The sequence below is a fragment of the Littorina saxatilis genome, linkage group LG15 (assembly GCF_037325665.1).
Source record: "Littorina saxatilis isolate snail1 linkage group LG15, US_GU_Lsax_2.0, whole genome shotgun sequence".
In the NCBI taxonomy this organism is placed as follows: domain Eukaryota; kingdom Metazoa; phylum Mollusca; class Gastropoda; order Littorinimorpha; family Littorinidae; genus Littorina; species Littorina saxatilis.
The window spans coordinates 14,378,845-14,442,346 of record NC_090259.1 but is presented as its reverse complement, the minus strand read 5'-3'; the positions used below and the strand labels follow the sequence as shown (position 1 = coordinate 14,442,346).

General features: G+C 42.0%; 1 protein-coding gene across 1 annotated transcript; it reads left to right on the top strand.

Moving 5' to 3' along the window:
- Positions 1 to 2,770: 2,770 nt before the first annotated feature.
- Positions 2,771 to 56,351, top strand: LOC138948639 (signal transducer and activator of transcription 3-like). The gene is made up of 20 exons (XM_070320209.1): positions 2,771 to 2,846; positions 5,869 to 6,005; positions 7,519 to 7,666; positions 8,299 to 8,391; positions 10,674 to 10,763; positions 11,833 to 11,902; positions 19,859 to 19,935; positions 21,821 to 21,975; positions 22,595 to 22,771; positions 31,438 to 31,548; positions 32,343 to 32,667; positions 33,812 to 33,907; positions 36,262 to 36,394; positions 37,108 to 37,178; positions 41,220 to 41,347; positions 42,658 to 42,818; positions 44,212 to 44,291; positions 45,165 to 45,234; positions 48,409 to 48,472; positions 48,969 to 56,351. The coding sequence occupies exons 2-20, from the start codon at positions 5,878 to 5,880 to the stop codon at positions 49,660 to 49,662; spliced, it is 2,871 nt and encodes a 956-aa protein (XP_070176310.1). The 5' UTR covers positions 2,771 to 2,846; positions 5,869 to 5,877; the 3' UTR covers positions 49,663 to 56,351.
- The last annotated feature ends 7,151 nt before the right edge of the window (positions 56,352 to 63,502 follow it).

The window sequence follows — 63,502 nt, the reverse complement described above, 5'->3', positions numbered from 1 at the left end:
GAGGAGAGTACAGCTGACCCTGTCTGGAACGACCACCCAGAGGGACCGACCAAAAGTGGTCGCTATGGAAACGTGAATTTTATAGAAACAAACGTAACTGGAATCCATCCTTCCGTGCGGTCGGTGTGGGCAGGTGGTCGCTTTGACAGGTGTTGGCAAGGGAAGGTTCGACTGTATAAACAAGTCACCTCTCCAATATTTTGTGTTTGGTCTTTACGACAAGAATGCCACCGTTTGACAATGATAATAGTTTCACAGTTGCGCCGAGACAATTATGTTTATGTTAAACGCGAATTTAAACAAGTAGACAATAGTAAGCACGAACGCTTGAATTATGCAGGTCCGTTAAAAATCGAACTTCTTGAACAAAGAGCGTTTAAAATCGTTATACTGGCGAACGGAATTTAAGCTGCCTGGATACTGAAGGATAGGGTAGCAGGCAGAAGGGGTGCGGTGGGTGGGGGTGGGGGTGTGCCAGTGTGTGTGTGTGTGTGTGTGTGTGTGTGTGCGAGTACGTGTGTGTGTGTGTGTGTGTGTGTGTGTGTGTGTGTGTATGTGTGTATTGTGTGTGTGTGTGTGTGTGTGTGTGTGTGTATGTGCCGGTGTGTTCGTGTGTAGGTTTCCACACCCGCTTTTTCCCCCCTCGTTGTAAAGTTACACTTGCGCAATGTCGCGAAAAATTCATCAATGACATGAATGCATTCATCCCGCATGGGAAATGCCCTGATCCTGCCTGTAATTGCTGTATTCAAGTCACTGACTGTCTAATGTTGATTAAGGTATACTATGTCATTCGAATTACCTCAAAGGTAACAATCTGGAGGGCTTAAATTGGGTAAGTTTGGCTACTGCTCAATTTAAAACCTCGTACTGTAGAGTCAATCACCGAATTTAGCAATCTTTGTTGTAAATAGCACGAAAGTCAGACCATTTGATCTATATGATTGTCACTTTGTGGAAGGGTCAAGCATAGGCTAAAGTGCATGTCCCCCAAATATGAAGTGATACGGTCTCAAGATGTAGAAGTTATACACATTTGTATGGGTTGCATTTGTTTTTGGTCACCCTCAAAGAAACTACAATGTACAGTGTTTGTCACCCTGCACAAGTTAATACTGATAAAGAACTCAACTTTTGATTTAAGCCATTAGGCCTAAAAAAGAAAAAAAAATAGGTGTGGTTACGGTAACCCGACCCACCCTAGTTTTAGAGGCCGACCCTATAACTTTTTATTACATTTGTCAACAGCAACAAAAATGAAAACAAGAAAACGAGTGCAGAAAACGCAATGAAAGCGAAAGCGCTCGAGTCGGCATGCAGATGACAGACGATGCAAGGGAAATAACTCCTACTAAAAAGGCCCAACAGACGCTTGCCATGACAAAAATGGCCGCATCTTCTTCGGTTGCGAGTGCTACACGCTTGGTTGCTCTGCTTATATAGAAAAAAAAGTTTAAAAAAAAAGTGATTGCCTACCTTCCTACCCTATTTTTGGGGGCTATATGTTACCTTAACCACACCTATTTTTTTTTTTTTTGGGGGGGGGGGCCTTATAAATAGGCTGTCTACTCAGTCACAACACTACCACTGACACACATTCTATCTATGTCTCTGCACACAGAATACGGACACATAGACATGTACACTGACTTAATTTATACCTCAAGTTTTTTCAACTGACCCGGCTTGACCTCCCTGACTTGGTCATTGTTACCACAATCAAAATACAAGAAAGACCGCCCGGTAATTCAAGTTGTTGGAACGTTTTATTGACAACACAATACGGCGTTACAATCACAAATGTATCGACCCAACTGTCTTTTAAGTGCACAGACAAACAATAATTGTTTGTATTGTATAATATTAGGAACAGAAGAACATATATAGCTTAATAGAATTTTCGGCCGCTTGCTGGTAAACCACGTGACAAGCGAATGATACCGGCAATACAAGCGGGTCGATATATTTGTGATTATAAACGGTATTGCCAGTTTTGGCAATAACAAACGTTCCTGAACAACTTATACCTTTCTTGTTTTTTCATGGCAAGTTTTATTGTGAATTTTGGAACGTTGGCAGTCACTTTGTTTTTGGATTCATTCTCACCACAGTCAGTCCTTTGCGGTAGACCGGTCACAATGACAACTATTAACTTATTAATTGATTAATCAATCACTAACTTCATTATCATCAAAAGACTGATTATTCAATCAACCATGCTCTGCTGCCACTAATGTCTATGCAGAGTCCGCCCCCCCCCCCCCCCCCGCCCCCCACTAATACCCACACCGCAATCCGTAGATCGAGTTGCTAAAACGTGATAACGGCATAACAAAAAGGTTTTAAGAAAATAAGAGTCAAGTTTACAGCGATCAGTAGAATCTGACACACGATCATTGGTGGGGATTTTAATGGGGTTTTCCCTCTCATCCACCCATCGCTCGACTCGAGAAAGGCGCTTTCCTGAGGAATTGTTTTCGGGAAACCCCACCTTTGAGGTACGTTCAAGTTTAAAATTTAGTTTCATTTTTATTTGATAACAGTATCTAGAATAAAACAAATTTTCTGGTAGAATAGCGTGATGTAAAAATCACGGAATATCACCTTGAGTAATATTTTTATCGTCATAGATAGTTGCAAAATGCAACCATGCAACCATTGTCATGTTTTTACTTGCTTTTATCCTTTACTGTACCTCAACGCTTGTTGGGGTTTCCACATGCGCATGCGCACTACTCTCATTTGCAGACGACTGGTTATTCCTGAGAAATTGGCTGCTTCCTGTTATCGTCGAGTGTTTTCCGTTTGCTCTTCAAATCTTCATTTCAAAGTTGCCTGCGCGGAAGGTACATTGTGCAGTTTGTCAATTTGAGCTAGATGGTAGCCGCAAAATCTTATAGAGTGTCCATTTGAGTCATTTTGCAGCTTTTCTTTTGCTTGGCGTGGACGGGAATACTAGTAAATCTGTAGCTGCTTTGACAACAACAACCATGGCGCCCATGTTCGGTTAGTTTCTGTTTTGCAAGTTTTGAATTGTTGACAGCCAGCGATAGTTCACGTGCGTTTTCTGTTTTGTAACTGTCGTCTTTGTTTAGCTGAACTTTAAACGGTATCTTGTTTGTGTTTCTCTTGTTGTGATTTTGCGTGTAAATGCGCATGAAGAGTATAGCATTGTGCAGTAAAATCTTGTTTGTGACTAAAATGTATTAACTATTATGTTTTGCACAGGCCGAAATAGGACGTGAGTGATGTCTGGAGTCAGTTTCAACTAATTTATATCTATGCTAGTGGGATAGCATACCTTTCTAAATGTATTTAATGTCATTGATGCCAATGTGGTTTAGGTCATTTGATCATTTAATGTTGTTGTTGTTGTTGAAGGTGATGTGCGTAAGTGTGAGTGTGTGACGTATCTCCTAAATAGCATGCCTAGAACATATGAAACTGTTTACTACTGTTTACTACTGTTTGCATTCCACACACTTTAATTAGTATGTGTGTGCAATGTAGTTTCTTTGTTTGTTTGCTATTTCTTTTTTTATTCTATTTGTTTATTTTTGTTAATTAATGTATTTATTAATGAGGGGTTTCTTTGGTGTTGTTGCTTTGTTGTCTTCAGCCAGGGAAATCAGGATTAATTTTTAACTTCAAGGAAGAGTAGATATGAAGTGATGATCGAAGTAGTCCAAGCAAAGTGCATCAACGTACTGAAACAAAGCAAATAAGAAAGGTTGTTGTTGTTGTTGTTGTTGTTGTTGTTGTTGTTGTTGTTGTTGTTGTTGTTGTTGTTTTTGTTGTTGTTGTTGGTGGTGGTGGTGGTGGTGGAAGGTGGTTGTTGTTGAAGGTTGTTGTAGTTAAACATACTGATTCAAAGCAAATAAGATTAAGAAGGATGGTTGTTGTTGTTTGTTCTGGGTGGTTTTTTTTTGTTTTTTTGGAGGGGCACTGAAAAGTATGTGTTACCAATAAATGCTTTCTGGAATTAAAACTCTGTCAGGATTTGTGTCTACTTTGGAAGAGTTGTACCCCTGACAGTGAGCCAGGTAAGATGCTCCCAAGCAGTGAAGACAAGCGGTTGCAGAGATGTATCTGATTGACAAAATGTTGGTCAAACTTTCTTTGACTAGCTCCGGGCTATGTGATTGCATTTTAGCTTGGAAGTTTACAAATTAATTAAAATTAATTTGTTTGTTCATTTAGTTTGTCATAAAAAACAAATGTTACTTACAGACTCAACAATGATTGCATTGTATACCCCATCAATACAAATTTATATATGTATAGATCTGTTTACTTTTAGAGTGTAACAATTTGCTCTAAATTAAAGAAAATTAGTTCGTTCATATTCAGTCTTATGTTAGGATGAGACTAGCTCGATTGACCGGTTTCGGCAAGCCTGATTTTAGTAGTCACAACATTTTTGTTTCAGGCCGACAGGTTAATTGACAAAATGTTTTGATAACGCTTTTTTTCTCTCGTCCATTGCCTAGCTTTCATTGATAATGCTTGACACGACTTATTGGCTCACGTAAGTGTAGCCTATGCGATGGTAACTTTGTCTGTCTGTGCGTGTGTGCGTGTGTATGTCTGTGGTAGAAACTTTAACATTTCGTCATTTGAAGACGTCACATTATGGCGTAAGAGGGTTAGACGTCACACGAAGGAATTACTGAAAGTCTCGGTCATTGCTATTTTGAGCGGGCCGAGACTAGTTGGCAGTCGTGTCCCTGTAAGTAGGCTACATGCAGACAGACAGATGTAGATCTAGTGTCTCGCTTTCTTGCACAGTGTCACCTATGCTTACTGTGTGTGTGTGTGTGTGTGTGTGTGTGTGTGTGTGTGACGGAGTGATTGAGTTTGTGTTACTGTTTGTCTATTTCTTACATGAGCCTTGAAGGCTTCGCCTCTTGTTTTTATTTTAAACACATGCATGCACATTTGAAAATCAATATGATGCACAATGCACAATGAATCCCTTGTCGTACAAAAGAACACCCCTGCTGTGATGTACCGGTACGTGTAATTGTCAGTGCAGATAAGGGTGCATTAAGTTTCTGAAAATGTTTTGGACTGAGGCGCTTTTATGTGATATGGGGCTAACACTTGATGAGTCCTTCCGGGACCAATAACAGAAGCTCACTTGCCTTACTGATAAATGTTACAGTAGGCTGCCTTAGATGCAGTTTGGGTACGTGGGTGGAGGAAGTTGTGTCAAGTTCAGGTCAAGTGTAGCTCTAGCCCTTTTGAAATTGTTACGTTTGAATTTTCCGAAAAGCTTGTCTGTTTAAATTTCCTCATTTCCCTCATTTCTGAAATACTGAACATGTACCATATCAAGTACCTTATTGTAATTAACGTCTACCCATAATATGCACTAGCAGTTTCACACACTTAGAAATGAAACATGCGTTTATGGGTAATGCAGTACCTTGCCAGGGTCGCCAAATAGTATTAAAATGTTTCTCTCTCTCTCTCTCTCTCTCTCTCTCTCTCTCTCTCTCTCTCTCTCTCTCTCTCTCTCTCTCTCTCTCTCTCTCTCATATGAATGCTTGCAGGCACATACATATATATACTCACAAACCAGTTACACACACATGCATGAGTGCATCCTATACAACATGCATGCATGCGCACACACACGCATGAACACACATGCACACTCACACACAGACACACACACGCACACTCACTCATGCACACACACACACACACACACACGCACACTCACTCATGCACACACACACACACACACACTCACAGGAAATGATCCAAGTTTGAATGTATAGGAGTAAGCAGGTTATAAGTTTTAGATCTAAGAGTCGTGAGAACATTTTTTATTTCTAAATGAAATACCTTTTTTCTTTGCAGGTGTTAGTTATGTCGAGGTACGCCAAACTACAGGAACTCTTGAAGGAGAATCCAGACAGCTGTGATCTATCTTTCTACCCAGACTATTTGCTCAACTTCCGCTCAATTCTTTCTGACTGGGTGGAAAAGCAAGACTGGTAAGATTGTGTAACTGCATCCTATTGCATTGTCTCATAACTAACGCGATAGTCAGACAGAGTTGCGCCCCTGTAACAGCAGGTAGTTCCAGTTTGTGTTTGCAAAATGGAACCGCATGACAATCCGCCCTTCAACCTCTTTACCCACGTAGTTTGAACAGCAGACACAGTTACGTTTCCCTCCACCACTTATCTTCTTCTCTCGTTCAGCCATTTTGGACGTAAACAAAACAACCGGAACTATTCCCGCCGACAGCGCCGCGGGCTATGGCAGGGACGGACAACTCTTATCACTTTTGTTTTGAGACAATGCTATACAGAGGGTCCCCATCACCCACCGCCACCACCTCCACCACACATTAAACTTACATGACACCACAAATAGACACATGCACAAACACACACACACACACTAATTTACTCATGCACACATGCACAAACACACACACACTAATTTACTCATGCACACATGCACAAACACACACACACTAATTTACTCATGCACACATGCACAAACACACACACACTAATTTACTCATGCACACATGAAATCCAAAAACAGATAGGTTGCTAACGAAACGTTTCAAAATTCATAATACAACAAGAGGCGAAGCCTTCAAGGCTCACGTAAGAAATCGACAAACAGTAACACAAACTCAATCACTCAGTCACACATACACACACACACAGTAAGCATAGGTGACACTGTGCAAGAAAGCGAGACACTAGATCTACATCTGTCTGTCTGCATGTAGCCTACTTAACTTACAGGGGCACGACTGCCTACTAGTCTCGGCCCGCACAAAATAACAATGACCGAGACGTTCAGTAATTCCTTCGCGTGACGTCTAACCCTCTTACGTCATAATGTGACGTCTTCAAAGGACGAATTGTTAAAGTTTCTACCACAGACATACACACGCACGCACGCACGTAATGTGACGTCTTCAAATGACGAATTGTTAAAGTTTCTACCACAGACATACACACGCACGCACGCACGCACAGACAGACAAAGTTACGATCGCATAGGCTACACTTACGTGAGCCAAAAACGAGTTGGTAGGTTATTGGAATGTTTATTTATGACAAAACAAAACCTTACATTTACAGTACTTGGACCTAGTGGTCTTTGAAGTGGACCCACAGACAGATCGACTCTTATGATACAGATTATTAACTTTTCTCAAAATTGTCGACAAAACTCACTTGCAAGATGCCTTATTGCCTCGCCAGTATCTTGCAAGCGAGTTTCATCGGCAATTTGGAGTTTATTTTTTGAGTGTGCATGTGTGTGTATGAATAGATATAATGTGCGTGTGTATGTGTTTACAGGCCCGAAGAAACAGCATGTGCAGAAAAAAGTGAGCTGTCTCAAAAACAAAAATCTTTTGAACTTGTAAAATAATTATGATATGTTGTTTGAATGTGTATGATCCACAAGAGCTGCAGCTCTTTTTCTTCCCCTCCCTCCCAAGACAATCTTTCTAATCGTTCACAGTGTTTTTTTCAGGTCGGAAGGTGAAAATATCAGCGGTAACTCGGAGCAGCAGACAAAACTTAGCCAGAAACTACTGGACGAAGCCTTGGCTCTGCTGAAAGCGAAGGAAGTACAGGCTGGCTTTGAGTTGACCATCCGGAACATTGAAACACAACTCAAGGTAACCATTCTTCTTTTTCTTCTACGATCTATTTTCATGGCTGTCATATATCGTCAGGTCAGTGGTTACCATGAAGTCTTTAGTCCTCTGCAGTTTAGCAGCGGACCCCCAGCGCCTGGTCTATTAACTTGGTAATATAAACTTGGGGACCACTAACTCTCTCTCTCTCTCTCTCTCTCTCTCTCTCTCTCTCTCTCTCTCTCTCTCTCTCTCTCTCTATCTCTCTATGTGTGTTTCTCTCTCTGTCTGTTTGACTAAGTCTGTCTCTTTCCTTCATATGCAAGTGCATATCATCTAGCTCTTCCAGTTGATGCTGTCTGATGCGTGTACAGCAGTACCTGTGATGTGTAGAACCTCCCATGAGAGGACTCCTCCCTTAAAAGGACACCTTCTCTTGTCCCTTTTTATATTATCTCTACCAAAGTATACCTGTCATGAAAGGCCACCTGCAATGTAGGGACACTTTTGGCTGGTCCCAAGGGTGTCCTTTCATCGCAGGTAACGCTGTAATTATCTTTACCACAGTATACCTGTCATGACAGGTCATCTGCAATGGACTGACCTACTTTGCTGGTGTCCTTTCATCACAGGTACCACTGTATTAATTTGCTTATTGCATGCGCTGTTTTCAGAAAAAATACGCAGCTCAGCCAATGCAGTTTGTTTATGACATGTCCCACTGTCTGCAGCAGGAAGGCAGGCTGACTGACAAAATGATGACTCAGGTGAGTGGTACACTGACACCTGTTTGAAGAACCTCCATTGATTAAAAACCTAAAAAACAAATAGGCTGCCAGTGTTCCAACATTCAGAATCAAAAAAGAAGAAAGCTGTGTTATTGGAACGTTATATTTATAACAAAACGTAACGTTACATTTTGTTTTGTTATAAATATAACATTCCATTAATATAGCTTTCTTGATGTTTGGTTACGTAACATTATAAGATGTTTGGTGGCTTGTTGACAGACCAGCTTTTTTGTTGGTCCGAGGGGACCATATCGTCTTCGGTTTCATATTTATCGACAAGGAGCACAATGTATGTAAGAAAGCTTACCTCACTAAAAGCAAGAGTATTAATCTGTCTTTCACCCCCAATAAGGGCGGGGATGTAGCTCAGTCGGTAGCGCGCTGGATTTGTATCCAGTTGGCCGCTGTCAGCGTGAGTTCGTCCCCACGTTCGGCAAGAGATTTATTTCTCAGAGTCAACTTTGTGTGCAGACTCTCCTCGGTGCCCGAACACCCCCGTGTGTACACGCAAGCACAAGACCAAGTGCGCACAAAAAAGATCCTGTCATCCATGTCAGAGTTCGGTGTGTTATAGAAACACAAAAATGGCCAGCATGCTTCCTCCGAAAGCGGCGTATGGCTGCCTAAATGGCGGGGTAAAAACGATCATACACGTAAAAGCCGTGGGAGTTTCAGCCCATGAACGAACAAACAAACACCCAATACAAGCCCAAAAGAGTTACTTGCGAACATCGTCGATTAGGGACATCTTTTGTCATTACACTATCACACCCTCCCTAAATGCTCTCCAGTAAAAGACAGAAAGCATTGTACTTAACTTACTGCCTTGTTTTTGTTTGTTTGTTTTGTTGATGAAACAATGCTGAAAAAGTGATAATCAGGAGAAAATGTCTTCATTTTGTTTTCAAATTTAGTTTGATTTAGAATAGGTTTTCATTGTTTATCTCATCATAGGTACCATTAACTTCTAGGCCAAAAAAAAAAATAGGTCTGTTTACGGTAACCCGACCGACCCTAGTTTTTTCGCGCGACCCTAGACTTTTTTTGGCATTTGGGGGGGGGAAAAAAAAAATCTTGTTTTTTGGGCAAAATAACGTAAAAATATGGGTTTTTGGAGAAAAAAGAAAAAAAATCCCGACCTACAGACCCTATTTTTTTGGCCTATGTTACCGTAAACAGACCTATTTTTTTTTTTGGCCCTATGCAGAATCTGTTTTGCACTAAAGTAACATATCCGTAGAAAATGGCTTTTTGCATCATCGTTTTTGAGCCATGCTGTTTTTTCTGAGCTTCATTTCATTTTTAGGTGCCAGTGGAGGCTGATTCTGGGTAAATCACACTCCCTGTTGTTTGTCTGTATGTGTTGGTGCGGGGAGATAGCTCAGTCGGTAGTGGCGCTCGGGCTTTAGAACCAGTTTGTCACTATCGGTGAGGGTTCAACGCCCACATTCGGCGGGGGATTTATTCCCCAGAGTCAACTTTGTGCAGACTAGACTCTCATCGGAGTCACGCATGCGAACGATAGAGATCCCAAGTTCACACAGAAAGTCTACCGCAACACGGTTGGCCTAGTGGTAAGGCGTCCGCCCAGTGAGCGGGAGGTCGTGGGTTCGAACCCCGGCCAGGTCATACCTAAGACTTTAAAATTGGCAATCTAGTGGCTGCTCCGCCTGGCGTCTGGCATTATGGGGTTAGTGCTAGGACTGGTTGGTCCGGTGTCAGAATAATGTGACTGGGTGAGACATGAAGCCGGTGCTGCGACTTCTGTCTTGTGTGTGGCGCACGTTATATGTCAAAGCAGCACCGCCCTGATTATGGCCCTTCGTGGTCGGCTGGGCGTTAAGCAAACAAACAAACAAACACAGAAAGTCTCAGGGCTTGAAAACAGGAACGCACGCATGCAAGAAAAAGCAGAAAAAAGTAGTGTCGTACGGCATGGTAGCTCACTTTGTTTGTAGATCTTGTCATGAATGCAGCTCTTGGTTTAACTCATTGTCTTCCAGGTACGGATATATCCGTACCCACTCATATGGCTCTATCTGACCAGGTACAGATATATCCGCTCAGACTGTTAGCTTCAGTTGCTTCTTGTAACGTCCATCTAATGCCTGCATTCCAGCGTGTTGATACATAGTTACTACACAGTTACTACAATTCTGAGTGACCTGCTGCAGCACAGCTGGTCTCGGCTATAAAAAAAACTTGGTCAACGTAGGTGGGGTAGAAAGTGTTAATGAATTATTTCTTACTGTTTGCAGGCAATGAACGTGGATGACGTCACAGCCTGCATGCCCATGTCGGCTAATGAGCTCGACAAACGCATCACAGACTGTCGGAATCTGGATGAGGTACAGTGGCACTCTCTTTCATAGAATTAAATGAACGAAGGATGAAAATTGTTTGTGCATTTCAGTGCTTCTTAATTGTATTCTCTCAGGTGGTTCTGCGAAACTCTCACTCACTTGCTGTTGTTGTCTATATATTTAGAACACTTACCTCCCTCTGTTTCCTGGACAATAACAAATGGAAATTGTAAGCTTTTATTCGCAGGATGTGTTTCGTAGGCAGAAGAGCACTAACTTAAAACCATTCTTTACTGTTTTAGACTTATAGTTTGGGTATTTTACAATATGTTTTGACACAGATCTCAACAGTCATTTTTCACCTGGACAGCTAAGCACAGTCTCCGAGAACAGAGGCTATATAAATTATATATCTGTGTTAAATTCAAAATGTTGGTCGAAAATACAAATAACGTGCAGTGTTCCATCCTTCTTGTGTAAAACGATCTTGTTTGCCACCACAGATATGTCTTGTTTCTGTTAACGACCACCCGAGGGACTATTATTATTTATTATATGGGAGATTTATATTGCGCTTCACGTTCTTTAACCGCTTTACATATTAATTTCTGCCGTGTGAGATGGAATTTTTTACACAATATATCACGCATTCACATCGGCCAGTAAATCTCAAGCCATTACGGCAAATATTTACTTTTCACGGCCTATTATTCCAAGTCACACGGGTATTTGGTGGACATTTTTTATCTATGCCTATACAATTTTGCCAGGAAAGACCCTTTTGTCAATCGTGGGATCTTTAACGTGCACACCCCAATGTAGTGTACCCCAAAGTGGTCTTTATGGACAGGTGGTCGAAGTTATGGAAAACTCTTCGGGGATCCCATTGGGTGGTCGTTATCGACAGATTCCACTGTTGTACATTTTTTCATCAGAAGGAATTAATTAACATTTAGGGGGTCTTATATAAGATATGCCATTTACATGGCATGTGTGTATTAATTGCTGGGTATATGTAGCCCAGCCACATACAGCCCAAATGTTTGACAAAATCCTGTCTTGGTGGAGGTACAAGCCTGATGTAACTCTGACTGTTTGTTTTAAATTGTTTCAGAAAATCACCCAGGTTGTTACTACTGCTCATGCTGTATTGAAAAAATGGCAACCAGTCATTGAAGCAGGAGGTATGCTGTTTTTCATTTGCTACTGTGTGTGTTGTGGGGGGAGGGTCATGTGTGGTCTGAGGTGTGTGTGTGTGTTTAACAGAGGATCAGGCATATATATATACTAGATGATTACCCGCTTCGCCGGGTGGATCGCGAGACGGAGTATGCAGCGTGGCGGTTCGCACCGGCTTCGCCGGGATGATCGCAAGACGGAGTATGCAGCGTGGCGGTTCGCCGGCTTAGAGCACGTGTTGACGTGATTGACGCCACACAAAGGAAGGGAGATAAACGCGCAAAACACTGGCGAAGATAAGGAAGAGTTACTGGAAATGGATCTACAGAAAAACCAAAATCGGTTCACCGCGCCGCGCTTAGAGCACGTGTTGAAAATTTTCATCGACCAGATTGTGTCCGGGGTCTACCTGAATATGCCCACCAAATTTGAAGCAGATCCATCGAGAACTTTGGCCGTGCATCGCGAAGTGACAGACAGACAGACAGACAGACACACACAAGCCGTATATAGATATAGATATATATTGTGTGTGTGTGTGACAGAGGAACAAAGAGATAGATTGACTGACATTAAAGCGAGAAAAACAAATAGAGAAAGACAGATCGGGGTGAGGCAAAGAGATAGCGGCATAAAGAAATGAACTAACATATGACCAGGATCTTCACTTCGTTTGAATGACAAGTCTTAATCTTTTATAAAGAGTGTTTGGCATTTGTTCGATTGCTTTTTGTTTTCGATACTTGGGCAGAAGGGGTCAAAGTCGACTAAAACTGGGTGCATTCCCTGTAGGCATTTTTTCTGTATACAGGGAATGAATGCAGGTGCTTTTTCTGTTCGAAAGTACGATACCACTCAATCTCGTGCCCAACGCGTAACTCACCACAGCGTTGCTTCCCTTTTGACTATCCAAATTGTGGTTCAACAGGAGGACCTAATGGATTTTCTCATTTCTTTATTTAAAATACAACACTGAATCGAAGCTCATTTAGAAAATTAAGGGCAGACCGGGTAGGCAAAATTAGTTATTTTCGGTCTCATACACCTTTTTGGGGTTGTTGCATTTTTCACACCTTTGAACATCCTGGAATGCATTCCATCATCTGTTTTTATCATTCTAGACATGTATGAATGAAAATAAAACCATTTTCAAACCTATGTTTTGTTGTTTTTGTCTGTGTTTTACGAAAAAATCGATAAAAAACCTATACTTTGGATACTCCGTACTCGAAAACGTGCGTACATGACATGGTTCTTCGCTGTGCAAACGGTATGGAAATCTCCGCTTTAGATGGTGACGTCATCATCGATGGGGAATTTCCGTTGAGATAGGCACAAAGAGAGAAAATCCGTTCCAACCGAAACCCCGAAACTAATCATATGCAAATCTATGTAGGTCAAAGGCATATGGCGCATGCGCAGTTGACAATTCTTGTGGATCTCCGGTGTCAACAAATCATCAACTTTTTTCACAGATTTAGCAGCATTTTCGAACGTTTTTAGCCATGGAGAACAACCCCAACATTGGGAATATTCGGCATAGTGGGAAGAAGCATCGCAGAAAGATGAATGAAGCAGCAGTGAACAGTAGGTGGGCAAAACAAGACTGCGAAGCGGTCTGCGAAGTGAACGAACATCGTATCGAAGCAGACGACATTCTTGACTCGACGAGGTGGGTTTCGCTTCTTTCTCTTTTCGATCTTGTTTGTTTGACAAAGTTATTTAATGTACATTGTTATTTTGTTGTTGTTGTAAGAATGCGTTGGGGTTTGCTGGTAAACGATTAAATGTTTGTGTCTGAAATAGTTTGCTGGTTTCTTGATAGTTTTTCCAAAATACTAAAAATATTATGGCAGCAGGGGTGGTGTACCACCTCCCTCCGGCCTCTCTGTAGTTTTGACTTCACACCTCAACCCCTCTTTTATTGTTCTTTGCTGGTCAGTCCTTGAGAGCTTACTATGGTGTAACATGTCACCATTATGTTTTGTCTGGGGTCAAAATGAGAAGCAGCATAGTGAGCAATGTACGACAGATTTTTTTCTTCTTTTTATTTTACTGATTATGACCGTAGGAGTACTCGACGTGCATCCCGTTCTCTAAAATTGGGTTACACCAGCATGGCTGACCAACCTTTCACTTACAGCAATATTAACTTAAATATTTTCCATCAACTAAGGAAGAAAAAAATTTATCCAAAATAATTAGTACACTTGACCTACAAAAATCAAGAGTTTGACGAAAGGATTATTGGGATGCAACTCAGCAACTCTCTTTTGAATCGAAAGCATATATAGATCACTGCAAACAGTTTAAGTTAGGCAATCTAATCCACCCCCCATCACACACACACACACACACACTCAAAAACAACAACAACAAACAAACAATAACACCAAATTACACAGACAAAAACACAAGAAACAAAAAAAAACATACTGTAGTGACAAATAAATTAATTTATAAAGAAAATAATTAAAATAATTTAGCTAGTTTAAGTATTAGTTTCTGTGTATGAGTGTGTGTTTGTGTGTGCACATGCGCTTGTGTGAGTGTGTGCGTTTATGATTGTGTGGTAACTCATATTACATAGTCAACTTGATATATATGTAAATTTTGTGATAGATGGGTATGTATATATATATTTATAGAAGGTAACTTCTCGTGAGGTTTAGTGTGTGCTTGTGTGACATGATGTAAATTATGTTTTGATTTCTTTTGCTCCTTTGTGGCTGCTTTTAAAAAAAATTATGTATTGAACCAAAGTTATTCATTATTGTATATATCAAAACATAAACCTTGTTGTCATTAAGTCTTGTACATGGTTGTGGTATTAATAAGTAGTGAAAATCACATGTTTGCATTATTATGAATCACTGTTAAAATTAAATGAATGTATGTCTTACGTCGCTTGACAAACACACACATACGTATGTGGGTACGAGCTGCTGAGGCAGTTGGGCCAAAAAAAATAGGTCTGTTTACGGTAACATAGGGTGAAAAAATAGGGTCGGTAGGTCTTTTTTTTTATTTTTTTTTTTAAATTTATTTTATTTTATTTTATTATTTTTTTTTTCATTTTTTTTTTCTCCTGTAGAAGCTTTGGCGTGAGCGGCATAATGTTTCGGGTCAAAGTCCGCATGAATGTCATGAAAAACGTTAATGATACTAAAACTCGCTGGATAGGTACTGATAATTTTCACCCCATCCTTTTCATGACAACATTTATCAAGCTTTACGGCTAGCGGGTGGCGAACACCACTGCGTGCATCCATTTTGAAAGGAAGTAACACGAGTGACGACCCTTTACTCCTAACAGTACTTTGAGCTTACCTCCCTTCTGTCGTCTGCTGTTTGAGCGCAAACAGCTCTATTTTGGATGCAGTTTTTTTTTTCAGACGATCCAAAAAAAAAGATTAGGGTTGGGCCTAAAAACTAGGGTCGGTCGGGTTACCATAAACAGACATATTTTTTTGGGGGGGGGCCTTGTAACAAATTTCGGCTGGCTCAGGGGTTTGGGGCCAGTTGAGATTTTCTGACTTACTGGCCCCCCTTGTAACCCCTGTGACATGGTCATTTGTTCACAAATAAAGTACAAGCACTTGTTGACCATTATGTAATGCACAAGTGTTCACATTTGCTGCTAATTGTAGTAAGCTTATAACGAAAAGAAACAACAGAATGCTTTATCAAATATTAATCAGTGTTTGTGTATTTATTAGGTTGGAGCAAGGGGAGAGCCGGTCTCAGCCTGTGGTGGCAGCCAGGAGAAAAATCGACCTGATGGGCAAGTTGGCTACTCTGGAACCGCCCTCTTCCACAGCGTCAACATCAGCTTTACCATCGTCTGACCAACCACAAACAGATACTTGTCCATCTTCTCCCAACCCATCCCAAGCAGATATCGACACAGGTACTGTGCAACCTGAATCAGATGGCAGGTGTTGGGCACTTGTCAACGTTGACCAGCTGAATCTTTTGCTGCAAGGTGTATCGTGTAGTGAATGTTTGTCCGATGGCAGTCTGGTTATGAGAGAAGGTGCTGCACCTGCCCAAGGATTTGCACAGGCCCTGCATCTGGAGTGCAAACAGTGTCCCTACAAGTCTGCAGTTGTTTTTTCTTCTCCTCGTGTTGGCAACTCTTTACGCGGTGATGTGCCATTTGAAATTAACACTCTTATGACCATGTTGGTACATGAACTGGGTAAGGGACATTCGGCTTTGCAGAAAATTGCTTCAGTTTTAGGACTTAGCAGCATGAATGAGAAAACCTACCGAGCACACAAGAAGAAGGTTGAGCTAGCTTGTCATGATGTAACATACAGGAACCTGCAAAGTGCTGCTGAAGCTGTCAGAGAATCCCACCACGACCTTGGCGATGATGACAGAATAATCGACCTCACTGTGAGTTACGATGGAACTTGGCAAAAGCGCGGCTTCACATCCAAGCATGGAGTTGGCGTGATCATAGAGGTGCAGACCGGGCTGATTCTGGATTTTGAAGTCCTCTCCAAGTACTGTCAAGCTTGTGCTTTGGCCGAGAGCAAATTTGGCAAAGGAACACCTGCGTTTCAAGCTTGGCTGGACCAGCACACAGACTGTGACTGCAATTTCAACGGATCTTCAAAAGCCATGGAACCAGAGGCAGCAAAAAGGATGTTTGGAAGATCCATGGAGAAACATTTATTTCGCTATGTTAATGTTGTATGTGATGGTGACTCTTCGACATTCTGCCAGCTGCAGAGAGAAAATCCTTACGGTGAGGACCATCCTCTCACCAAGATGGACTGTGTCAACCACGCTGACAAAAGAATGGGAACATCCCTGCGCAAACTTCTTCAGCTACGGAAGTTGGGTGGAAAGGGACAAGGTCGTCTGACAAACGCCAAGGCTTCGAAGCTTCAAGCCTACTATGGTCGTGCCATTCGGCGCAATTGTGGTAATTCAAGGGCCATGAAGGATGCGATTTGGGCGACGCTTTTTCACTCAATGTCTACAGACGAAGACCCTCACCACCAGAGATGTCCTGCAGGTGAAGACAGCTGGTGTATCTTCAACAAGGCCACTGCTTTAGGACTGCCTCAGCCAGCCCATGACGGTACGTCAATCAGCACCTTCCTGTCCAGAGACGTGGCCGAACATCTGATTCCCATCTATGAACGGATGACCGATGAAAACCTACTGGATCGGATGACAACAGGAGCAACACAGAATGCGAATGAATGCATTAACAATCTAATCTGGGTTTATTGCCCCAAAACGGTCTTTGTGGGTCACAAGAAGCTACTTAGCTCGGTTCAGATTGCTGTTACCAGGTTTAATGCTGGTGCCACTGCTACATCTGAGAGGATGAGGTGCCTTGGAACTGAACCAACGGAAGCTCAGATGGCCTGCATGAGGAGAGAAGATGAAGAAAGAATGAAGAAAGCAGACAGAAAAAGCAACATCAGAGACATGGATGCCAGAAGACAGAGGCAGGTGGCCAACAGGCAGGCCACTGCAGACCTTGAGGCTCTAGAGGAACCTCAGTATGGTGCTGGTAATTTTTAGGTAACCGCACAGACACAGATACATGACTTCTTTAACCTGTTTTCATATGATGTTCAAACAAGTCCTTGATAATTTGATTGTCAAATACTTTCCCCTACTAATAGTAAACTGGTTATTCTGATAACAGCATAAGAATTCAGGCTGCACTGTGCTAATGGTTTATTGAGGTACTGGTTGGAATCTTTTACATGCTGTTTTCTATTAATGTAATTTTCAGACAAAATGTTACAATTAGAATGGTGCAACTTTAAAATGTCTTGATGGATTTGTTCAATTTTTGTAGTTGTTGTTATTGATCTGTAAAGCATAATTTCTGTGCGTGGAATAAGAGTTCAGAGCATCCCGTGTGCTTTTATGAGTGATAGTTTGGTTCTGATTCATGATTTCATATCGGTGACAAACAAAGATGATTGTTTTTATGATGTATAAAAAAAGTTCCTGATACTTTGACTGTCAAAGCCTTTTCCCTACATGGTAAAGTGGTCATTCTGATAAAAATGTTTTCTCAATGTAATTTTCAGACTAAATGCTGTAATTGAAATGTTGCAACGTTTGAAACGCTTGATGGATTTGCTTCATTTTTGTAAAGATTGTTTATGGTTGGTTATGCATAAGTTCTGTGCATGGAACAGGAGTTTAGTTCATTCGCTGTGTTTTTATGAGTCTGACTGTTTGGTTCTGATTCATGATTTCATATCGGTACAAACAAAGAGGGTTGTTTCATATGGTGTATAAACAAATTCCTGATACTTTGACTGTCTAATCCTTTTCCCTACATGGTAAAGCGGTCATTCTGATAAAAACATATGAATTCAGGCTGCCATGTGCTACTAGTTTATTGAGGAATGGGTCGGAATCTTTTTTTTTTTTTTTTTTTTTTTTTTAATTTTCAGACAAAATGCTGTAATTGATATGTTGCAACGTTTGAATGGCTTGACGGATTTGCTCCATTTTTGTCAAGATTGTTTATGGTTTGTTATGCATCATTTCTGTGCATGGAATAAGAGTTCAGTTCATCCATTGTGTTTTTATGAGTCTGACAGTTTGGTTATGATTCATGATTTCATATCGGTACAAACAAAGATGGTTGTTTCATATGATTTATAAAAAAATTCCTGATACTTTGACTGTCTAATCCTTTTCCCTACATGGTAAAGCGGTCATTCTGATAAAAACATATGAATTCAGGCTGCCATGTGCTACTAGTTTATTGAGGAACGGGTCGGAATCTTTTAAATGGTGTTTTCTAAATGTAATTTTCAGACAAAATGCTGTAATTGATATGTTGCAACGTTTGAATGGCTTGACGGATTTGCTCCATTTTTGTCAAGATTGTTTATGGTTTGTTATGCATCATTTCTGTGCATGGAATACGAGTTTGTGTTTTTATGAGTCTGACAGTTTGGTTCTGATTCATGTTTTCATATCAGTACAAACAAAGATGGTTGTTTTCATATGATGTATATAAAAAAAATACTGATAATTTGATTGTCCAATCCTTCTCCCTATATAGTAAAGTGGTCATTCTGATAAAAACATATGAATTCAGGGTGCACTGTGCTACTGGTTTTTTTATGTACTGGTTCAAATCTTTAAAATGCTGTTTTCTCTGAATGTAATTTTCAGACAAAACGCTACAATTAAAATGTTGCAACTTTTGAAAGGCTTGATGGATTTGTTCAGTTTTTGTATATGTTGTTTATGAGTTGTACAGCATCAGTTCTGTGTATGGAATAAGAGTTCAGTGCATTGGTTGGGTTTTTATGAGTCTGACAGTTAGGATCTCATGTATTTTTCTTATCAGAACTGAACCGGTAACTGAAAATGCTAAATTAAAATAATATATTGCTTAGAAATGCTTTTCGATACACAGAATTATTAAACACACACATATTGCTGCAAAGAAGAAAAATTGGATCAAAACATGCACTGGTTCACAAACTGCAACATTTTAAAAAAAGCACATTTTATAACGTTTTTTTCACATTTTGGTGAATAAAAATCCCAAAAATTGCTTTTCACTCAAAATTTAAAATGGTTTCCCTTAATTAGGTTATTCTGCTTGCAAAAATCAAACAAGCAGCAAGCTGTTTCCAAAATAAAAAAAAAAAGTGCTTGCCTACCCTGTCCCCCCTTAAAAAAGAATCAACAAATATCAAATTTTACTGATGTGGCTATGAGCATCACGTGACTCCCAGCGAGATTGGCGAAACGCTACAGGAAAAGCACCCGGGTGCAATTCCCTGTATACAGAAAAAACGCCTACAGAGAATGCACCCACTTTTAGTCGACATAAACCCCTTCTGCCATACTTCGACTTTCCTCACAATTTTGTGTGCAAAAATCCACGTGGGAATTCCCATTAACTTACCGGCTTTATTCTTTGCTTTGACCAAAACCTGTTTGTATTTCAGATACAGAACAAAGAGATGTGTTCGGGACAGGCCAGATGATTAAATCACCGCACTTTGTATTTTATCGCCTGAAACAGGTAAACTAACATACTAAAAACATTTGAATGAGAAACATTACTTACATAACTGCAATTTGTCAGTGGAAAGCTAGCTAGCAGTAATCTTCTTCTTCTTCTGCGTTCGTGGGCTGAAACTCCCACGTACACTCGTGTTTTTGCACGAGTGGAATTTTACGTGTATGACCGTTTTTACCCCGCCAATAAGGCAGCCATACGCCGCTTTCTGAGGAAGCATGCTGGGTATTTTCGTGTTTCTATAACCCACCGAACTCTGACATGGATTACAGGATCTTATGCCTGCTCTCCTCTTTCTTAGCCGGGCGAGAGCAGTCTGTCTGCGTTAATTCAACCGTATCCAGCAAAAGACCTGTGTTATACGGGGTTCCCCAGGGTTCTGTCCTTGGACCACTACTCTTTTCCCTGTATATTAATGATCTTCCTCTTAGTATTAATGATGACTGCGAACTCTTTGCTGACGATACGACCCTACACACTACTGATAAAAAATTAGACAATTTAGTTTATTCATCGTTGCAGAACAGTGTAGATGATCTCATTCATTGGACGGAGTATAACCACATGAGTCTTCACCCTAAAAAGACCAAATACATGTTAATAACAACAAGACATTAAAGAGACAAAACATACGAAATAATCCTCATTCCATATTAATTGGTAACGACGCAATAGAGGAGGTAGGAGATCATAAAGTTTTGGGAGTAAATATCGATAATAATTTGTCTTGGGCCCATCATGTTCGGTCGGTATGTAAAACAATGTCGAGAAAAATATATCAGTTAAATAGAATTAAACACTTTCTAGATCAGCACTCAAGGTTATTATACTTTAACGCATATATACAAACCAAACCATCACAGATTATTGTTCAACCATCTGGGACTCTGCCAGTGCTAATATTTTAAACCCATTGTATAGTTTACATAGGCGAGCGCTGAAACTAATTTTACTGAAACAATCCAGTCTTGTATTTGATGATTATAAGAAACTTCAGATTCTCCCACTAAAAGAAAGATTTAAATTAAATGAAGGCGTGCTCCTTCACAAAATACTTTCCGGCCGTGCACCACGAACTTTCGTTGCAAACTTTAAGTCAAACCAAACCGAAAGTTTAACGTCCCAATTCCAAGGATAGATCTCTTCAAATCAAGCATAGCCTATTCTGGTAGCGTCCTGTGGAATTCTCTCCCGGAATTTGTGAGAGTCCCAATGAGTCTCAATACTTTCAAAAAACACCTTTCACTGTATTTAATGTTAAATTACGAAAGATCACAGTGATGGAAGACTTCGTTTGGTTATATTTTCATTTGTCCAAAGCATCAGTGTTCATTATATCCACACAAAAACACTCAAAGCTTTAATAACACATTTACTCATGCATGTGTATTCAGCGTTGTTTTCACTACGTTACATATACGACGCTTTATATTTGTGTATAATATGTAATGTGTAAATATTCATATGTTGTTGTTTTTCTCTACCTTTTTTTTCTACGTTAATATCCGTGTAAATATGTGATTAGATTAGTCCCCTCTCTGGGCGAGGGCTGGTTGAAAAAAAGCTCGTTGTATTGCTTATGCCACAACCCTCGAAAAATAAAATTTGATTTGATTTGATTTGATTTGATCTCTCTTTCTCTTTCCTCTCTCTCTCTCTCTGTCACCGGCACGGTTGGCCTAGTGGTAAGGCGTCCGCCCCGTGATCGGGAGGTCGTGGGTTCGAACTTGGACCTAAAGACAAAGACAAATTACAGTTTGAAAAGTGCTGTCGGAATCTGTTTTGAAGTTCATGCTGTTCATCTATAAAATGTGTTGGATTATCTAAGGACTTATGGACCTAAAGACAAAGACAAATTATAGTTTGAAAATGTGTTTAATTTTTGAAGGACTTGGACCTAAAGACGAAGTCGGTGGTCGAGGATCTGGATGTGGTCCTGGCAGCCCTGCCATGGCACATTCAGCGATGGAAGACTGAACAGATGTATCGCAGTGTGTACAGAAAATCAGAAGGCATGGAAGATATGCGTTATGTGGAGAACTTGTGAGTATTAGTTGTAGTTTCTTCTTCTTTTTCTGCGTTCATGGGCTGAAATTCCCACGTACACTCATGTTTTTTGCACGAGTGGGGGTTTACATGTATGACCGTTTTTACCCCGCCATTTAGGCAGCCATACGCCGCTTTCGGAGGATGCATGCTTGGTATTTTCGTGTTTCTATAACCCACCGAACTCTGACATGGATTACAGGATCTTTTCCGTGCGCACTTGGTCTTGTGCTTGCGTGTACACACGAAGGGGGATAAGCCACTAGCAGGTCTGCACATAAGTTGACCTGGGAGATCGGAAGTTGTAGTTTACTAAAACATCAGCATTGCCAGTAAGGAAGAGAGAATGACCAAAAGAAAGACTTGGGAGGGAAGGAATTAAAATAAAAATAAATAAATAATGGATAAATGGGTGGAGGTAAGTGTTTAACCACTGGTACCAAAAATTATATGATGTCTGACAGCTGTGATGAAGTATGTGTGTGTGTGTATGCTTGCGTAAGTGCAAGCGTAAATGCATGTTTTCTGTGACTTGTTATCATGAACTTCTTGAAATGTACCTGAATCAGCTTGAACGGGACACGTCTTTTTATCAGCTGGTATCAATTGTGTGCAGGTGTGAACAGGTGTGTTTCTGCGTCAACAACCTGTTGAAATGTGCCGTCAGCCCTGAGCTCCAGGCCATGGATTCCATGAGGGAGAAATCTATGATGATGTCCAACATCCCCACCCCTGCCATCAGCAGCCGCTTTAACAACGCACTCAAAGACATCCTTCGCAGAATCGTTGAAATGTACGTACAGAAGAAGACCGGCACGGTGGCCTAGTGGTAAGGCGTCCTCCCCATGATCGGGAGGTTGTGGGTTCGAACCCCGGCCGGGTCATACCTAAGACTTTAAAATTGGCAATCTCGTGGCTGCTCCGCCTGGCGTCTGGCATTATGGGGTTAGTGCTAGGACTGGTTGGTCCGGTGTCAGAATAATGTGACTGGGTGAGACATGAAGCCTGTGCTGCAACTTCTGTCTTGTGTGTGGCGCACGTTATATGTCAAAGCAGCACCGCCCTGATATGGCCCTTCGTGGTCGGCTGGGCGTTAAGCAAACAAACAAACAAACAAACGTACTGAAGAATACCCCCTTTTAAGACCTACGGAAATCTGAAAAAAATTGGCCTAAAAAGGCTTAGTCTTAAAATGGAGGTTAATTTACAGATGTTATGAATAAGAATTCTCAAAAGGCTTACCGTACTTTCCGGGTGACAAGGCGCTTCGTTATCTAAGACGCACCCCCTTCTTTTTAAAAAAAATTGTAATCCAGTCACCCATTGGACGCAGGGGGCCATAGGGCGCACCAAAATGACCCAGTTTTTGCCATGAGAGGTGGTTCCCCTGTCATATCTGAGAGAGGAAACACTTCCTGCATCGGGGTCAGTGACCGGTCAGTGACCGACTTTAACTGAGTGAAAATATGTGTGCTCTGTGTGTGCGGCCAGATCAAAGGCATTGTGATAGCTGGGTGGCCTTGTTAAAAGACATGACCTTCTTCCCAGGGGTCAATGACCCAGTTTTTGCCATGAGAGGTGGTTCCCCTGTCATATCTTAGAGAGGAAACACTTCCTGCATCGGGGTCAGTGACCGGTCAGTGACCGAGTTTAACAGAGTGGAAATCTGTGAGTGCGGCCAGATCAAAGGCAGGGCAGTACCTAGTAGCTGAAACATGCATTATCACAAGTTGTTTGACTGGTACTCAAGCGGTCTCTTTGATTTTTTTCGTATTTCATACACGGATTAGGCGCTTCGTTATACAAGACGCAGGGGTCGAACTCGAGGAAAAAAGTCGCGCCTTATGACCCGGAAAGTACGGTAATCTTAAAATGGAGGTTACTTTACAGATGTTATGAATAAGAATTTTCAAAAGACTTAGTCTTAAAATGGAGGTTAATTTACAGATGTTATGAATAAGAATTCTCAAAAGACTTAGTCTTAAAATGGAGGTTAATTTTCAGATGTTATGAATAAGAATTCTCAAAAGGCTTAGTCCGTGAAGTCTGAAATCTGAGAGGGAGGGGGTCTTATATACCTGCGATGAAAGGACACCCTTGGGACCAGCTTAAAGTGTCCCTGCAGTGCAGGTGGCCTGTCATGACAGGTACATTTTGTTCAAAGTGATAGTCAAAGGGACAGAAAGGTGGGGGGGGGGGGGGGGCTGACATTGCAGGTATACTGCTGCAGTGATAGTAGTGTCGACTGCAGTTACAATTATCAACATTGTCGTCGTCGTTATCATTATCCTCAGTTTTTGTCCACAGTCCACATCATCATCATCCACAGTCAGTGTGACATATCTTTGCTGTCGTCTTGCTCATCGTTCAGTCTTTGTTGTTTTTGTCATGATGATGATGATGATGATGATGATGATGACAAAAACAACATCATCATCATCCTTAAACAGGGAGGGAAATACGTGAAAGCACAAATGACACACACAATATAAGTAACACAACCTCATAGGCCAAGCAAGTTATCTGCATACTTAGGCAGCATGGATCACAGAGATCAGTAGGTGATCGTCTAATTGAAGCTGTCCATTGTCATCAAAGCAAAGATCATATTGAGTCAGGGAGCAGTTCACCTGATTTTTTTCAAATTGTTTTTTTTATAGTGAGATTCTGAGTCAGTTTTAAAAATTGATTAAATTACATATTCTGGCCGTATAAAATTTCATCTCACACGGCATCATTGCAGAGCGCCTAGAACTACCCACGGAATATGCGCGATATAAGCCTCCTATTGATTGATTGATTGATATTCTTACCCCAATTCTCATAAATGCATTGACTTCAATCTCACATGCTAGATGTCGAAAAACTACTCAAATTACCTGCCCTTGCAAGGGTGGTAACCAAGCTAAAAACAGACGCCATAGCCGTTGCTATTCCCTGTCCCACCTGGTTACCCATAACCCACCGCGCACCACGTGAGTGCCGGCATCCGGAATAATCATTCGAGACTTTCGACGACACACTTCAGACATGCGGAATTCGTCTGCTCACTTGGCTTTCCCTAGCCCTTGTCTTTGTGACTTTATGGGCTTGGGGGGGCCTTTACCTGTTCGCCTTTCTTTTGGTGAGACCTGCCCTTTTTATTGAATTGAATTGTTGTTTGTTAGCTGCTTGTTTACAGCCGCTTCAGAAATGTACTTTTCTGGTGGACTACGATTTCGCCCAGTTTTAAGATGGCCGATAGCAAGCAGTAACTTATGGCTAGGCAGGAAGTGAATAAGGCTGTTAGCCCTTTTTAGAAACCTCTGTGCGGGTCGTCGACCCTTCGAGTAGTACTGCTTTTGTTGTAGCTTTTCGTGCGGATAAGGTTTCGTTTTTTCTTCCCAGCCCTCCTCTCCTCTTAAGGAGAACCAGTCAGTGTCTTCCACTTTCGGGGGACTTAACGATGAAATATGTGTTTATTTCTCAGCTGTTTCAGGCACGATCGGCCCGCCCACTGTGGCGGTGTACTCCTTGGCAGCTTCACATCGTGGTCTGGTGCAAATGGCCAGTTCGGTTCAGCCCTTTTTTGCTTCTGGTGGCTCTGGGTTGTTCGCGAGCACCCTCTCCTTTCGGGAGGAGGGCCCGCTTCCTACCTGCCTCTGACCACTCTGATTCCCTCTAGTATTTCTCAGTGTGTTGGGGGATGGGGGGGGGAGGGGTGTTCCTGCTTCACACCGTGGTCTGGTGCAAATGGCCAGTTTGGTTCAACCCTTTCTGCCTCTGGTAGTACTGGGTTGTTCACGAGCACTCTCTCCGTTGGGAGAGGGGGCCTGCTCCCCGCCTGTCTCTGCCCGCTCTCCTTGCTTTTAGCACAGCTGAGTTGGGCATGCAGCCCCCTTACCGTTTTGAAGGGGGAGTGGGGGGGCACGGTAAGTCACAGCCTGGGCTGGTTCCCACTCTGCCTCAATGGGGGCAGGGGGCTGTGTCAGTGGCCCACCCTTTCCCGCCCGCTGGGCAGGATCGGGTGGGGGCTGTGACGGCGTCCCACCCTTTCCCGCCCTCTGGGCGGGATCGGGTGGGCGCTGTTGGACTGTCTTCTCAGTCTATGCCTCTATTGTCCTTGCCCGGCAACCGCCCCCCCCCTCGGGGTGGGTGGGCGGTGGGACTACTGGACGCCAGCAGGTGGACGGGTGGGTGTCGTCCGTTTACGGTTGTGTCTCTCATCCCGTCTCTTCCCCCTCCAGGGGTTTACTGCTGTGACGAGCCACCCCCCTCCCCATCTGGGGCGCGGCGTGGCTCAACCCAGTCATCACAGCGGGGGTGCCACGTACGGCCTTTCCAGGCTACGTTACATACTCCTCCTCTGCCCCATTTGGGGCAGGAGGCTGTGTTAGCTGCCCGCACTGGTCAGACCGGTTTTGGCGGCTGGGGCCAGTCTCTCGCACAGCGGTTGGGGAACAATGAGCTCGGCTCTCCTTTGTTCTCGGCAGGGTATCTCGCACAGCGGTCGGGGAACAATGAGCTTGGCTCTCCTTTGTTCTCGGCAGGGTATCTCGCACAGCGGTCGGGGAACAATGAGCTTGGCTCTCCTTTGTTCTCGGCAGGGTATCTCGCACAGCGGTCGGGGAACAATGAGCTTTGCTCTGCTTTGTTCTCGGCAGGGTGCTGTGCCGGCTGCCTACCCCTCTACCCTCTTGGGGTAGGTGAGCGGTGGCGGTGGCAGGCGGAGACAGAACATGCTCTTAACTCTCCAGTCTCCCTTTCTTTGTGTTCTGACACAATGGATTGTGGGGACTCGGACTACAGTATCTCCTTGCCAGTGGTCATTGTCCTCAGCCAGCATCCGTCACCCCCCCTCCTCGGGGTGGGTGAGCGGTGGGGCTACAGGACGTCAGCAGGTGGACGAGTGGGGGACGGCCGTTTACGGTTGCGTTTTTCATTCAGTCTTTCCCCCCTCCAGGGGTTACTGCTGTGACGAACCACCCCCCTCCCCACTCGTGGCGCGGCGTGGCTCAAACCAGGCAGACTGGTTCTCAGCACTGGGATGCTTCTCTCGCACAGCGGGTGGGGTACGGCTGGCCGGGCTTGGCTTTGTCTCGTACCCCCACTCTCCCTCCTTCTCGGCAGGGCGCAGTGCCAACTACCAACCCCTCTCTCCCCTCACGTCAGACCGGCACGGTTGGCCTAGTGGTAAGGCATTCGCCCCGTGATCGGGAGGTCGTGGGTTCGAACCCCGGCCGGGTCATACCTAAGACTTTAAAATTGGCAATCTAGTGGCTGCTCCGCCTGGCGTCTGGCATTATGGGGTTAGTGCTAGGACTGGTTGGTCCGGTGTCAGAATAATGTGACTGGGTGAGACATGAAGCCTGTGCTGCGACTTCTGTCTTGTGTGTGGCGCACGTTAAATGTCAAAGCAGCACCGCCCTGATATGGCCCTTCGTGGTCGGCTGGGCGTTAAGCAAACAAACAAACAAACAAACCCTCACATCAGGTGGGCGGTTTGGGTTGGCAGGCAGAGACTGATCACGCTTTTCACTCTCACTCTTGGCGGTGTTATCAGCAGGAGTTTTAGTACGCTGCCTCTCCCGTCTCCCCTCCTTTTGTGTTTTGACACAACGGCTGGTCGGGATTCGGACTCATCGGTTGAGGAGGGAGAGTGTGTAGCGCTGCCTCCTGCTTGTAGGCTTGCTATGCAAAAAGCGGTTGCTGGGGCAGCTTACCTTTTCCCGGATGGGGTGGCGGATTCAGAGCAGGGTGTCTCCCTTCCTCCCTCTTCCGCGGATGACTTTGTGTTTACACGGGCTTACTCACAATCGTTTCAATTTGCCGAGTCTCCGGTGATTGCCTACCACATGTCGCAGCTCTTGGCTTGACCCGCACCCCAGGGTAGTGGTCTTCAGCCTACACCTTTTCCGCTGCTTCATGCGCATGGTCCTGCTCCTCCTTCTGTTAGCCAGTGGCTGGCTTCTGGGTTTCAGGATGCTTCGTTCTCACTTTTAGTGTGGAAGAAGATAGGTTGGAATGCGACTTCTGTCTTGTGTGTGGCGCACGTTATATGTCAAAGCAGCACCGCCCTGATATGGCCCTTCGTGGTCGGCTGGGCGTTAAGCAAACAAACAAAAGGTTGGAATGTCAAGTCTCAGGATCTGATCCAGACATTTTCGTTGCCAAGGGCTAGTTTTTCCGCTCCGCCGGAACTAGTCTCCTGGCTTCACAAATAGACCACAGGGAACGTGCGGTTTCGTGATGTTATTCCTCCCTCTCCTCTCTGGAGGAGGTGGGACGGCATGGTCTAGTGTTATCTGCTTTTGCTGAGACTCTCCTCTGTGCTCTCATACGAGCCATCTTATCCTCCCTGGTTTAGGGAGGATGCCTCGGATAGGGCCGTAACCATGCTGCTGGCAGCTCTGGCTAGCGTCATCACCGAGCAGATGAGTTCGTCAGTGATGTTCCATGCCCACACTGTCTTCACCAGGTGTGATCTCCTTCTTTTCAAGGGGTTTGATTTCACTCCGGTTACAGGAAGCAAGGGTCAGGCTTTTTTCGGGTTTGTTAAAACCTACTCAGAAGCCTCAGTCTTGCCCTTCCTTCATGGACAAGTAGCAGCGCATTGATGCGCTCCCGGTCACAAAGTGGGTGTTTCGTTCAGTGTCTCCTCCCTCTCCGGAGGAGGTGGGACGGCATGGTCTAGAGGTATCAGCTTTGGCTGAGATTTTCCTCTGTGCTCTCACAGGAGCCTTCCTTATGCGTTCCTGCAGACAGGAAGTGGCTTCGTTTCTGGAGAGCTATTCGTCTCTGGACGACCTCGGGGACTGGTTGATCTTTTATCAGAGTCAATCAGCTTGCCAGCTGCACTTTCAGATGGTGTTGAACCAGACTTTTTGTCTGGCATTCTCAGTAAACCAGGCAAAATCTGAGCTGTCCCCATCCCAGGATTTTTACCCGGGCATGCCATTGAGTCACTGTCTCTTGGAAGGTTCGTCCTTCACAGGAGAGAATAGAGAGGCTTTAGGCTCTTATCACTGCCAGACTGGCACGAGAGCAGACCTCTGCGAGGTCCTTAGCCTTGATCCTCGGTCAGACGGAATCGATGGCTATGCTGGCCCTCTAGTCTTTCCTCAAGTCTCTTTGGGACTCGGCCTCACAGGTCTGGGACAAGAGGGTCCTCCTCCAGGGTGGGTTCCTCCACGCGAGTAGGTGGCTGGAATCCAATTGGATCGCTCAGGGCGTTTTCCCTAGCTTTGTTCCCCCCCCCCAGACTTAGACCGCTTCATGGATGCGTCTCTGTCTGGATGGGAGCCTACTTTGGCAATTACAGTCTTGAGGCTGTGGATGTAGACTCAACTCCTTGGGCATCTCAATTGCCTGGAGTTAGGAGCAGTAGCTCTCAGTCTACTAGCCTTTCTTTTTGGCTATATACAGGCATGTCCGGTTGCATACGGACAATACTTCTGTTGCTTCCTATGTGAACTAGCAGGGAGGAGCAAGTTCTCACTCCCTGTCAGACAGAGTTTACGGGATTCTGATTTGGTTTCTTTCACACTAAATCAATTTCTCAGGGGAATTTCTACCCCCCGCGGGTTAGGGGGAAGAATTTACCCGATGCTCCCCAGCATGTCGTAAGAGGCGACTAACGGATTCTGTTTCTCCTTTTACCCTTGTTAAGTGTTTCTTGTATAGAATATAGTCAATTTTTGTAAAGATTTTAGTCAAGCAGTATGTAAGAAATGTTAAGTCCTTTGTACTGGAAACTTGCATTCTCCCAATAAGGTAATATATTGTACTACGTTGCAAGCCCCTGGAGCAAATTTTTGATTAGTGCTTTTGTGAACAAGAAACAATTGACAAGTGGCTCTATCCCATCTCCCCCCTTTCCCCGTCGCGATATAACCTTCGTGGTTGAAAATGACGTTAAACACCAAATAAAGAAATAAAGAAAGGGGAATTTCTCCCCGGCCGGCTCTATAATCTGGCCGACTCTTTCAGCAGGACCTCTCAGGGCTTGCACACGGGTTGGGCCATCTGCATACAGGGCTGGAGGTTGTACTGTTTGTGTTACAGATCGGGGGTTTTGACTCTGGTCTTGATGCATGAAGCACATAGGTCCTCCACTTTCTCTGTGTATGCCCCTCATTGGCCTCCTTGGCCAATTGGCGTATAGAGCGGGGGTGCAACTCCTTAGCGCCCCTCTCTCAAGCCAGGTGGTTAATCACCTCTGTTTCTTTTTGGCTCTGGGCAGCTTGGCCTCTTCTTGGAGGTTCCGGCGTCTTGGCTATCTCAGCTACTTTGAAACAAATAGGCCTCCCTTCTGATGTTCATGGCGCTTTTGCGGGCATTATCAAAGGACCTTGTTTTTAGAGGTTTAGAGGCGTCCCCTTGTTTAACGCGTAGGACTTTGTTCTAATCTTACTCTGGGCCTCAGCCCCGAAGGGCAGTGAGGCACATGCATTGTTGGGGTTTACCGGAAGTTGTAGCCTTGGAGCTTATAGTTCCGTTTTTTCATGGTTTTTCCGCCAGATTTCCTTGAGTCAGAAACCTGGTCAATCTCCTCTGGTGTTTAATTTCCTCCTCTCGGGAGGATTCTTGCTCCGGGCGGTTTGGATTTTCTAACTGTCTGGTTAGAGTTTTTTTAAATCCTTTTTTGATTTGCGCTCAGTCAATTGGAACTAAGAGCCAAAAGCTCATGTTCTTATCTCTTTACACTATAAGTGAAAGAGGCTACTCTTTATTGACTCTCACGAGAGGTGTTGCTACTTTCATAGGACAGTCCTATGAGTGGTGGCTTAATTATTGAACACATGGGGGCGGGGGGCGTTTAGTCAGCTCTCTCTGTTCCTTTACAGGTGTACAGGAGTCCAGAGCCTGGGGTTCTTCTCTCGCTGGTGGTGTTCCTGTCGCCTATGCGAAGTTTTGCCAACAGCTCTTTGGAGGTCTGATGACGACGTGTTCATTAATTTTTTACCTCCTGGACATCTCCTGCTCTTAACTTGATGGGGCAATTTCCTTGCCCTCGTTAGTTTCTGCAGGACAGGTTCTCTCAGGGACATAAGTAAGTTCCCTCCGCCTTTAGGAGCAATCTGCATTTATGAGAATTGGGGTAAGAATATGTAATTTCATTTGATTAATATACTTATCCAATTCTCATAGTTAATACCCTCCCATCCATTCCCGCTACTTAATTTCCTAAGGGTTTTTGAGAAGTCTCGAATGATTATTCCGGATGCCGGCGCTCACGTGGTGCGCGGTGGGTTATGGGTAACCAGGTGGGACAGGGCATAGCAACGGCTATGGCGTCTGTTTTTAGCTTGCTTACCACCCTGCAAGGGCAGGTAATTTGAGTAGTTTTTTTACATCTAGCATGTGAGATTGAAGTCAATGCATTTATGAGAATTGGGTAAGTATATTAATCAAATGAAAATTTACTATTGAAATTTTCCATTAGCGTAGTTTCAATATGTACCGTTATTTGTGCTGCAGGTTTTTTATGGTGATCGATCAGCCAGAACTGACCATGATGATTGAAAAGGAGAAAGGCGTCAGAGACAAGGACGATACTAACAGCAGCAAGAAGTTCAGTACCACTGTGGGGTGAGTTGTTGGTGTTGGTGTTGGTGTTGTTGGTGGTGGTGTTGGTGTTGGTGGTCACGTGTTGGTGGTGTTGGTGGTGGTGTTGTTTGTGGTGTTGGTGTTGTTGGTGGTGTTGGTGGTGGTGGTGTTGTTGGTGGTGGTGGTGGTGTTGTTGTTGGTGTTGTTGTTGTTGTTACAAATGTATTTCTTAATTAAATAGGTGAATATGCATGTGTGTGTGTGTGTGTGTGTGAGAGAGAGAGAAAGCGAGAGTTAGTTTAATGCTGTTAGTATTGATTAGTACAGTACTTTACTTTCCCAAAATAAGTAACATACGCTACATGGTTTAGATGGGTTTTGTTTTGATTTTTACAGTACTCATGCATTTCTGAGTCACTTGAAAAACATTGCTATTCATTGAGATGCTCACAGCTGTGATATTATTGTCTCCTTGCACTGTTTTTGGAAGCATTCTTTTTGTGTGTGAGTTTCTTCGCTTTAAAGTTATGGCTTTAATGCTGTATCAGTAGCCAGTGATTCAAGCCAGTAGACATTTTTTGAACGAGTATATATTTATTTAGCCTTATAAATCTTATCACTCACGTAGACTGCTCTCAAATGTGTAACACCAGAAAGAGAAAAAAATCAACGCATGCAGTGAATGCTTGTAGAGGATTCAAAACCTGCAACTATTCGACAACAAAAATAAACTTGTAAGTTTGACTGTTAGTTGAATTCGTTTTCAGACTTTTCAGAGGTCAACTCGGGTGCATAAGATAACTCTTTAATGCGAAACCTGATCACTGTCCTTACAGAATACTGGGAGGAAAGGGATTTGGCGAGAGCCTCACCTTATCCGAGATGGACATCTATCTGGCCTTCAATCATGACCTTGCTGAGGGCCAAGAACAGAATAAGAAGCCTCGAGTCAGCTTCAGAATTCACCACGAGTCGAAAGCCAGCAAACGGGCCTCGAGAAGCCTGGACTCGAGAGAGGTCACCTACCAAAATACGTACGACAAACTGCGCGTGGAGTCCTTCAGTAGAAAAGAGACAAAGAGTGTGTACAAGCAGTTGTACCACGTTGTCTACGACGCTACAATCACCTTTCCTCAGCTAATGCAGGAAATCAAAGCACATGTAAGCAAGGCTCGTTGGTTACAATGTAACGGGCGCAGTGGCGTGGTGGTAAGATGTCGGCCTTTTAATCGGGAGGTCGTGAGTTCGAATCCCGGTCGCTGCCGCCTGGTGGGTTAAGAGTGGAGATTTTTCCGATCTCCCAGGTCAACTTATGTGCAGACCTGCTAGTGACTTAACCCCCTTCGTGTGTACACGCAAGCACAAGACCAAGTGCGCACGCAAAAGATCCTGTAATCCATGTTGGAGTTCGGTGGGTTATGGAAACACGAAAATACCCAGCATGCTTCCTCCGAAATGTATGGCTGCCTAAATGGCGGGGCAAAAACCGGTCATACACGTAAAAATCCACTCATGCAAAAACACGAGTGTACGAACACTTACATGCAAGTGTGTGTACACTTTTGCCTATTTCTTCTTCTTCTTCTGCGTTCATGGGCTGAAACTCCCTGTATACTCGTGTTTTTTTGCATGAGTGCATGGATTTGTTGGTGTATGACTGTTGTTACCCCGCCACTTAGGCAGCCATACGCTGCTTCCAGGGGCACCTTTGCTATATACCGGCACGGTTGGCCTAGTGGTAAGGCGTCCGCCCCGTGATCGGGAGGTCGTGGGTTCGAACCCCGGCCGGGTCATACCTAAGACTTTAAAATTGGCAATCTAGTGGCTGCTCCGCCTGGTGTCTGGCATTATGGGGTTAGTGCTAGGATTGGTTGGTCCGGTGTCAGAATAATGTGACTGGGTGAGACATGAAGCCTGTGCTGCGACTTCTGTCTTGTGTGTGGCGCACGTTATATGTCAAAGCAGCATCGCCCTGATATGGCCCTTCGTGGTCGGCTGGGCGTTAAGCAAACAAACAAACAAACAAACCTTTGCTATAATGCTTCCATTTGCATGAATTTGACATGCATGTAATCTGAATCAGAAAATAATGTAAAGAGAAAACATCATTGTTTCCATCATCTGTTTAGATGGTATATCTGGGCTGTATATGAATCATTAACATCAAATAATTTTTGGCTCTCAGAAAAGACGGATCAGTCAGTTCGAATGACAACATGAAGAGAAAATCTGATCATAATGAAGAGGGTGACTTAAAATGGATGACGCTCACAGATGACTGAGTGTCCCCTTTTTCTGTCTGCAGACCCTGTCTCTGCCGATCATTGTGCGAACAGGGGCAGTTCAGGCTTCGGAACATGTGGGCGCTCAGTTGTGGCACAGCTTCAGCTCTCCAAACATGGTAGGTATGGTCATGGTGGTAGACTCGAACATGATAGGCATGCACAGACCTGAGAACCTATACGATTTCGTCATGTTTTGTACGCATGATTGTCTAGAATACGATCAGTACGGTCAGTGGCAGAAGAAAAAAATACGAGAAAAATTCCTAGACTACTTTTCTTCACAAGCGCATCCTGAAGCCGATCCAGTATTTTGACACATGATTACAGTTTTTGTCAGTAAACATTGAAAGAAGCATTTGTTTTAAATGTTTTTTTGGTTAATTTTGTTAATGATGCGACGGACACGTGTAAAGCATGTTTGAATCAGTTGGATGTTCAAATTCCGTGTGGAATACGCTTGTAACCGAGTGCCGCAACGCCACAATCACCTTTGGAGGCGAAGTCCAATCAAACAGGATTGAGAATTTTAGAGCTTATTTCTAAGCCCTATAAATCTGTTATGCATTAGCAAAGGAATCCATGAATATACAGAGAGACAAAAGCCGCCAGACCCCATCACAAACAGAACTCTACAATCCACAGGTGTTGCTTATAGCTCGCAACTTCTAAGGCGAACAACTCTGCAGAGTCTGCTGTGAAGGGCGACGGTAGTCTCCCTGTCACACGCTCATTTTTCTGAAAATACACCAAGTTTGTTTGAGAATACTCAGTGCAAAACAGGGGTTCCCAGGTCTCTAAGATGCAGTTTTCAAAGGTTACAGTGTCAGGTTTCAAAAGATGCAAAACATATTTTCACAGGAACACAAGAACCTTAGCTGCCTAAATGATGACATGGGTGTCCATTACAAAATACATTCAGCAAATAAATTCTAATACTATGCAGGAAGCAACCTTGCAGGCTGTTAATGGGGAGATTCAGCCAGGCAAATTTAGTAGTAGTTGTGGGCTCACAACCTAATAATAATAATAAATTCCTTCGAGGTAGGAAAAACACCCCCGTTGGTCAAAGGGAAATAACCATTCTCACTGCACCCATTCTTACTGCCACCAACTTAGAAGGTTATTTCCCTTTGACCATGAATATGTCCCTCTATAAATCCTTGTAGAATCTTAATCCACCAATAACTCCCTAACCGTGTGTTTGACTGGTCCCAATTTTTGTAAGGACCGTCTCAGGAATGTATAGAACCTGTTCACCAAGTTTGGTGACGATCGGTCCGTTCATTCTTGAGATCTATATGCGAACACAAACACACACCCAAACAAACAAACACATCAAGGGAATCCTATACACACCCCTATACCGGGGGTGTAATAATGGACATTTGCTATAGCCATTACTAGGTTCAGCCACAGGGTAGGATTGAGTAATACAACACAGGCGTTGCGAGACTGGTGTTGACGGCCTTACTCTAAACCAGTGAGCCAACTCTTGTCTTGCCATACCTGAAGAAATACACAGGGCAGGTGTACGTGTGCTCAAAAGAAGTTTCACACATAAAAGCCTTGTCTCGAAAATACGGCAGTTGGCATTAAGATTTCATTGCAGTTTGCTAAATGAAGCAATCACAGACAGACATGCAGTGTCATATAACAGTTGGCATTAAGATTTCATTGTAGTTTGCTAAACGAAGCAATCACAGACAGACATGCAGTGTCATATAACAGTTGGCATTAAGATTTTATTGTAGTTTGCTAAACGAAGCAATCACAGACAAACATGCAGTGTCATATAACAGTTGGCATTAAGATTTTATTGTAGTTTGCTAAACGAAGCAATCACAGACAAACATGCAGTGTCATATAACAGTTGGCATTAAGATTTTATTGTAGTTTGCTAAACGAAGCAATCACTGACAGACATGCAGTGTCATATAACAGTTAAACCTGTTTGCCATCACAGCCCAAGGCACTGCATGAACAATATAGTTCCCCCCGCGGGTTAGGGGGAAGAATTTACCCGATGCTCCCCAGCATGTCGTAAGAGGCGACTAACGGATTCTGTTTCTCCTTTTACCCTTGTTAAGTGTTTCTTGAATAGAATATAGTCAATTTTTGTAAAGATTTTAGTCAAGCAGTATGTAAGAAATGTTAAGTCCTTTGTACTGGAAACTTGCATTCTCCCAGTAAGGTAATATATTGTACTACGTTGCAAGCCCATGGAGCAAATTTTTGATTAGTGCTTTTGTGAACAAGAAACAATTGACAAGTGGCTTTATCCCATCTCCCCCCTTTCCCCGTCGCGATATAACCTTCGTGGTTGAAAACGACGTTAAACACCAAATAAAGAAAGATTCAAGAACAATATAGTGGTCGCTGTAGACAGGTGAAAAAGTGAATTGCATGTCAGAAATCAAAAGGTTAAAAGAATAGGTACAGCTGTATATTTAAAGCTGTCTTTTGTTGACAGTATGACCTGAGGGCAGAGATGGCGACATCGATGAAAGTGGACGATGCCATTCAGATGATCAACGAGCGAGTTTTGTTCGCCAACGGCAGGGGACTGAGAGATTATGAGCGAGCATTCCTGCGAGAGAGACTGGGTATGTCCTTTTTCTGTCTCCGTTTCTTTTTGTTGTGTTTTCGAAAGGGACTCAACTCTTTCACAGCCATATCTCACAGCATTATGTCCCAACACTTTTTTTCTTCTTCTAGTATTTAACAAGTAAAAATTGGATATACTAGAGAAGGTTTGGTCTGCATGCAGGTCAACCATACCATTTCTTCCATTTTTCCTGCACTTGTTATAGCACTGCAAATGAACTGTGGCAATTTTGCAGTCAGTGAGCAAGAGGTTTTGTTTACTAATGGTCTCACCTTCTTTTGATTTTGACACCTCATTGTTTATTGATTCATGAATATTGAAGTTAACCCCTTCACTGCCGCAGTATAACAGCATTATCCGAACGGTCTATGGGAAAGAAATGTGTTTAGAACCCCTACAAGTACTTGGACAGTGGTTACCTCCCATTTAGTTTTCAGAAATGTCCTGAAATGTTGTTGACACAAATCCCACGTATGAGATACGGTTATGGGCGTAGGACAAACCGAAAATGACCGCGTATTACATACGGGGTGGGCAGTGAAGGGGTTAATGGCTCTGTTCCCTTGTTGATTTTTTTTTTATGAGTACAGATTTTATTTAAATACAAAGAAAACACACCGGTAACCAGGTTAGGTCCCACGTTTAAATCAATATTTCGGCATGTAACTGCCTTCTTCGGGATGGTATGGAAAGAATGGATTTCATTTTCAGTAATGGCTGCCAGTGGAAAGGGAGATAAGACATCCCCACAGGCCATGATCACTCTGGACACTTTCATCAAGGTATGAAGCCAGTGAATAACATAGTAAGACCCTGTAGTACAGTGCCGTCAATATAACACTTACCTCGATAGTACTATTCTTGCACATTATCTATTATAGGCCGAAAAAATTGGACAAAACGCTGAGTGAGTACAATTATCTCCCATAACCATGCGCCACCGTGGATCCCAAGCACTGTCCGAGTGCTTCCCCCTTACAGGAGCTAGGTGGCGCGTCCTCTTTCTTTTTTCGCGCGTGTCAGACGGCTGTGTTTCTGCTACGCTCCCGGATTTATTTTGGACTAAGAGGCTTCCTTTCTGTGTGGACTATCACCTGTTGGATTATTGTGTGTTTATTCCACTTCTGGCTTGAGGCTACGTTGTGTTTCCTTCAACTTGTGCCTCCGTTGTTGTGTGGCGGACTCGGCGTGCCTCCCGTCCTCCTTCGTGGTGACCGGTCGTCTGCGAACATAGTAAGACCCCGTAGTACAGTGCCTTTATTCCTATGTTAAGACCTCCTTAGATCTGAGAAAACCAGGCCTTTATAAAAACCTGAAGGGAGTCTTTGAATGAAAGTAAATTAACAGAGATTTAATAAACAGAAAATCTTAAAAACCTGGAGGGAGTTTTAGAATGGAGGTAATTAAATTAACAGAGATTATAAACAGAAAATCTTAAAAACCTGGAGGGAGTTTTAGAATGGAGGTAATTAAATTAACAGAGATTATGAACAGAAAATCTTAAAAACCTGGAGGGAGTCTTAGAATGGAGGTAATTAAATTAACAGAGATTATAAACAGAAAATCTTAAAAACCTGGAGGGATTCTTAAAATGGAGGTAAACTAACAGAGATTATGAACAGAAAATCTTAAAAACCTGGAGGGAGTTTTAGAATGGAGGTAATTAAATTAACAGAGATTATGAACAGAAAATCTTAAAAACCTGGAGGGAGTCTTAAAATGGAGGTAATTAAATTAACAGAGATTATGAACAGAAAATCTTAAAAAACCTGGAGGGAGTCTTAGAATGGAGGTAATTAAATTAACAGAGATTATGAACAGAAAATCTTAAAAACCTGGAGGGAGTCAATAGAATGGAGGTAATTAAATTAACAGAGATTATGAACAGAAAATCTTACAAACCTGGAGGGAGTTTTAGAATGGAGGTAATTAAATTAACAGAGATTATGAACAGAAAATCTTAAAAACCTGGAGGGAGTCAATAGAATGGAGGTCATTAAATTAACAGAGATTATGAACAGAAAATCTTAAAAACCTGGAGGGATTCTTAAAATGGAGGTAAACTAACAGAGATTATGAACAGAAAATCTTAAAAACCTGGAGGGAGTCTTAGAATGGAGGTAATTAAATTAACAGAGATTATAAACAGAAAATCTGAAAAACCTGGAGGGAGTTTTAGAATGGAGGTAATTGAATTAACAGAGATTATGAACAGAAAATCTTAAAAAACCTGGAGGGAGTCTTACAATGGAGGTAATTAAATTAACAGAGATTATGAACAGAAAATCTTAAAAATCTGGAGGGAGTCTTAGAATGGAGGTAATTAAATTAACAGAGATTATGAACAGAAAATCTTAAAAACCTGGAGGGAGTCGATAGAATGGAGGTAAATTAACAGAGATTATAAACAGAAAATCTTAAAAACCTGGAGGGAGTCTTAGAATGGAGGTAAATTAACAGAGATTATAAACAGAAAATCTGAAAAACCTGGAGGGAGTCAATAGAATGGAGGTAAATTAACAGAGATTATAAACAGAAAATCTTAAAAACCTGGAGGGAGTCAATAGAATGGAGGTAATTAAATTAACAGAGATTATAAACAGAAAATCTTAAAAACCTGGAGGAAGTCTTAGAATGGAGGTAATTAAATTAACAGAGATTATAAACAGAAAATCTTAAAAACCTGGAGGGAGTCAATAGAATGGAGGTAAATTAACAGAGATTATAAACAGAAAATCTTAAAAACCTGGAGGGAGTCAATAGAATGGAGGTAATTAAATTAACAGAGATTATAAACAGAAAATCTTAAAAACCTGGAGGGAGTCTTAGAATGGAGGTAATTAAATTAACAGAGATTATGAACAGAAAATCTTAAAACCCTGGAGGGAGTCTTAGAATGGAGGTAAATTAACAGAGATTATAAACAGAAAATCTGAAAAACCTGGAGGGAGTCAATAGAATGGAGGTAATTAAATTAACAGAGATTATAAACAGAAAATCTTAAAAACCTACACAGGTCTTTCTGTGTTAGCACTGTCAAGTTACCTCGAGTCTATTTTAAGACTCCCTCCTCTTTAAGACCTGGTTTTATCAGAGCTTTGGAGGTCTGAAAAAGACGTTTCCACTGACCATTCAGAGGAAAGCACAATGGCTTTCAATTTTATATCTAATCGCGGCTTCAGGTTTTATGTCTGAGTACCTGTCTTGATGAATTTTTTCTGCAGAATATTTCCGTAAGTATTCTGTCTAACTTACTCTGTATCACCATAGAAGCCGCACATTAGGTGCACAGAGAGCACCACGTACGGTTTGCAGCAGTGCATTAGCAAGGCCACAGAGGTACACTGAGCAATGTCGGTGACACTGGATATAGAAAAACATAAGGCCAAAAAAAAAAATAGGTCTGTTTACGGTAACCCGACCGACCCTAGTTTTTTCGCGCGACCCTAGACTTTTTTTTGGCATTTGGGGAAAAAAAAAAAAAAAATCTTGTTTTTTTGGCAAAATAACGTAAAAATATGGTTTTTTGGAAAAAAAAAAAAAAAAAAAAAAAAAAAAAATCCTGACCTACCGACCCTATTTTTTTGGCCTATGTTACCGTAAACAGACCTATTTTTTTTTTTGGCCTAACAGAATAGATATAAATCGGTCTAGCCTGCACACCAGCAGATGTTTGCCTTCAATGATTGTGGTATGGGTACATGATGCATGCACAGCCTGGCTGTTACCTCCTGAGTAATTTTCTTCTGCTGGTATGACCAAGTCATCAAGACAAGATTTGTTCTCAACATTTCTGTTCAGTTTATCAGAAGAGTATGCTGAAGAAGTAAAAGAATTTTTAGGTAATACCATTATGCCTCAACTTTGTTTTTTCGCATTTGACATTAAATATTTCACTTTGCGATAGAGGGTAAAAAAAATTGGAAATCCATAGCATCACCATTATAATCATCCTCATCTCATTAATCATCCAAAAATTATAAATTGTCCTTGCTCTTGTGGCCCTTCATGCCCTCAGCTCTCATGGTGACCTTGGTCTCAGTGTTCCTGTTCCATCCTTCCCTGAAAAATACTTCTGCTGTCAGTCTTCAACGTGTGACGTTCTGGGGGGTCGACGGAGGGACGTGGTGGCTGTCTGCTCTCTGGAGGGGACCCTCACTCAGTCTGGCTCCGCGACTTAGCAGTCAATGTCGTTAGTAGGGGGCATAGTAGGTAGTGGGCTGCGTCCGTTAGCTCGGGACAGACCCACTACTGAACACCGTCGAAGTGACTCAGCAGAAGTGCAGTGTCAACTTCCGAGGGTATCCTACCGCAACGACCCGACATCCCTCCCTGGAGCGTCTGTAAAATCGGCAAGTCTGGCAGCGGAACGAAATTCGGATGTGGATGGAGCAGTGAGTGCAGGGACGGGGCGGCGTGAGAGCACACCGGGACAAGGAACAGGTGTAAGGGTAAAAAAAAAAATTAAAAATAAAAAAAAATAAAAATAAAAAAGAGTCATCTTGGTTTGTTTAGTGGGCGTTGTTTCTCGTTAAGTCTTTTGGAGTATTTCCTCCACTGAAAGCCAGTGTTTCCTCTTCCAAAAATGTCCTTAGCCTGCTGTTTCTCTTACTAGTTTATAATGCCCAGAATGCATAGATTAGGTTTTAATTTAAAGAATAAAAATGTCCGGGGGCTATACCCTTGGACCCCCTAGAGGGGCACCTCTGCTTTGCTTCGCCACCTCATTGGTTGCACACACAAAACTTAATTCCTACTTTTTTTTTATCTTGTACCATTTTAAGTGCTGCAAATTTCAAAATGTCCACTGACTTATGTTGTAGGACAAAGTGACGCTACCTAGACAGGGCTCTCCTAACGAAAAAGACACGATGAGTTTCTCCCTGTGGCGCTGGCTTCATTCCGTCGTCAACCTCCTGCATGACACGCTCAAGGACCTTTGGAGTGACGGGTGTGTATCTCTCATGGATTAACTGTGTTAATGTATGCATGTGCACAGAAACACACACATATTCATACGTGAGTGTACCTTCAATTTAAAGATGCGTGTGTACCTCATAACACACACACACACATAAATGCATGACCAATTAAATGACCAATTGCCCCCCCCCCCCACCCTCTTCTCCCTACACACACACACATTGACACGCACACCAAACACTCACACACACACAAACACACTCACACTGCACTCACACACACATTATATGAAACATACACCCAATGCCATTGTACATGATGTACATGCACTGAAATCCTTTGCAAGGCATTTTGCTAACACGTGCACATGCACCCACCCACACACACACACACACACACCGTGAGTGACACATGCCTGCACTCTCACACACACACACACACACACACACACACACACACACACACACAGAGTTAAAACACAGCAGTATTAAATCAATACATTCACCTACTTTTTATATTTAGTCAAGTTTTGACTAAATATTTTAACATCGAGGGGGAATCGAAACGAGGGTCGTGGTGTATGTGCGTATGTGTGTGCGTGCGTGCGTGCGTGCGTGTGTGTGTGTGTGTGTGTAGAGCGATTCAGACTAAACTACTGGACCGATCTTTATGAAATTTGACATGAGAGTTCCTGGGTATGAAATCCCCGAACGTTTTTTTCTTTTTTTTGATAAATGTCTTTGATGACGTCATATCCGGCTTTTCGTGAAAGTTGAGGCGGCACTGTCACGCCCTCATTTTTCAACCAAATTGGTTGAAATTTTGGTCAAGTACTCTTCAACGAAGCCCGGGGTTCGGTATTGCATTTCAGCTTGGTGGCTTAAAAATTAATTAATGACTTTGGTCATTAAAAATCTGAAAATTGTAAAAAAAAATAAAAATTTATAAAACGATCCAAATTTACGTTCATCTTATTCTCCATCATTTGCTGATTCCAAAAACATATAAATATGTTATATTCGGATTAAAAACAAGCTCTGAAAATTAAATATATAAAAATTATTATCAAATTTTTTTTTTCGAAATCAATTTAAAAACACTTTCATCTTATTCCTTGTCGGTTCCTGATTCCAAAAATATATAGATATGATATGTTTGGATTAAAAACACGCTCAGAAAGTTAAAACAAAGAGAGGTACAGAAAAGCGTGCTATCCTTCTCAGCGCAACGAATAGGCCTACCCCGCTCTTCTTGTCAATTCCACGTGTTCTGTGAGTTTGACAGCTACTTGACTAAATATTGTATTTTCGCCTTACGCGACTTGTTTTTTCTGTACAGGCATATCTATGGGTTTGCAAGCCGTGAACAGTGCAGGGCTGCTTTGGAAGATGACCCCAATGTCCAAGACGGAACCTTCCTGCTGCGTTTCTCAGAGAGTTCCCTTTCTGGGAATCATATGATGTCCAAAGGCGCTCTGGCAGTTGTGGTGAAAAAGGATGGTAGGAATATCATTGATACAATTTGGACTCCTTTTTGACTGGAGCATTGGTCTAGTGGATTAGACATTGGCCTCCCAATCGGAAGGTTGTGGGTTCGAATCCTGGTGCGCATGTAGGGTTAAGGGTGGACATTTTTTCGATCTCCCAGGTCAACTTATGTGCAGACATGCTAGTGCCCCTTTGTATGTACACGCAACCACAAGACCAAATGCGCACGGGAAAGATCCTGTAATCCATGTCAGAGTTTTGTGGGTTATAGAAACACGACAATACCCAGCATGCTTCTCCCGAAAGCTGCGTATTGCTTTCTAAATGGCAGGGTAAAAACAGTCATACACGTAAAATCCCTCTGGTGCAAAAACAGACCATGAAAACAGAAGAAGAAGAAGAAGGATTCCCTTTTAAGACGCTCTGAGCAGGGTTTAACCCAGGATATATTCAAGCTAATGAAAATGTACTCTCCAGAAACTTGGACAAAAAAACAGGCAGAAGAAATGGGGTAATCTTGAACTGTAGCGTGTTAAATTCATAGCTCATAATTCAGGGGCATTCAAGTCTCCAAATTTGTAGAACCTGCACTTGTAATCATAACAAGTCATTTTAGATCCCTTTGAAGTTACGGAATGAACTCCGATGCACTGTACAAATGCATTTCGTTTACATGGGTCAAAGAAGGAATTATCCGTATGAGCGGACAAGGGAGACAACTTTTTCGTGTAAATGATGTCCCATGGTTGACAACGTATGCCATTTTCAGTGCATTTTCGTCGATTGAACAACCAAATTAATTAATTATGCTTAAGTTTGGAGCTCAATCCGTCAATTAATTTCACGACAAATGTTCTTTGGCTTGCTTACATGGACTTGTATCAAAAATAAGTAAAGAATGTCACTGGATTCTGAGCTATGAATTTAACACGCTAAAGTTCAAGATTACCAGAAATGGTTTTGACCCAGGGTCTTCATCAGCAAATAATAATAAGTAAAATATAAAAGGAGAGATGACCAAAAGAGATGGAAGACAATCAGTCGTAAAGACACACAGCACCTTACGTTAAAAAATAAAATTTTAAAAAAGGCGATAGGAACATAAGTCTTGGTAAAACCCTATTTTTTCAGAATTTGTGTTCAGAGTGCCTTCATTTTAAGAGAACAGATAAATACAACAGTTATTTGCAGGAGAAATCAGTAAAATATTTACTCATTTGTAATCAAAGGTGTGTGTGTGTGTGTGTGTGTGTGTGTGTGTGTGTGTGTGTGTGTGTGTGTGTGTGTGTGTGTGTGTGTGTGCTCCTACAAAAAATGGGGGGGGGGGGGGGGTTCAATACTACAGGTATTTACAGGAGAAATTGAAAAAAATGTAAAATTGATTTTTTTTTCTTTTTCTGTGCAGGCCTTGCAGCGTTTGCCCCACCCATTGAGGCGGAGAAAATCGAGAGGCATGGACTGGCACATTTGATCGAAAACATCGGGGTAAGGTTCAGCTACAGCACCAGCATCGAACAGTCAGTTTAATGGTGCCTTCCTTCTTTCATATGGAAATCGTTATATAGTGGAGTGAGGCCTCTTCAGTGAGAGACACCTCTTAATGAAGAATGTGTAGCACCTGGTTCTGTGACAAACAGAATGAAAAAACAAGAATGGAATTTGAATGTCATTGTAACATCCAGTAGCTAACCTTGCTTGTTTTTTTGATTTCATGGTTTGGATAGTTAGCTGTCTAACTGTTTTGGACTTATGTTCCGTGAGAAACAAATAGGATTTTGTTTTGGGTTTCACATGCCATTAGGCCAAAAAAAAAAAAGGTCTGTTTACGGCAACATAGGCCCAAAAAATAGGGTCGGTAGGTCGGGATTTTTTTTCTTTTTTTTTTCTCCAAAAAACCATAGTTTTACGTTATTTTGCTTTCTTTTTCCCAAATGCCAAAAAAAAGTCTAGGGTCGCGCGAAAAAAATAGGGTCGGTCGGGTTACCGTAAACAGACTATTTTTTGGGGGGGCCTTACCTTACCTAAACCTCAAATATATATAGACCCTCTGTGCGTGTGTCAGTGTTCATGTGTGCGTGTCTGCTTTCATGTGTCGGAGTGTGTATGTGACATATTACCTTACCTAAACTTAAAAATATTGACCTCTTGTGTATGTGTGTGTACCTGTCTGTGCATGTGCTTGTGTGCGTGCGTGTGTGCGTGCTTGTGTGCGTGTGTGTGTGTTGTCTGTCAGTGTCTGCATGCTCTATGTCCATGTCTACATCTGTGCCTGCGTCCCTTATAAATACCTGTGATTTTATTTCTGTTTGGGTATTTTATTTTATAAAAAGTAATAATGTGAATTACGACTGTTTACAGTGCCAGCGTGTGCTGGGAACAAATCTGCACATCAGTGAATTGAAACAGGTGTACCCTGCTTTAATACCAGGTATGGTAGCGTACCCCACATCCAACCCTCACCTTACCTCACCTCTGCATACTCCTTATCACCTTTATATTACAGGCATGGGAATTGTCTGGGAAATCGCGGATTTCCACAAAAAGAAAATTATGTTTCAGCAAAAATAAAAAATTGTCCTCGGCAAAAAAAAGGTAAATTGAATTATATGGACATGTATACTATTGTCTCCCTATCCATTATTTGCTTACACGAGAACTATCAAAATATTGGTCTAAAATGCTAAAATTCGTTTTCCTTCCATAGGGCTTCGCCCCCCCTGTTCCCCGCCAGAGCCTAGGCGGCCCCTGGACCTCGGCCTGCATTTTCAGAGTTTTTTCTATTTTGTAATTCCCATGCCTGATATTATCTCCTGCCGAAATAGTTGTTTTAACCCCTGGACTGCCGGACAAAATAATAAGAAAGACATAACATCAAACATATCCTAATTGGACGAAAACTGAGAAAATAGTCCCCAGGGAAGACAATCTTCTTGCTGCAATTCAGAGGGCAATATACAGCGGTTGTTTCCCTTGTCAGAGTTTTGATTTTTGGGATGATAGTTATAATAGCATTAACCCCTTTACTGCCCAGCACGTACTAGGTACGTCATTGTATGGTCATTATATCGATTTTTTCTGTAACAATCACAAACAAAGTCCAATGATCATGTTATCACATAATAGCCAAGGGTGTAAGCAAACCACATGCCAAAGATCTAAGAGATATCTCAATAAATGATTGAGCAGTGAACAGATTAGTGAACCAACCGAAGAAAGCGAAATTTGCCCTGGCGCACAGCAATACCAAAATGCTGTTATACTGTGGCAGTGAAGGGGTTAATGGCAGTCAAGCCCAAGGGGTTAAAGTCACAATCCTTCCCCTATCATTAATTTGACTCATCGTAGATATGGCCAGGATACAGGATGACCTCCCCCAAAATGCAACCTAAATAAATGTTAATAACTTAAACATGTGTTGACCGAATTACTTCATAATTGGTGTGCATTAACTTCAGCTTCTGCATGACTATAAGTCCACAAAATGGTAAGTTTGTAGGTCAAATGGTCTGACTTGTGTGCTCTTTCAAAAAGATCAGAATTCAGGGATCGACTCAACAACAGTACGAGGTTTGAAATCACAAACCTCGAGTACATACTGTCTGTGTAGAGTGTGACTTTTTTTGTGTGGAGAATTCATTTCTGCACTGCCACAAGTGTGAATTCACCTGCAAAATTATTTATCCCAAAATTCTCTGCCTGCACTCGAAGCGGTCAAGATACTGTGATTAATGCTGCGTCGCCCAAAACAAATAACGGTTTTGGGTGTGACGAAAAAAAGAACAGGGCCGGAGTGCTATGTTAATTATGAGCAGTTCTTCCACACCCATTTAAAAAAATATGACACTACCAGCATGTTTTCGCATATTGAGCCAGAATTTTTTGTTTTGGCAAATCGACATTGCAGTTTCAGAGCAAATGATCAAAATTTCTTTGCGAATTTGCGTTCAAACGTGTTTTTCCCATAATATAACAATGCACAGCTCGAAAATATGGCCAAGAACAAATCTATGGTACTTCGAAGAAAGAAGAATAACAACATTCTTGTCCAATACGTCTTGCAATTTAAGGTGTGCGCTGTTAAATCTCCCAACCTTGAAAGCAGACGAAAAGCAGACATCTTCATTTTCTTCAAAGGGAGAAATTGTTGGTCACAAAGTCTTGCAGGACCCAAGCATACTTCTGCACGCTTTCTTTTCTTGTCATATTCAGTTGCTTCGCAAAAATGAAATGTCATTGGTTTTCTCAACTTGTCAAGTCCGTCCAAACGACCGCAGAACACAGAACTGGGAAATGACACTGATTGAAATTCGAAAGATCTTTGATGACGAAAGTATAAATGACGTCATGTGGTCACACCTATCTCACCCCCCGCGGGTTAGGGGGAAGAATTTACCCGATGCTCCCCAGCATGTCGTAAGAGGCGACTAACGGATTCTGTTTCTCCTTATACCCTTGTTAAATGTTTCTTGTATAGAATATAGTCAATTTTTGTAAAGATTTTAGTCAAGCAGTATGTAAGAAATGTTAAGTCCTTTGTACTGGAAACTTACATTCTCCCAGTAAGGTAATATATTGTACTACGTTGCAAGCCCCTGGAGCAAATTTTTTATTTGTGCTTTTGTGAACAAGAAACAATTGACAAGTGGCTCTATCCCATCTTCCCCCTTTCCCCGTCGCGATATAACCCTGCGTGGTTGAAAACGACGTTAAACACCAAATAAAGAAAAGAAAGAACACCTATCTCGAGAACTAAGCGTCGCTCAGAACCAGCGCCCTTCCATTAGATGTATGTTACATGTGTCTGAGTGGAGGGATGGTCTTATCACATGCACAAGCTTGGACAGTGGGCGCAATGGCTTGGTGGTAAGACGCCGGCCTCCAAAGCGGAAGGTCGTGGGTTCGAATCCTGGCCGCGCCTGGTGGGTTAAGGTGGAGATTTTTCCAGTCTCCCAGGTCAACTTATGTGCAGACCTGCTAGTGCATCATCCTCCTTCGTGTGTACATGCAAGCACAAGACCAAGTGCGCACGGAAAAGATCCTGTGACCCATGTCAGAGTTCGGTGGGTTATAGACACACGAAAATACCCAGCATGCTTCCTCCGAAAGCGGCGTATGGCTGCCTTAATTGCGGGGTAAAAACGGTCATACACGTAAAAATCCACTCGTGCAAAAACACGAGTGTACGTGGGAGTTTCAGCCCACGAACGCAGAAGAAGAAGGACAGAAATAGACTATACCTACAATTGGATTTTTAGACAAATCGCTGAGCAATCATTTTGAAGTTGAAAAACACCTTCCTATTTCATGAGTGTATAACCATCATTACGAACACGTACTCACACATACACACACACCTCTTGAAATGGGGATATATAATTATTATGTTTCGTTTGACCTACCGCTGATCCCCTGATGTACAGTGGGCACTTTTTGCTGAATTAGCCAGTGACGACGTTCAGTGCAGACTCTAAGCGGACATAATCGTACTTCCAGTTTGATGAAATAATTGCTCAGTGTATGACAAACAATGTTATATGTATTTGTTTACAGAAGATATGTGGTTGTGTACTTTTTTCTGACAAGAGTTTATTTGTGTGTGCAGAAAGCTCTGTGCAGAACCGTTACTTGGGATGGAGCAAGAAAGAGATATTTGTGAATGAGCAAAGGTAAGTGGCTGCATTAGGGGAACAACTCTTGTTTTCAGTGTTGTCCCTTTGGCCGATCATGCCTCTGTGTGTGTCTGAGTGAGTGTGTGTTAATGTGTGTGTACCACCGCTGTCTGTTTCTCTTTCCTTCTGACAGTATCGTCTGTACATTGTAGTTCTGTCTGTGACAAGTCTGTACTTCTGTCTTTAAATGCTTGATGTTGCTTCCCCATTCTAATATATATATATGTGCCTTTGTTTCTACCTTATGGGTTGTTTTATGCAGAATATTGTGTGTGTGTGTGTGTGTGTGTGTGTGTGTGTGTGTGTGTGTGTGTGTGTGTGTGTGTGTGTGTGTGTGCACGCGGGTGTGCAAGCATGTAACAATCAAGACAATGTCAGACACTCCTAGGAAAAAAACGCCCAAATTTGACAGATATAATATTTGATCTAGTGTAGTGTGGTGGAAACAAAACCAAGAAACATTTTACATCATGCTATCTTTACAACATTTCAGCTACAGCAACCCAGCTAGCCCGGCGTCCTCACTCCCCGCACAGCCCCCACCTCAACAGAAACCCCCACTCAAAGCGAAGCGCAGGAGCCAGAACTCCAAAGTCAGGGCGGACACATCGCCACCCAGCAGCAAGCAAGTTCGCGCCTACGCCCCAGAGAGCCCCGAGTCCACCACATCATCTGTGGCGTCCCCCATGCCCATGTCTCCGCCTAGCGCCCCCCATAACTTTCAGCCCGTGGGGTACCGCATGCAGCGACAACTCAGCTCTAACCTAGGCTCTCCCCCTCCCTCCAACATCCCGTCTGTGGTGATGTCAGAGATGTCAGGGAGTGAGGCAGACCAGGATAGCTTTATGTTGCTGGACTCATCCACCATGGATTCGTTCCAGTTGCAGCCGGGACAGCAGCTTGTGCAGCTCACGTCGGTTGCCGCCAACGAAACCGTCATGGAAAACTTCGGGTCGGAATTTTCTCCCGGCATGATGGCAACGTCTGGAATCTCCACACTGACCCAGGTCAGCTCTGCCGGATCCACGCCCACCAACTTTCTGGTCGGCCCCGGAGATCCTGTAATGATGACCCCTATGAACTTGCAGCAGTTGCAGGCTGACAACACAGGGCTGAATCTGGAAGATATGCCCATGGAAGAGCTGCAGAACCTGGTCCTGCACACTCTGGAAACCAACACAAGCTGAGCTGGGTTCTATATGCTGTGGCTTCGACTCAAGACCTGAGCTGATTGTTGATGGTCTCAGGCGGTGTGAATGCTAGAACAATTGGCTGAACTAACTGTTGAACGATTTAGCCAAGTGGTCATGGACAATCAGAACACTAGCTGAACTGGGCTGTATGCACTGTACACGTGTTCAGCATTTGATGCAAGTGATCTTTGGTAGTGTGAATTTCACACTGACAAAGCTAGATAACACTGTGTGTGTTTTCAGATTAATTCACCCAAGTTCTCTTGGACAGTCTGAACACTAGCTGAGCTAGAAAACACAGTGAGTGTGTTGGACTTTTTTGTTAACCCAAGTTGTCTTGGATACTGTGAACACTAAATAGAAAAAAATGATACAAAGTGGACTTGAACAGTCTTAACATCAGCAAAAGCTAAACTTTGCCAGGCTGTGTGCGTGCTGCTCTTTTTTAGGCACACAAAAAAAAGTCTGTTTACTGTATCCCGACCGACCCTATTTTTTCGCGCGACCCTAGACTTTTTTTTGGCATTTGGGGGGAGAAAAAAAAAGTCTTTGTCTTTTGGCAAAATAACTTATAAATAATTATGGTTTTTTTGAAAAAAAAAAAAAAATTCCCGACCTACCGACCCTATTTTTTTGCCTATGTTACCGTAAACAGATTTTTTTTTTTGCCTTATGCAAGTGGTTTTGAACAGAACTAAACACTAGCTCAGCTGGATTATGTACATTTTATACCTGAGCACGTTCTCAACATTTTACACAAGTGGTGTTGGGCAGTTTGAACATTAGCACAGGCACAAGCACAGCTGCATAATTGTGTTGTGTACCTGTTTGCTCGTTTATGCTAGCTTTCCACTGTGGGGAAGCAACCTGAATTTCACAGCAATGGGGGTAATGAAGTACAGTGTAATGGAAGAGGACAGAAAAATGTTTGAAGGAAAGGAGACTTGCATGAGTTTAGAGCATGCTTAGAATAATTTTGTAACTTTTGGTGCAGTTTTGAATGTGTTTTTGTAGTGTTCCTGCATTTCCATGTTGTTATCTTGTGAATCGTAATGTATATAGAGGTTACAACACGAATGTTTTTTTTTATATGGCTTGTACATGTATTTCAGTCAAGACCCAGCGGATGAATATCAAGGGACTCACGAGCCTCTGGCGAGTGTGTTTTGAATGTGTTTTTGTAGTGTTCCTGCATTTCCATGTTGTTATCTTGTGAATCGTAATGTATATAGAGGTTACAACACGAGTGTTTTTACATTTAGTCAAGTTTTGACTAAATGTTTTAACATAGAGGGGGAATCGAGACGAGGGTCATGGTGTGTGTGTCTGTCTGTCTGTCTGTCTGTGCGTGTGTGTGTAGAGCGATTCAGACCAAACTACTGGACCGATCTTTATGAAATTTTACATGAGAGTTCCTGGGAATGATATCCCCGGACGTTTTTTTCATTTTTTCGATAAATACTTTTGAGGCGGCACTGTCACACCCTCATTTTTCAATCAAATTGATTGAAATTTGTGTAAAGCAATCTTCGACGAAGGCCGGACTTCGGTATTGCATTTCAGCTTGGTGGCTTAAAAATTAATTAATGACTTTAGTCATTAAAAATCTGAAAATTGTAATTAAAATGTTTTTTTTTATAAAACGATCCAAATTTACGTTCATCTTATTCTTCATCATTTTCTGATTCCAAAAACATATAAATATGTTATATTTGGATTAAAAACAAGCTCTGAAAATTAAAAATATAAAAATTATGATCAAAATTAAATTTCCAAAATCGATTTAAAAACAATTTCATCTTATTCCTTGTCGGACACGCTCAGAAAGTTAAAACGAAGAGAGGTACAGAAAAGCGTGCTATGCAGCAAAGCGAAACAACTACCGCGCTGAACAGGCTCGTCAGTTTCACTCCGTTTTGCACAAGCGGCGGACTACTGTCATTGTGAAAAAATGCAGTGCGTTCACTTTCATTCTGTGAGTTCCACAGCTTGACTAAATGTAGTAATTTCGCCTTACGCGACTTGTTTTATATGGCTTGTATTTCAGTCAAGACCCATGAATATCAAGGGACTCACGAGCCTGTGGCGAGTGGCTCGTGAGTCCCTTGATATTCATCCGCTGGGTCTTGACGGAAATACAAGCCATATGAAAAATCACGAGTGTTGTAACCTGTATATCCCATGAAGATCTAAATGACAAAGTGTGACGGAAACATCAAGCTTTCGTTGTGTGTTCAGATGAGGCACCTCTGCACATACCTTATTCTAAAGGCACGTCAGTTGATCTATGTCAAGTCGGTGCATAATGGTGGCTTGGTTGTCCCCACCAATTGAAAGCCTCTTACACGGATTTGACTTAATACCTAGTGGTTACACACGCATCTCCTGAGATCGTGGAAACTTTCATCGTCTATAGGGCCTACTGCACCGCAGAAGAGCAAGAAATACTCGCAAAATGCATTAAACAGCTTGTCCAGAAAACAATCGTAGTCGATGATGTACCGATAAGGGCGTGTGTACCGGGCACGCTGTAACTTCACATGAGCATAGCCTGAACATAGCAGTGCTGGTCGGACTGACTGGGTTTTTAACAATTGCTAGTTTGACATCTGTTTTAGTTGAGAGCACGAGCACACACACTCGAACACATACGGCTTGTCATGTTGATCACAAGAGAGAAATAGAACAGCGAATAACAGATTACGTCCCCATAATATGACGCGATGGACGACAGACGTCATGAAATCTATGACGCTGTGATGATAGTCTCGGCAAGTCGATAATAAAACTCAGCAATAGCACTGAACGACTCTCGCGCAAGTTCTCAAAAGCATGGTAACCCGTTGCACATCCGGTCGACAGGTACATGTGCACTTTGGAATGTCAAGGACGACAGAAAGTAGAGCCAGCTATGATGTATTTCGTGCACCCTTTTTTATCCACTATTTTATGTGTTATAAGAGTGCAATAGTTACATCATAGATGTAACAAGAGAACAATGGAAATACAAGAAATATACATAGAGTACATTTACAGAGACAAAGAAGGGATGTCATGGGATATTAATTGATATATATATATATATATATACAAAATATTCTTTAGGCCTTTTCTAATTTTCCTTGTTTTAACCATATTCATAGAACCATTCTTGAATCCGCGTTACGTTTCTGTCAGCTCCATTGATCTCTCTGGAGAAGCCTTCCATGGCATCACAATATATTTCATATTTATTGAAAATAACTTTTGAGGAGATTGTTTTGAAATATTTTCTGGTCTACATATATATACTTCTCTCTCGCTTTTGCCTCTGCTAAGAGATTTTTATACATATGTATATATACACACACAATTCAAAAACTCCTCTTCCTCTGCACCACTGCACACAATGAAGGCTGGAAAACTTTAAAGCTTGAAAAAGTTAATTTATTTAACACAATAAAAAGTTTAAACCAGCCAAACTGTCTCATCTTCATATATATATATATATCTACCATTAGACCACTGATGAGACACATAAGTGTCGAAACACGTGTCTGGTCACTATAGTAAAACAATGGTCCTCCTTTGGACTAGATTTTTCTGTTGATACTATTTCCCCTCGGGCTAGTAGATTCTCTTTGAAATCTCGGTCCCGTCCGAGGAGGGTCTGATTTCCCCGCCTGTGAAGGGACACATTTTCTCTCTCTTTTGCTCTGCTAAGAGATTTTAACAAATCTCAGTAGAAAGTCTCTGCTGACTTTTAATTGATTCTTTCACAACTTCTGATATTTTATATACATGTGTATATAAAGTTAAAAAAACAAAGGATTACTCTACTTACCGATACAAAGACGACACAAGACTTGTATCGGTGAGTACTGTCAGTAATCCTTTGTTTTTTTTAACTTTGTTCATCTTACGACAGTCACTTCGTTGTTAAGATTAAATTACATATCTTATCCCAATTCACATACTATATGTGAACTGGGTAAGTATATTAATCAAATGAAAATTTATTCTCAAATTTTTTTATTCATGCAGCTCTATGTGTGTGTGTGTGTGTGTGTGTGTGTGTGTGTGTGTGTGTGTGTGTGTGTGTTGTTGCTGTTTCTCCAATCAGCAGTTTGTAATTTCACTGATTTTGTTAAATGAAAATGGTCACCAGTGTAGTTTGGACTGGGCCGCTTCTGTTGATCGACACTTTTGACATGTCTCGTTGCTGTGTCTATTACAATGTACATTAAAGAGAAATGAAAGCTAAATGTCAATTATGGCTTACATGATTACACTATTTTAATTTGTTGGTGGGTTAACTGTAACCCGGTTCGTCCTGATATGGCTCTGCGTAGTCGGCTGGACGTTAAGCAACAAATAAACAAACAAACAAACTGTAACCCGGCTTGGAAAATCTAGCGTGCCATTATGCTTCATGTAATGTTGCAAGGAGTGTTACTGTTACATACCATGCTTTTCTGCAGTTCAGATTGAAATTGCTTGATTTCTGCAAACTGTACATAATGAAGTGTGAAATGTGCTTATAGAATCATGAGATGCATTTCAGGAGTGTTCTTTTAATCTTTGCTGAAATAATGCTGCATATTGTAAATGCATTGACTATTTTTGTGCAGAAAATGTCTTCTTTTTTTCTCTCAGTAATTCACAGTGTTTTTCAAATGGTATCTGCATGTAGATAAGGATATTGTTGATTTATGTTATTTTGTATGTTTATGATTTTCTCCCAGTAAGGTCATATATTGTACTACGTTGCAAGCCCCTGGAGCAATTTTTTGATTAGTGCTTTTGTGAACAAGAAACAATTAACAAGTGGCTCTATCCCATCCCCCCCCCCCCCCCCCCCCCTTTCCCCGTCGCAATATAACCTTGAACGGTTGAAAACGACGTTAAACACCAAATAAAGGAAAGGATGTTTATGATTTATAGAGAGATTTTTGTGTGTGTTTCATTAAGCATAAGATACCAGGTTTTATCCACAGAAAGTGGTTTTCAATCATTCAGAATGTACATGATTTGTGGTCTTGTTATTTTTGTCACATCTGTTTTTTGTTATGATGAGACATGAGGCAGAATGTGAGAACTATAACAGGAATATTATCTGTGAAATGTAATTTTAAATATTAACATATTATGCTCCAATTTAAGCTTTTTTACATTTGACTCAACTGGCAGCATTCATCAGTTTGTTTGTGTGCACAACTCCTAATGGTATTTCTTTTGGACCCCCCGCGGGTTAGGGGGAAGAATTTACCCGATGCTCCCCAGCATGTCGTAAGAGGCGACTAACGGATTCTGTTTCTCCTTTTACCCTTGTTAAGTGTTACTTGTATAGAATATAGTCAATTTTTATAAAGATTTTAGTCAAGCAGTATGTAAGAAATGTTAAGTCCTTTGTAATGGAAACTTGCATTCTCCCAGTAAGGTAATACATTGTACTACGTTGCAAGCCCCTGGAGCAAATTTTTGATTTGTGCTTTTGTGAACAAGAAACAATTGACAAGTGGCTCTATCCCAATCTCCCCCCTTTCCCCGTCGCAATATAACTTTCATGGTTGAAAACGACGTTAAACACCAAATAAAGAAAGAAAGATTGTAAACCTGTTGATGACAAAGAAAGTAAGAATGTAATTGTTTAGGTGATTAATTAGGGATTTTTACCTGGATTAGAATTTTATGATTTTATCCCTAGCTGTTTCTGGTTATTGAGGTCTTTTAAAATGTGAAGCATTAATACCCTTTGGCGACGGGCGCTGTGGCGGGGTGGTAAGACGTCGGCCTCTTAATCGGAAGGTCGAGGGTTCGAATCCCGGCCGATGCCGCCTGGTGGGTTAAGTGTGGAGATTTTTCCGATCTCCCAGGTCAACTTATGTGCAGACCTGCTAGTGGCTTATCCCCCTTCGTGTGTACACGCAAGCACAAGACCAAGTGCGCACGAAAAAAATTCCTGTAATCCATGTCAGAGTTCGGTGGGTTATAGAAACACAAAAATACCCAGCATGCTTCCTCCGAAAGCGGCGTATGGCTGCCTTAATGGCGGGGTAAAAACGGTCATACACGTAAAATTCCACTCGTGCAAAAACACGAGTGTACGTGGGAGTTTCAGCCCACGAACGCAGAAGAAGAAGAAGAATACCCTTTGGCCATCTCAAATTTGCAATCATATTTTGTTAGTGGTGCCACATACATGTACGTTTTGAGTGTAAATGTGTTACCTTGTTGTGTTGTTTCCCGGTCTGCTGCTGATATTTGTGTGCATATTATATTTCACCAAGAAAACAAGAAAGGTAATTAAGTTTAAGGAATTTTACGTGTATAATAAACATGTATAAGAATTAAAGTAAGCAGACACAATCTGTTTTGGATTGAAAGTGGTCGACCATGATCGCAGTACATAACTGACTCCATGGTATGTATGTAATGCAGTATCTCGTCGATATGTAACCCCATTTCTTTTGAAAATATACACAATCGGATTTTACGATTTCTTGCAGCAATAAACGCTTGCCCCCAGTGATAGTTGACAACATGTTTTGCCTGAGGTCATGTGAGATTCTCTTGAAGTCAGTCTGCATGCCTAGCTATCACTGCATGGCCATCGATGTAGAGATTTTCTGAATACAAAGACATATCGAGCGGACACTGCAAAACATGCATATCGGAGTCAGTTATTGACTGTGATCATGGTTTTGAGTTTTGGACTACGTGTTATTGTTTGTCACCCTAAAGCGCAACTCTTCCACAACTCTTGGAAATCCTGACAGAGTTATTTCCTAACATCGTCTATAATAATAATAATAATAATAATAACATTTATATAGCGCTAAATCAAAAACTTTCGTTAAAAAGGCTTGCTCTAAGCGCTTGACATCTAAACTAAAACGTCATTCACACTCTTTACAATGATGTACAAGAACTTCATGTCACACTCTTTCATTCAGTATAGCACCATTCACACAGTTGTTATTCTGTACAAGACAATAAGTTAGTCTAACATTTAGAATGTTCATAAGATGAAAACAAGAGAAAACCAGACTGATTAAAACAACTGCTTAGTGCTATAGTATAATAATACTATAGTATTAGAGAGATATTTCCTGTTCACTAACACAAGTTGACAACTGTATTCTTTTCTTCTGCTCTGTGTTCTGAAATTCCAGGAAGTATTGAAAAGAAAGTTATGTAATGTTGTGTACATTTCAATAAAATGTGAAACAGAAGAATAGAACAAAAAAGAAGTGTGTGTGTGTGTGCGTGTGTGTGTGTGTGTGTGTGTGTGTGTGTGTGTGTGTGTGTGTGTGTGTGTAATTACACCCCCGGTATAGGGGTGTGTATAGGTTTCACTCGATGTGTTTGTGTTCGCAAGTAGATCTCAAGAATGAACGGACCGATCGTCACCAAACTTGGTGAACAGGTTCTATACATTCCTGAGACGGTCCTTACAAAAATTGGGACCAGTCAAACACACGGTTAGGGAGTTATTGGTGGATTAAAATTATACAACGACTTATAGACGGACACCCCCGTTGGTCAAAGGGAAATAACCATTCTCACTGCCACCAACTGAGAAGGTTATTTCCCTTGACGGGGGTGTTTTTCCTATCAGAGGAATTTCTTCTTATCATTGCTGCCACATTGTGCACATTCCCACCATAAGAACACGTGCCCACACACACACACATTCACAAACACACTTCCACACATACACACACACATGCATATCCTGACAAAAAGAACTTTGGAAAGGTTGCCTACATTTTATTGTACATCAATGTATTGCATTCCTTGGTGACAGGCAGTGGATTTTCGGTATTGTAATGCACTGGAACCCCCTGCTTTAGACCTCGGGTCTGAGAAAATCGGGTCTTTAGAAAGGGAGGAAGTCTCAACAGTCTGATGAACAGAACATCTCTTCATAATGTATGTAAAGTTACCTTCTTTTCAAGACGCACGATCATTTGGACCAGATTTTAGGGCGGGGATGTAGCTCAGTCGGTAGCGCGCTGGATTTGTATCCAGTTGGCCGCTGTCAGCATGAGTTCGTCCCCACGTTCGGCGAGAGATTTATTTCTCAGAGTCAACTTAATGTGCAGACTCTCCTCGGTGTCCGAACACCCCCGTGTGTACACGCAAGCACAAGACCAAGTGCGCACGAAAAAGATCCTGTAATCAGTCCATGTCAGAGTTCGGTGGGTTATAGAAACACGAAAATACCCAGCATGCTTCCTCCGAAAACGGCGTATGGCGGGGTAAAAAACGGTCATACACGTAAAATTCCACTCGTGCAAAAAAAAAACCGAGTGTACGTGGGAGTTTCAGCCCACGAACGCAGAAGAAGAAGAAGGAGGACCAGATTTTCTCTGATTTTTGACTCACATGCGAAGCAAAAGTGAGTCTATGTACTCACCCGAGTCGTCCGTCCGTCCGTCCGTCTGGAAAACTTTAACGTTGGATATTTCTTGGACACTATTCAGTCTATCAGTACCAAATTTGGCAAGATGGTGTATGATGACAAGGCCCCAAAAAACATACATCGCATCTTGACCTTGCTTCAAGGTCAAGGTCGCAGGGGCCATAAATGTTGTCTAAAAAACAGCTATTTTTCACATTTTTCCCATTTTCTCTGAAGTTTTTGAGATTCAATACCTCACCTATATATGATATATAGGGCAAAGTAAGCCCCATCTTTTGATACCAGTTTGGTTTACCTTGCTTCAAGGTCAAGGTCACAGGAGCTCTTCAAAGTTGGATTGTATACATATTTTGAAGTGACCTTGACCCTGAACTATGGAAGATAACTGTTTCAAACTTAAAAATTATGTGGGGCACATGTTATGCTTTCGACATCATGAGACACATTTGGTCACATATGATCAAGGTCAAGGTCACTTTGACCCTTATGAAATGTGACCAAAATAAGGTAGTGAACCACTAAAAGTGACCATATCTCATGGTAGAAAGAGCCAATAAGCACCATTGTACTTCCTATGTCTTGAATTAACAGCTTTGTGTTGCATGACCTTGGATGACCTTGACCTTGGGTCAAGGTCACATGTATTTTGGTAGGAAAAATGTGTAAAGCAGTTCTTAGTGTATGATGTCATTGCTAGGTTTAGTTATTTGACCTTGACAGGTCAAGCATGTGAGTCGTATGGGCTTTGCCCTTCTTGTTGTAATGGTCTTACAATGAGAGTTCCACTGTACCCGTGAATGTGCTCACACACTCTCTCATTTCTCAAGTACATCATTCCTGGGGCGGGGACGTAGCTCAGTTGGTAGCGCGCTGGCTTTGTAGCCAGTTGGTCGCTATCAGCGTGGGTTCGATCCCCACGTTCGGCGAGAGATTTATTTCTCGGAGTCAACTTTGTGCAGACTCTCTTCGGTGTCCGAACACCCCCATGTGCACACATGCGCACGAAAAAGATCCCACGTTCACAGCGAAAGTCTCAGGGCTTGGAAAACACGAAGACACGCATGCATCATCTCTCGTCTCTGATTATCATGATCATATTTCGATACTTTGACGAGACAAACCCAATGCTGGTGTGTCGAAGAAGACAGCCACAGCGGGCTTGTTCGAATCAAAGTATCACACCATATCTTCAGCGTAATTACCAATACCTGTCCCAATATAGACCAGTTGGTCTGAGAGGACGTTAAACCCTAATAGTCAGTCACATAATTCCTATTGCACCTGCCATACTGACCAGCTACGGTTTCTTATAACCACAGGCACCTGACATGAGATTAGTGATGGGACCTGTGGTTCGGGTGTCACATAGTTACCCTGGTGGCGGGAATCCACTCTGCCAGAATCTGTACATTCTGAACGACAAGGGCAAGTAATTAACACATTCAACACATAGGCCATGCCCTCCTCGTGTCAACTGTCTAACGTTACCGTTCCCTGCTTTAAGTTGGTAGGGAAAGGGCTCCTAATATGGACCACTTATTGTTTTATGCTGATAACTTAGCTTGTTTTCTTGCGAAGAAGTTTCATTTTGTGTTTGGTAGTCCTTCTCTCTTAGGTTAACCGTTAGGCCTAATTAGAGTGAAATAGCTTTGATAGACATTCAGCAAAAATTGAATACAGAAAAAAATCACAAAATAATGGTCCATATAAATTATAATATATTAGGAGCCTGGGCGCCTAATATGGACCAGTGAAGCGGCCTTCACTGACGAATCACTGTAAAAAGCCCCCTATACTTCAAAATAACATGATACAACTTAGTGTACATGTCATACTAATTCAAATATGCTTTAGATTTATCTGTTTCGGGTTGATGAGAGCATTATTTGAAGCACACCAGGAAACTAAAGAAGCTTATCAAAAACAGAGTGAAAATTAGTGAAATTATCAACTTCCACAAAAAGAAGACTTTTTGTTATATATTTTTTTAATCTCGAGGGCTAGTAATAGGTTATTTCCAGCAAGCTTATTAATGAATTAATAAACAAGAGGCGAAGCCTTCACGGCTCACGTAAGAAATCGACAAACAGTAACACAAACTCAATCACTCCGTCACACATACACACACACACAATAAGCATACCGTCGCGATATAACCTTGAACGGTTGAAAACGACGTTAAACACCAAATAAAGAAAGAAAGAAACAGTAAGCATAAGTGATACGGTGCAAGAGTGCGAGACACTAGATCTAGATCTGTCTGTCTGTAGCCTACTTTTTATATTTAGTCAAGTTTTGACTAAATATTTTAACATCGAGGGGGAATCGAAACGAGGGTCGTGGTGTATGTGCGTATGTGTGTGCGTGCGTGTGTGTGTGTGTGTGTGTAGAGCGATTCAGACTAAACTACTGGACCGATCTTTATGAAATTTGACATGAGAGTTCCTGGGTATGAAATCCCCGAACGTTTTTTTCATTTTTTTGATAAATGTCTTTGATGACGTCATATCCGGCTTTTCGTGAAAGTTGAGGCGGCACTGTCACGCCCTCATTTTTCAACCAAATTGGTTGAAATTTTGGTCAAGTACTCTTCAACGAAGCCCGGGGTTCGGTATTGCATTTCAGCTTGGTGGCTTAAAAATTAATTAATGACTTTGGTCATTAAAAATCTGAAAATTGTAAAAAAAAATAAAAATTTATAAAACGATCCAAATTTACATTTATCTTATTCTCCATCATTTGCTGATTCCAAAAACATATAAATATGTTATATTCGGATTAAAAACAAGCTCTGAAAATTAAATATATAAAAATTATTATCAATTTTTTTTTTTCGAAATCAATTTAAAAACACTTTCATCTTATTCCTTGTCGGTTCCTGATTCCAAAAATATATAGATATGATATGTTTGGATTAAAAACACGCTCAGAAAGTTAAAACAAAGAGAGGTACAGAAAAGCGTGCTATCCTTCTCAGCGCAACGAATACCCCGCTCTTCTTGTCAATTCCACGTGCACTGCCTTTGCCACGGGCGGTGGAGTGACGATGCTACGAGTATACGGTCTTGCTGCGTTGCGTTGCGTTCAGTTTCATTCTGTGAGTTCGACAGCTACTTGACTAAATATTGTATTTTCGCCTTACGCGACTTGTTAGTACTTACGAGGACACGATCATGATGGCCAGATCGACACGTGACTGCGCTTTCAGTCGACAGCGCTTCCTCGCGCAGACACTGGAAACACGCTGTGCAGATTAATCTGTAGGAAATCTTCTTTATCTATTTTTCTGGAGCTACGAAACCGAACAATGTGAAATCATGAGCCGTCGTCTTCTTCGAATCGGCGAACTGCAGCTCGGTGATAACTGTATCTATACCACAATCCTTCACTTGGTTTTGTATTACATGTATGTTATGTTATAATTATTGCTATTTTTTTCCTGTACTTATGTATCTTGAATGTGTCAATAGGCTATGTGCTTTAATGACAATAAATTCTGATTCTGATTCTGATTCCTTCACGCGATCTGACCTAACCTTGACCCCTGACCTGGTCTACATACCTCACACGACACAAATCAGTCAGCTGTTTTTACTGCCCCCCCAAAACCCCCCCACCACCCGTTTTCTTTGGATACACACTTTAACTACATACGTGCCAACGAAATGTTGATCATTGCTTCAATATTTTGAAGCTGTTGCTTGGATAATAACCAGGTAAAATTAGTATTTCGGTGTTTAGTCAAATGTTAAAGTTTCTATCACACACACACACACGCACAGACAGACAAAGTTTATCATCGCATAGGCTACACTTACGTGAGCCAAAATAGCCTTTAGCTTTTATTTTCTTCGATTTGTTGAAGGTGGTCCATATTAGGGGACTTGCACATACTCTGAGATTTTGCTATTATTTTTTGTTTGCAGTAGAAACGTCAACACTGCTAAAATGTAACAAATGCGGTCTTAGCTGTCATATATAGCAATTTTTGTGTGATAAAAGCTTTGGCTGTGGAGAGAAACGAGTCCGTTTTAGGCGGCAAATTTAGAGTGAACGCTGCCAAAAGTGAAAAAAAGAGAAAAAGCCTAACGGTTTTGAGATTTGTGTTTCTGCAACTGTTTTGACATGTGCAGGTTATCCAGAGAGGGTGATTACAGCGAATAAAACTTTTTTGAGCGCTCTATAGCGCCGTTAGTTTGTCAGACTCAGAACAGGAGGTGGTCCATATTAGGAGCCGGTCCATATTAGGAGCCCTTCCCCTATCTCATATATCTCAAATCAGTATTCACAGTAAGTTGATGCAGAAGAAAAGCGAGATGGAGACACATGCAGTGAGTCTTAAAACGGGCGTTATTAAAGGATGGGGGGGGGGGGGGGGGGGGAGGGGGGTGAGCTCTAAGCCTAAAAATGCAATTAGGCAAGATCCCTCAATCCACATGTGCCCGTGTAAACATTACCCGCTATTACGAGCTAGTCGTGTGACAGAGAGTTTTCTTGCACACGAGACTGTAGATCGGTTTCACGACGGCAGCAGCAGTCGAGTGTGCAAGAACACTCTCTGTCACACGCCCTAGCTCGTAATGGCGATTATGTCTCACAGCTTCAACAGAGGAGAGAACAAACACGTTTTGCGTACTCACGCTTGATAAACCTAAACACAGGAGCAGCCATTGTGGAGAGATCTACATTTTGACGAAAGTGAACGAACAACTATGAATGACGTCTCGGTATATGTGAATGACGTCACAGTCATCGTCACAGTCTGTATCTTTTGAAGCATTCCATTCTTCATGACGTCTTTCTGTGTCTGCATCCGCGAAATGTTTGTTCTTTCCGGGGTCTTTGTCATCTATGTTCAGAACTCTGTCCTTCTAGTTTCAGACTAACAGGCCTCCTGAGCGAGCCACTTTCCAAGGGAAGCTAAACTCGCGTATGGAAACAGTACTGTAGTCTGGGATGCCGTTTTCAGTATTCTCAGCGTTGAAGAATTTGTAAAGAGAAGACACGACAACAGCAGGAGAAACAAGTCGCGTAAGGCGAAAATACAATATTTAGTCAAGTAGCTGTCGAACTCACAGAATGAAACTGAACGCAATGCCATTCTTCAGCAAGACCGTATACTCGTAGCATCGTCAGTCCACCGCTCATGGCAAAGGCAGTGAAATTGACAAGAAGAGCGGGGTAGTAGTTGCGCTAAGAAGGATAGCACGCTTTTCTGTACCTCTCTTTGTTTTAACTTTCTGAGCGTGTTTTTAATCCAAACATATCATATCTATATGTTTTTGGAATCAGGAACCGACAAGGAATAAGATGAAAGTGTTTTTAAATTGATTTGGACAATTTAATTTTGATAATAATTTTTATATATTTAATTTTCAGAGCTTGTTTTTAATCCGAATATAACATATTTATATGTTTTTGGAATCA

Coding starts and splice junctions, on each gene's coding strand:
- LOC138948639 (XM_070320209.1), top strand. CDS start 5,878: ATGTCGAGGTACGCCAAACTACAGGAACTCTTGAAGGAGAATCCAGAC. Junction 41,348..42,657: donor AAGGACCTTTGGAGTGACGG/GTGTGTATCTCT, acceptor TTTTCTGTACAG/GCATATCTATGGGTTTGCAA. Junction 45,235..48,408: donor GTACCCTGCTTTAATACCAG/GTATGGTAGCGT, acceptor TTGTGTGTGCAG/AAAGCTCTGTGCAGAACCGT.